General features: G+C 39.7%; 3 protein-coding genes across 11 annotated transcripts; all 3 read right to left on the bottom strand.

Annotated features, from left to right (window-relative positions):
• Positions 1 to 15812: 15812 nt before the first annotated feature.
• Positions 15813 to 43736, bottom strand: LOC122021878 (tubulin beta chain-like). 2 transcript variants are annotated; one of them, XR_006122681.1, is made up of 10 exons: positions 43664 to 43736; positions 43546 to 43590; positions 40908 to 41004; positions 37070 to 37166; positions 32060 to 32171; positions 30033 to 30108; positions 29915 to 29959; positions 18901 to 19012; positions 16446 to 18684; positions 15813 to 16385 (listed from the first exon to the last, which is right to left on the bottom strand). XR_006122681.1 is itself a non-coding variant. In XM_042580052.1 (7 exons), exons 3-6 carry the CDS (start codon positions 40982 to 40984, stop codon positions 30101 to 30103), a joined length of 294 nt encoding a protein of 97 aa, XP_042435986.1. In that variant the 5' UTR covers positions 40985 to 41004; positions 43546 to 43590; positions 43664 to 43736; the 3' UTR covers positions 29639 to 29959; positions 30033 to 30100. The 2 variants fall into 2 exon arrangements, 1 of the variants encoding a protein (XP_042435986.1); XM_042580052.1 differs by lacking the exons at positions 15813 to 16385; positions 16446 to 18684; positions 18901 to 19012 and having other exon boundaries at positions 29639 to 29959.
• A 1896-nt stretch (positions 43737 to 45632) lies between these two features.
• LOC121997116 (tubulin gamma-2 chain-like) lies at positions 45633 to 47869 on the bottom strand. The gene is made up of 4 exons (XM_042551374.1): positions 47741 to 47869; positions 46965 to 47165; positions 45744 to 45855; positions 45633 to 45661 (listed from the first exon to the last, which is right to left on the bottom strand). The coding sequence occupies exons 1-4, from the start codon at positions 47867 to 47869 to the stop codon at positions 45633 to 45635; spliced, it is 471 nt and encodes a 156-aa protein (XP_042407308.1).
• A 1064-nt stretch (positions 47870 to 48933) lies between these two features.
• LOC122021847 (translationally-controlled tumor protein homolog) lies at positions 48934 to 55768 on the bottom strand. 8 transcript variants are annotated; one of them, XM_042580023.1, is made up of 6 exons: positions 55667 to 55768; positions 55081 to 55154; positions 54669 to 54794; positions 54543 to 54569; positions 49570 to 49712; positions 48934 to 49310 (listed from the first exon to the last, which is right to left on the bottom strand). In XM_042580023.1, the coding sequence occupies exons 1-6, from the start codon at positions 55698 to 55700 to the stop codon at positions 49193 to 49195; spliced, it is 522 nt and encodes a 173-aa protein (XP_042435957.1). In that variant the 5' UTR covers positions 55701 to 55768; the 3' UTR covers positions 48934 to 49192. The 8 variants fall into 8 exon arrangements, 2 of the variants coding, with proteins under 2 accessions (XP_042435957.1, XP_042435951.1); XR_006122672.1 differs by lacking the exons at positions 54543 to 54569; positions 54669 to 54794; positions 55081 to 55154; positions 55667 to 55768 and adding exons at positions 53073 to 53414; positions 53508 to 54519 and having other exon boundaries at positions 49570 to 49831; XR_006122675.1 differs by lacking the exons at positions 54543 to 54569; positions 54669 to 54794; positions 55081 to 55154; positions 55667 to 55768 and adding exons at positions 49962 to 50030; positions 53508 to 54518 and having other exon boundaries at positions 49570 to 49831.
• Positions 55769 to 72089: the final 16321 nt, after the last annotated feature.

Here is a 72089-nt window from a genome sequence, read left to right as displayed (position 1 = left end):
AGGTTATAAAAAGGTACGTGTTATTGCCATGACCACTTCCAGACACTCAATTTTATAATGGATGAGAGGCTTAAATCAGTGGAGTCTATGTATCATGTACAACTGTCAACCTCTCCAAAGCTAGAGGCAGTGTTTGTCATGATCTGACTCTTGTTTGAAATTGATGCATCAATGCAAAACTCACAACTAAGCGTATGATTCCCAATGAATTAATTTTCAAATGTCTGCGAGGTCCTACTCAAAGATCTTTCAAGATCAATGAGAAATCACTCAGACCAAGTGCAGATTCCATCACAGAATTGATATATCACTGCATTTAAACCTCACAAGAAGTTCGCCCCATGTGAAGCTCTGAAACAGTGAATGTATGACACCCTAGTTCAGTCCCACATGAATTGTGAGCTACCAAAGAGTGTATAAGCTTATGTGCATGAGTTACTTCACTAAGGTGTAAGCATTTTGGAAAAAGGGTGTGATGGATGAGTCACCATTGGATCTCACAAGTCGTCGAATAGAGATCATTTTGGACTGTGTTTGTTTTTCAAACTAGACAGCACGTCAAGCCTTAAATGTGACGCCCTATTTTACAATAGTAGAAAAGGTTATAACATCCTAGTTTAGTCATCCATGGTGAATTGTGAATTAACAAAGGAAATTTATATGTTTAGACGTGTGAGCCATTAGAAACTTGTGCTCAAGCATTTTAAACCACTAGTAGCCTGAAAAATTAATAGGTTAATCCCTTTATCTATATGTCCTATGACAATTAGTATATAAAAAAAAAGATAGTCCGGTGCACGAAGCTCCCGCCATGCGGGATCCCGGGGAAGGATCCAATGTAAACGATCTTATCCTGCTTTTTACAAGAGGCAGTTTTCAAGATTCGAGTCCGTTACCTTTATGTCATAAATCAACAACTTTACCGTTGCGCCAAGACTCCCCTTTAAAAAATTCATATTTCAATTTAGTCAAAGTTTAGGATTTAGAGTTTAGGATAACAACTTTAAAAATGCTATGACAATTAGTATGTATCCAATAAAAGGAATGTAGAATAAAAAGGGAAAAAAAATCCTGCTACAAGAATGGATCTGAATATGCTGAACAAAGGAGCAACAATTCCATGGCCATTTTTATGGTTCATATGTCATAGATGATCCTGATTCTGTCCAAATCAATCGTCTTCCTCTCATGCATCGACATCATCCACTCCAATCCCCTCTCCGCAACCAAAGCCGTCGGGATCCGGAACCCTAGCACCGATTCCCATCCGTATATGAAGTCAAAAACAAACATGCGATAGAATAACTGTAGCCGCATATCAAAGAGCAACAACAAAGCCAAAGAAAGGAACAAGGAAGCAACGAAGATAGCGAGGAGGATAATCGCACCTGAGAAAAGCGGCGTCCTAAGAGGCCGACGAAGACCAATTTGCCCGCGTGGAAATGGAGAACGAACAAAACTTTATAGGAGCCTAAGATGTGTGCCCTACACCGTAAAACGACGGGCGGTTGGATCTAAGCAAAATTAATCTCACCCATTGACTATAATTAATCAACTAATTCAGTTGAAAAAAATGGCATTTGTTTTTAAAAAAAGTATCTTATTTATTTTGGGTAAAAATCAAGGCCCTTTGTTTTTGCCAAATCATGGGACATCTCAATTTTGATGGTTTATCATAAGAGTGTCATATCCCACTCTTGTATGTATCATTACACAATTATTCTTTAATACTATTTAATACTATTTTCTCATTTAATTTCTAAATTAATTAGATATGTTGTAGTAGTTACGGTTAGTAATAGCTATAGTTTTATGATAGGTGCTTTGACTTTTTAATTGTTTTTTTCTCTTTATCACTATACTTCACTATATATTTAATTCTATTCATTGTAGTTATTTTACTTTTATTTTTTTGAATTGGGTGATGAGGCACTTATTTGGATGCAAAATATATAGGAAAATTCCATTTTGATTTGCATAGTCAATCTTAATCGATAATATAAATTCAACTATGTTCACCTACCATTCATGTTGTAGTAGCAATGAAACTATAATTGCTACAACTATATAATACCTACAAAACCATAGTTATTGCATCTGTATGACAGCTACGAAACCATAGCAACTACAACACACCCCCAATTTCAAGATTTATACTAGAGATAATGATGGAAACAATGTAGTAGAAGACAGTTGTGTCATTTTATATGAGGTGGAATGTCCTTTTGATAAAAAAAAATCAACGTGAAGCGCTTCTTTGAATCATCAGGGGTGTCTCACTTTAATTTTTTTATCAAACAAGCACACCACCTCACTATTCTATCATGTACATTTACTCAAATGTCCTCTAATAGTGTTTTGTTCAGTGTTGTTATTTCCCGCCTGGTAGTTAAACCGATTGGGCCGTTATAGCTACTACAAATCGTAGTTGCTATACATGTTATAGCAACTATAATTTCGTGACTATTACAAAGCGTCAAACATACTTAACGTTCAAAAATATACACATTGTAGCAGCTATAGTTTCATAACTACAATAACACGATTCAACTTACTGTTATAATAACTATGAAACCGTAACTATCACAACTATTATAATTGTAACAGCTACGAAATCATTATGTCAGGATTTAATATGTCAAAAGTGAACAGTGTACTGAAAGGTATAATCAATTTATGGAGAGAGTTGGTAGAGTGGAATATTCTTTGATTAAAAAAAATAAAAATGAAACGCCTATATGATGATTTAGAAATAAAAGGACACCTTTTGATTTACACCCCTGATTTTTACCTTTTTTAAAAAAAAAATTATAGATATTTTATACTTTTTAATTATCTAAAGGATATGACATGTCTTTAAAAAATATGTTAAATATTTCTCTTAAATTTTCCCTCTTCTCTGAGTTTACTGATGTTATCAACTCACCTCGTATGAAACTTTTCTTGTTATTTCTCCTTTCCTTCTTCCACTTGGAAACTCTAAATTAAGATGTTGTCCAGTTATTCCCAAACTTTTGACTCAACCGCATGTGTTTCAACCCACCGCCAGATATTGCTGGTTCCTATCAACACGGTGGCAAAAGCCGAATACGCTCACCCCCAGTACCCCTGCCAACCAATTCCAGGACCAACAAGGAGGAGGTAAATCACAGACGGCTACTAGTCTTTGGAATAGTGACTAGCACATAGGGGAGACATTTACCTCGATTTTACCGAAATTCGAATCTCAAACCTCATGGTGGCAACACCTCATGTGCTAGCCATAAGACTATCCCGAGGAGACATGGTTCCTTCCAACACGGTGCGACACATGGTGAAGTTATGCCTGACAATTTTCTTACACTTTTATAATGATTCATTGATAATTTATTTTTTTTTAACTTACATTGTTGAAAAAGATTGGTATACAAGAGGAAGAATATAATATGAGTTAATACAAATTATTTATAAAAAAACAATATTAATTCTGAAATAGGTTTTTCCCTTCTTTGACGGAAGGCTTGCTGGCATAGTGGCATTAAAAAAATATCGGTCCAACGATTGATTTGAATTGGATTTATCTTAAATTGGAGTTAGGTCTAACAAGGAGAACAATTGAGATTGAGCAATTGTGACCCAGGCATTTGCTGAAAAGGTGTCGAATGCTAGTGTGGTTCGAAAGCATTAGACCACTTACCTGGATGTACGTGTAGAAAGTTAGGGAGCTCCTTCATAGAGTTAACTTGGCTTTTCATACATCATAGTAAAATATCATATCAATTGAATTTGCACATGTATTCATCTATATCATGACAATCATCGGTTTGTTATTTGGGTTGGACGGTAAGTACATTTCATGCAGTTTCTTCATATATCTTTGGAAATCCATTTCAGATCAAGAGATTTTGATTTCTGATCGGTGTTATAAGTTATCAATTTTGGAAAAAAGGCATTAACTTTCGAGAAATGCAATGCAGACCCTTGCTTAACTCATTTATCTACACACTATGTAACAATCAAGGAGTTGTACCCGTTGAGTAGTTTAGATGTATGGTGATTTTCTAGAAAATGCAACCTGCAAACAAACATAATGAAAGTCAGACCAAGATATATCAAAAGCCAACACAAATCAAAGTCATCTGCATGACCTGAATGCTAGCCTGGTCCCCACTCAATAAAATTAACAAGCTTTCTTTCACGTATTCTTTGCAAGCTTTCATGTACCTGGAGCGAAGGACAAAGTAATATAGATCACAGGAAAAAGCTAACCAAATGAGCAATTTCATGGACAGATTATCCAAGGCACATACTAATATAAAATCATGACTAATATCTGCTATTTAATGATCTCTAGAAATTCAATAATAAGATGATCCTAAAATCGTCTTTTGGTCCATGACCTGATCATACTACAAAACACAGTAAAATATCTGAAACATCCAAGGATGGGAACAAAACAATGCTTGCAGGCATGTCATAGTGCATCGTGATAGTTTACTACTACAACTACAAAAGTCATAACTATACTGACATGACGCGAACCATAAATCTACCTATGATAATAAGATATGTAGTATTCCTATTTCCTATCACACACATGTGGATATATGCAGTAGTTTTTTATAAGCAATGGTAACAACATGAATTCCAAGAGAAGAATAATTTGCTTCTATTTTAATTGGCATGGTAAAGGTAAGTAAAGAAGAGCAGTAAAGTCTTTCAAACAGGGGAAGCAGAATAACAAAACCTAATTATCTAACTATGCAATTGCAAGCAGGTAGCATGTTGCCAAATATCAAGAAAATTTAAGCAATGTCCTGAATATCAGAGAACTGTAGTATTGCTTGTTCAAGCTTACACTTAATAATAATAATAATAATAATAATATATATATATATATATACACATCTAGCCTGCGGTTCATTACATGCAGTTTGGTGCGGTGCATCCCTCATGGAAATGCCACATTTTTTTATAAAAAAAAAAGCTACTTCTTGTCTTCTTCTCCGACTTGCCGCGAGCTCCAAACCACTGACTGTCGCTAGCTCGCCGGCCTTCCGCTCGACGCCCACCCACCGCCGGCGGCCGCAAAACTACAACCTATGGGAAATCTGAACCCCAGGGGTTCCGGCACGATTCTGGCCGCAATCCAGTCGCGATCCAGCCGGAATCTAATCGCGACCGGATTCCGGCTAGATCGCGGCCAGAATCCGACCAGATCACGGCCAGAATCAGCAGCGCTGCGTCCACTAGCGTCGCGACCGATTCTAGCCACGAAACGGCCGGATTCCGACAGTGATCCGGGTGAAATCCAATCACGATCATATTCCGGCCGGATTGCGGCCATAATCGGCAGCGTTGCTTCCACTAGCGTCGCGACCGATTCTAGCCACAAAACGGGCGGCATCTGGCTGAAATCTAGCCGGGATCCCGCTGGAATCCGGTCGCATGCCGACCGGGGGTGATCCGCCGGCGTCCAGTGAAGATTAGCGACAACACAGGAGGTGCAAGAGAGAATAGCGACCGGTGTCTGCGGACCATTTTCTCTTTGACGTGGCATGCCCATGTCAGCCAAACCGCATCCAACCGCACTATTGATGTCGCGGGATAATATTTTCGTGTATATATATATATATATATAGTTTGTTTTCACAATGAAGAAAAAATCTAAGAAATATCTCTATACCTAACTGTCAACCTTCTCAGTTTTCATCACTCTTGAAATCATTTTCAAGTTGGAACAAATTATTGATGATCAAATTTGACATTATATTGCATTCTCATTCATTATGTTACAGTGTGTAAATGTTTAATTAACTGAAAAAAGTAGAGAAATGCAACAATGGCCTGCACATTTATGCAAGCTTTTCGGATCAATCTCATTGTAAACCAGGAAGAAGTAAAGCATTAAAACCATAACCTTGAGCTTTATTGTTCAAATAAAAACATCTTCAACTTTAATATACAGGACTTCCCGAATACATATACCAACATATTGACTAAAAATATGCTTAGTGATCCGGTGATAATCTAGGAGGACCCACCTCCAAGGAAGTTCAACGCTTAGGTGGTCGTCAAAGTCAAGAGGTGGTCAGCTAAGGGATTAGCCGAGCCGAAGTCCCTACAAGCCGGTCGGCCGGAAGAGTTCGGCGAAGGTGGGCCAAGCCTACAACCTGATCGGCCGAAAGAATTCAAGAAGGGTTGGTTGAGCCTACAACGCACTGAGACCAAAGGCACTCACGCCGCTCGGCTCAAATATACTCGTAGGAGGTTAGGGAATTGGCTGGCCAGGTCGATCAAGGGAAGTTCAATCAGACTAACGGCCGACAAATCAGACAGGGGATACGTGCCAACATCCTTTTGGGAGTCGATGTCGCTGGCTGACGGCGCTGATGGACAGAAAATCGTACGGGAGAAGATTCCACCGCCTTGACAGGGATGCGTTCGCCCCGTTATAGTAAGACGTCAGGGATCCTTTCTCGATGTTAGCTTTTGGGGAAAGTTTGGGAATGCGTGTCTACCCGGGAAGTGTGCAGTCAGCTCGCCGAAGCTCTATATAAGGAGGGAGGTGGCCATCCGCGGAGGTACGCGCATGCGTCTTTTGGCACCACCATTCACTTCTCTGCTTCCTCTATTTTCTCCTCCTGCTGTTGTGTGACTTGATCGTCGGAGGGCCGTCGCCGGGAACCCCTTCCCGGCTTGGCACTAACGACTTGTGATTGCAGGAGCGGAGTATCTTCACCGCAGACGAAGACCACATCAGCGTTATTTCTCGGTGGCCATCTACTCAGCTTTAGGGCAGGATCAAATTGGCGTCGTTTGTGGGAATTGTAACCTGAACCCAGAAGCAGGAGATGGAAGAAGCCAGAAGACCTACGCTCGTAACGCTGACGACAGAAGAATTGGAAAAGCTAATTCAAGCCGGAGTGGCAAGGGCGATGGAGCAACAACAATGAGTCTTGGCCGAACGCTCAGCGCAAGAGCCGGCCATCTCAGGATCTGGCCAACCCGGAGATCCGGCCGTGAAGCGGAGCCCGTGGCCGACCAAGAAATTCGCAAAAAGTCAGACACGTTCGGACCAGCGCCCAACGCGTCGATCCCCTTTCACCGAGCGTTGTTCCAAAAACCCTCGGAGGAAGGAGGCCGAGTCCGCCGGGACAGGGGCTCCTCGTCAGATGAGGCGCCCGAAAGGGATGCTAGGAAGGGAAAGGTGTCGCGGGAGGAGGATTCGCCTGAGAGGATCAACGATCAATTCTCAAGAGGAATCATGGAGGATCCCCTACTCCGACACTACACTCCGTTGGCAATCGGAGAATATAATGGGAGCACCGATCCAGATGATCACTTGGCCAAATTCGACAATGCGGCTACACTACACCAATACACCGATGGGGTTAAGTGTAGGGTCTTCTTGACAACCTTATCAGGACCGGCACAGCGAAGGTTCACCCGGATGCCGAGCGGGTCCATCCGTAGCTTCAAAGATTTCCGAGCGGCTTTCCTGCACCATTTTGCGAGCAGCCGCCGACACCAGAAAACAAGTGTCAACTTGTTCTCCCTGAAGCAAGGCTAGCGAGAAACGCTCAGGGTCTATATCCAGCGCTTCAACCAAGTTGCGATGGGCATACCCGCAGTCTCCTCGGACGTACTGGTGAATGCTTTCACCCAGGGACTGGTGGAAGGCGAGTTTTTTAGATCACTCATCCGCAGACCACCACGGGATTTCGCTCATCTGCAAAAAAAGGCCACGGAGTATATCAATGTGAAGGAAGCACAGGCGGCCCGCAGAAAAGAAGCACCTACCGAACCCCACGCGCCGTCCGAACGGAGAGTACCGAGCTGCCATCAGCCCCAAGAGGGCCCCGAGCCGCAGGGGCACCACAGTACCCCGAGCAAGGGACGAATGTGATGCGCTCGGAGATTAATCGACAGAAGAAGGGCAAAAAATGGACAGCAATGTTCTGCAAGTTCCACCAGTCGGGAACACAACACCTGGGAATGTCGTGGTGATCCCATGGTTCACCAGCCCAAGCCCAAGGAATATCGACATCAGTCCTACTCTGAATCGGCATCTCGAGCGCAAGACCGATCAGAGAGCCAGTGGTCAGAGGACGGGCGAACGGCAGGAGCATCATCCGCGAGACCGAAGCCCCGCTCGAGTTTCCGCCGAGCGGAACAGACATCCTACACGAGAAGAAGAAAACAGAAGAAACGCTTCCCGCGGAGAGATTGGAATGATCTCAGGCGGCCCAACTGGAGGGGACTCCAACCGAGCTAGAAAGAGTCATGCTCGGCAGTTATCCATTCACGCAGTGGGATGCAGCAAGGAGAAGGCAGAAGGGTCAGAGATCAGTTTCGGCCCAAAAGACTTGGAGGGAGTGGAGGTTCCTCGTGATGACGCGCTAATCATTAAGGCGGTGATCGCCAACTACACCGTTCGCCGGACTTTTGTTGACACGGGAAGCTCGGTAAATATCATTTTTAAACAAGCATTTGATTTATTACAAATTGATCGGGCCAAACTCCGACGCATGGCAACACCGCTATATGGCGTCACGGGCAATGAAGTCTTGCCGATCGGGCAGGCGAGGCTAGCCATCTCACTTGGAGAAGAGCCTTTGGTTAGGACGCGCACCACGAATTTCATCGTGGTTGATGCGCCCTCGGCATACAACGTAATATTGGGCCGGCCAGCCCTCAACGAATTCCGGGCGGTGGTATCCACCTATCACCAAAAGATCAAATTCCCTGTAGGGAACCTGGCGGGCGAGGTCCGAGGAGACCAAGGGGCGGCCCGACATTGTTACGTTGAAATGGTCAAGGCGGAAGCTAAAGTAGCCAAGAAATACCCCCGGTTGGAGGTAAATGTCATCCGAGAGAAGCCTCCCCCGTTGACGTACGACAACAAGGAGGAAGTGCAGATATACCCAAGCCAGCCGAAAGTCACTACTTCCATAGCATCCGACCTGCCGGACCAGCAGAAGGAGCTGGTCGCCTGCCTTCAAAGGAACCATAACGTATTCGCCTGGTCAACCCACGAGTTGCCTGGAGTCGACCCAAGCGTGGCGCAGCATGAATTGCATGTCCGGCCAGACGCTCGACCCGTCAAACAAAGGAAGCGCGACTTCAGCGCCGAGCAAGATCTGATCATCCAGGCCGAAGTTAACAAGCTGCTAGAGGGTGGACTCGATAGCCGGGTACGAGCTGATCTGCATGCTCGACGCCTATCAAGACTATCATCAGGTACCTCTCGCACGCGAGGATCAAGAAAAAGTTAGCTTCGTTACGGCCGACGGGACGTTCTACTATAGGGTCATACCGTTCGGATTAAAGAACGTCGACGCCACTTACCAGCGGATGATGAATAAAGTGTTCAGGAAGCAGATCGGGCGAAATCTTGAGGTATAAGTCAATGACATCCTCATTAAGTCCCTCCAATCTGTCGACCTATGTGCAGATGTAGAAGAAACTTGCCAGACTCTGAGACATTACGGGATCAAACTCAACCCGACCAAGTGTCTGTTCGGCGCTAAAGGCGGGCGTTTCTCACAAAGCGAGGGATCGAAGCGAACCCGGGCAAAGTAAAAGCACTCCAAGACATGCCCCCGCCTCGCAATTTAAAAGAGGTGCAGAGGTTGACCGGAAGGATCACAGCTTTGTCAAGATTTATCTCCAAATCATCCGATCGGAGCCTGCCGTTCTTCAAAATTCTGCGACGAGCAACTAAGTTCCAATGGGACGAAGGGTGTGACCGGGCTTTTGAAGAACTCAAGCAATATCTCAGTTCCTTGCCTATTTTAGCCAAGCCGATCGTAGGAGAGCCTCTCTGGATTTATTTATCATCCACCGAGTACGCGATTGGATCGGCATTAGTCAGGCAAGAGGAAGGAATACAGCAACCAATGTACTTTTTGAGCCACATATTAAAAGATAACGAGTTGCATTACACTAGTCTCAAAAAGCTCGCTTATGCATTAGTTCTGGCCGCCCGAAGATTCCGGCCTTATTTCCTAGCCCACTCCATAATCGTAATGACCAACAGCGCCTTGGGTCGAGTACTGCTTAACCCCGAGGCATCAGGTCGGCTAATCAAGTGGACTACTGAGCTCAATGAGTTTGATATCCAGTGCCAACCCCGGTCGGCCATAAAAGCACAAGCGTTAAACCCTTGAAGAGAGATTGAAGAAGGTAGAAGCTATAATTCAAAAGTCTGGAACACCCTCTTTACCAGAAACAGTTATTAACAATTTAACTAAAAAGATAAAAAGTCTCAAAATACAAGAGAAACCAAAAGAGCAGAGAGGACAACTCCGTATATTTGCAGATCCATTCACTCTGTTCAACGAAGCAAAATCCAAAGAAAGAAGTAATGGCTTCTAGAATAAGATCACAAGAACCTCCAGTAACAACTCTACCCAGAAATACAACGGAGGAGCAACCACCATTATTTGAGGATCAAGTCAGAGAATACAGACAAGGACAAAGGCGCAGATATAATGCCCAAAGGAGACTCCCGAGGATCACTAGAAGCATTACTGGCCAAACTAGCCAAGGATCTTTTAATAGAACATTAGAACAACAATTTGATCCACAGGTGCAATTGAGACTATCAATGCAAGAAAGAGCATCAATAGTACCAGCTGAAGTACTATATCACTCAAGGAGGGATGATGCTCATCACAGGGTCTATGTGCATCGTTCAGAGAAAGTTATCCTGGTCACCACAAACCAGGTTAATCGATCGTTAATCCAACCGGACAGCTTTATGCAACTCCAGAGGAGTGGAATGCACTTTATTCATATGGGAGTTATTCAAGTCAGAGTTCAAATACTCCACCGACAAGAGGAAGGTACACTTCTATTAATTATCTTCCGAGATAACAGGTGGCAAGGAGACTAAGCCATCTTCGCTACAATGGAAGTGGATCTCACCCAAGGAAGTCAGTTAGTATATGTTATACCTGACACTATGCTAACCATCTCAGATTTTTATAGAAACATACAGACTTCTATCTTAGCCAGAGGTTATGAAGGATGGCAGAACAGTAAAGCCAACATTTTAATCACCACAGGTATGGTCGGACGGCTATCCAACACCCCAAATGTTGGGTTCGCCTATGAAATTCAAAATGTGGTGGACTACCTTATTACCCATGGGGTTAGAGCACTGCCAGGAAGAAGATATAATACTAGAGAGCTACAAGGACAAAACTGGATTATTAATCAATCCAGCATCAACATTCCAATACAGCCAACAGAGGTGAGCACTAGAAATATGCTAGATGGACGTATATCTATACAGTTTGACAACTATCAAGCGGCAGTGACAGCAAGTCGACCGCATTATAACCAACGGGATGAAGAAATTCCTTCTTATGAAGAAGAGGTTCAACATCAAATTATTGCGGTTCTTCTTGAAAGCACGGAGATCTTAAAGGTTAAAAGAATCAGCAGTTCAGCAATACTCCCAAAAAGAAAGACAGAAGGATCTGCTGGCTATGACTTAGCCATTAATAGAGAACAATTTGTCCCCAAAAAGGACAAAAGTCTCTTGACTACTGGCATTTGCATTCAAATCCCAAAAGGGACTTATGCCAGAATAGCACCAAGGTCCAGTTCAGCCCTACGAGGACTTATTATTATGGGAGGAGTTGTTGATGAAGATTACCGAGGGGAGGTAAAAATTATTGCTTAGAACATTACTAATAAGCATGTATATCTTCAGAAACATGAATGTATTGCTCAGCTCATTCTGGAAAGAATAGCAACACCAGAGGTGATCGAAGTATCTTGCCTAGAAACTACAGCAAGAGGAGCGCAAGGTTTCGGGTCAAGCACAAATTTAGCCTATCCCTCCGAAGCTCCTCTTCCAAAGATATGCACGCAGGGACAAACTCATCCTGAATGTCCAGGATGTGCATATTGCCATGATGGTACTGAAACAGCAAAGCCATGTGAGTTCTATGTGGCCCCCACACCAGGCTATATTGATGATCGAGAGTATATTGAATATACACCTGCACCACAAAAGAAGAAGCAAACAATTGAAGAAATATTCGAAGAATATCAACAATTTCATCAGGAATATGAATGGTTGCAACGACGAGCTATGACATCAAAAGATGATCCTATGGAAATAACTATCTCAGAAACAAGGCGTATTCTTAGACGATCCCGGGATTATCGTAATGAGTTGCAACAGCAGCTTGATAATATTCCTTCATCCTCCTCATCTAACCATCTTTGCATGGCTATTACTAGTGATACTGATGATGATTATAGCGATTATCTGCAATACTTAGCTATGCAGGATGTTCCTATTGAAGAATTCACTAATCCTTTTGCGAAAGGTGGTGGGAAAACAGGAGAAGAAGAAAAAGAATGGATCAATGACTACCCAATGCATATTATTGCGGGAATAACAGAAGAAGCTGAAGATGAAGCATGGGTCAATGATTACCCACAGCTCAAAGCCTTGACTAAACAAATCTACTCAACTGAGGTTGTCTCACAATACCGGCCTCCGGTGGACACTACAATGAATCCAGTGGGATATCCCCCAACAAACAGGGCGAAATCAGAACCCGTTAGCATTGTTCCCCCAATTGAACCTGGAAGAGGAAAACACTTCAAAGGTCGGGATACATCTGAATGGTGGAATCTACCATCCGCACACCAGCAAGCTGGCGCCATCCTAACCTTACCAACACAACTCGGTAAAATAGAAGATGTGTTTCTAAGATGGAAAGGCATTACTAAAAATGTGGTTGCATTGCAGAATTTTACAGATAACCAAGATAAAGCTGAATTTATTGAAAATCTTTTGGGAGAAGCAGAAAGACTAACATGGATTCAATGGCGGATGGCTTACCCAGAAGAATATCAGGAATTGGTCAACTCAGCTGAAGGAAGAAATGGTACCCAAAATATCCTATGTCAAATACGAAGGGTATTTATCTTAGAGGACTCTTTTCAAGGTTCTACAAATATGCAAGATAATGCTTACAGAGATCTTGAAAGGATATCCTGCTCTAACATTAAAGACATTCTTCCATTTATGAATGATTATATGAATTTAGCTACAAAAACTGGGCGTTTATTCACAGGATCAGAGCTATCTGAAAAATTCTGGCTCAAATTACCAGGAGATCTTGGTAGAAGAATTAAAGCTGCATTTGAAGAAAAATACCAAGGAAATACGATAGGAGTTCACTCAAGGGTTCTCTTCGCATATAAATATCTGGAAGAAGAATGCAAGAAGGCAGCCTTCAACAGGTCATTAAAGGACCTATCATTCTGTGATCAGATATCCATACCAGGATACTATCAAAAGAAAGGAAAATTTGGTGCAAGAAGATCTACTACTTATAAAGGAAAGCCTCATAACTCTCATGCTAGAATTGAAAAGAAGAAACACCTTTTAAGGAACAAGAAATGTAAGTGCTTCTTATGCGGGGAGGAAGGACATTTTATATCAAACTTTGAATATAAAATGCTTATATTAATTTCTATGCACTTTTTGCGGATCTTAAGATCAACTAATCCTTATATCATCAGTATTATTGCCCCACTCTTAAGATACTGATCAGCAATAAAATCAGTATCAAAGCAATACTTAGCTTTTATATTATTGCAATAAAATGCTTTGATACTGATGATGATTATATCGATTATCTGCAATACTTAGCTATGCAGGATGTTCCTATTGAAGAATTCACTAATCCTTTTGCGGAAGGTGATGAGAAAGCAGGAGAAGAAGAAAAAGAATGGATCAATGACTACCCAATGCATATTATTGCGGGAATAACAGAAGAAGCTGAAGATGAAGCATGGGTCCATGATTACCCACAGCTCAAAGCCTTGACTGAACAAATCTACTCAACTGAGGCTGTCTCACAATACCGGCCTCCGGTGGACACTACAATGAATCCAGTGGGAAATCCCCCAACAAACAGGGCGAAATCAGAACCCGTTAGCATTGTTCCCCCAATTGAACCTGGAAGAGGAAAACACTTCAAAGATCGGGATACATCCGAATGGTGGAATCTACCATCCGCACACCAGCAAGCTGGCGCCATCCTAACCTTACCAACACAACTCGGTAAAATAGAAGATGTGTTTCTAAGATGGGAAGGCATTACTAAACATGTGGTTGCATTGCAGAATTTTACAGATAACCAAGATAAAGCTGAATTTATTGAAAATCTTTTGGGAGAAGCAGAAAGACTAACATGAATTCAATGGCGGATGGCTTAACCAGAAGAATATCAGGAATTGGTCAACTCAGCTGAAGGAAAAAATGGTACCCAAAATATCCTATCTCAAATACGAAGGGTATTTATCTTAGAGGACCCTTTTCAAGGTTCTACAGATATGCAAGATAATGCTTACAGAAATCTTGAAAGGATATCCTGCTCTAACATTAAAGACATTCTTCCATTTATGAATGATTATATGAATTTAGCAACAAAAACTGGGCGTTTATTCAGAGGATCAGAGCTATCTGAAAAATTCTGGCTCAAATTACTAGAAGATCTTGGTAGAAGAATTAAAGCTGCATTTGAAGAAAAATACCAAGGAAATACGATAGGAGTTCACCCAAGGGTTCTCTTCGCATATAAATATCTGGAAGAAGAATGCAAGAAGGCAGCCTTCAATAGGTCATTAAAGGACCTATCATTCTGTGATCAGATACCCATACCAGGATACTATCAAAAGAAAGGAAAATTTGGTGCAAGAAGATCTACTACTTATAAAGGAAAGCCCCATAACTCTCATGCTAGAATTGAAAAGAAAAAACACCTTTTGAGGAACAAGAAATGTAAGTGCTTCTTATGCGGGGAGGAAGGTCATTTTGCAAGAAACTGTCCTAAAGAATACAGAAACACAAAAAGGGTAGCTATGTTTGAAGGCTTGGAGCTTCCAGAAGATTATGAAATAATGTCTGTCCAGGAAGGAGATGAACCTTCTGATGCCATCTATAGTATATCCGAAGGAGAGGATCACCAGGTACTCATGAACCTTAATGAATCCTTATTTGTATTTCTAGAAGAGAAAAATTGTTATATGATTGGAAAGGAAAGTGGATGGCAACCTATGGTGCGAGTCACCAAAACTCAGCATGACTACATTCACATCTGGATGATCAATGACGAAATTCCATACCCTTATGAAAGATGCTACTACTGTAAAAGAATGACGATGCAAAAGCACAGGATGCATTATGCAACATGCAAGATAACGTCATGTGGTATGTGTTCAAAGAATTATTTTAATACTACAATTCCTATTCAGCAAAAAACACCTATTCCATACAACCCTAGTACTCTTGTTCAAGAACAACAGGCATATATTAATTGGGCTGAAGCAGAAATGGCAAGGCTCAAGCAGGAAGTCGAGGCTGTGAAAGTACTTTCCATTCTCTAGATGGAACAACTAAAAAAGGAATTCCAAAGTAAAGAAGAAGAACTGATAAGAAATGCTTCTGCAGACAAACTTGAAGCTGACACAGAAAATGAGGAGCTTCGTTTAAAGGTAAACCTCCTTGAATTAGAAAATTCTGACCTTAAGAAGCAAATATCTAAAATTCAGGATGAAAAAATTCAAGGAAACGAGGAAGCATATATGTTTATAACTGAAGGACGGGAAAAGGAGCTTTCTACTTCAGAAATAATTACCTCCAAGAGAAAGACAAATGGTCTCTTCAATCTAATTGTAGAATTAAGCATACCTGGAGTAAAAAAGCTTCAAAGTCAATGCAATACTAGATACTGGAGCGACCACATGTTGCATAGACCAAGCAGCTATACCACCTGAAGCTATAGAAGATAATACTTTTATTGTGAACTTTAGTGGTATCAATTCAAAAACAACTGCAAATAAGAAATTGAAGTATGGCAGTATGAAGATTGGGGAACATACATTTAGAATACCTTATACGTATGTTTTTCCCCTAACAATTGGAGGCAACATTATTATGATAATTGGATGCAATTTCATCCGATGTGTCCGGTCAAAAGAGATATTGGCGGCCTCCGACAATATCTGGCCGGAAGCGCCAGTCTGATCGACGACCCTCGCTACTGAAGACGCGGAGCGAGCAACTTTCTCTGCTCGACGCCTCTTGTGCGTATTCTCAAGTGGTGCTTCCGATTGCGAGCCCTCTTCTAGAGCTAGCTAATCCGCCGGAAGCTCTGCGATCGACGCTCCCGCCGCTGCTGCTCCAACCGGCATCAGGTTCGACTCCCCACCGGCTTCCTGAGTAGGCCCCTGTTCGGGCAGTATCAGTTCGGGGAGATCTTCCGGCTGAAACCCCCGTTCGACCAAGACTTCAACCACCACCTTGTCAACATCGGCAGTGGTAAGCTTTGATTACTCGAGCAAGCACGCTCGCATCATGATGTCGGCTACAAAATAAAGAAAGAAATCAGTTAGATAAAGAGAAAAGAGGTAAATTAATGGTGTACCTAGGTTGTTTGGCTCGTCTGGGCTGATCGGACTAAGGCCAAAAAGTGCCAAGACTCCTTCCTCCAGCAACTTGTGAATGTTGAACTTCTGGCCAGCTAGCATGGAGGCAGCAAATAAGTAGGCAGGAGTGTTCTTGTAGCGAGGCAGCGAAGGTTGAGGCCCCAGCAAAAGTTGCCAAGTGATTTGGAAGGAGGGCCGGTCGGGTAAGTGGACAAAAAAGAAGTATTCTCTCCAATGCTTATTGGAGGAAGGCATCCTGTCAAAAAAGACCAAGCCCGGTCGAGCTTGCAGAAGGAAGGTGCCTGGCTGATCGGATAGCTTGGGGTAATAAAAAAAGTGGAAAATCGAAGGGGTCAAGGGGATGCGATGTAAGCGGAATAAGATAATTACCCCGCACAAAAGGCGAAAGGAATTCGGGACTAGCTGAGAAAGGGATAGACCGAAGTATTTACAAACATCAAGGATGAAGGGATGAGGAAGCCACAGACCGGCAGTAAATTGATCGCGGAAGAAGCAGACATAGCCGGTCGGCGGAGCGGAAGGCCGATCGGTGGCTAGCGGGACATGGATCTCGTAGCCGGGAGGGAGTTCAAAGGTATTGGCTAGGGTTCTAGCATCATCCTCATCGAACTTGGACTCCATAGTATCGTACCAAGGGCCCGAGGCAGAAGACGAAGGCTGCGATGCACCGACCATGGCAGAAGGAAGGAAACAAGAGGAGTCGGGAAGAGGTGCAAAAAGAAAAGGGGGGCAGGGGCAAGAGAAGAGGCTCGCCGGAAAATCGAAGAAGATAGAGCAGAAAGGAGCTACAGAAGAAGGCAATAGACTCACCCGAGATGGGAACAGCAAGGGAAGTAGAGGGATTTGCTGGAGAACACGAAGGATGCGCCGGAGAGCACGAAGGATTCGCCGGAGAACACGGGGGAAATCGCTAAAGAACACGGATGAAGTCGCCGGAAACGAAAGCACAAAAGAAGGAAGGCGGCGGCGACGAGCTTATAAACATCAAGAGACCTCGCCTAGCCATCCGATCGACAGCGCGAACACCTAAAGGCAGATCTGGCCGTTAAAATTCAAATAACCCAAACGTCACATCCCAGCCTGTCACTTCAAACGTGCGCCGGCAGGTGGCGATGCGTGGCGTGCATCGATAAGGCGGTTGTCAGAGTAATTAAGGAAGCGTGATTCACATCAATGCCTCGGGTTGGTGCGGGTTCCAAGAGATTTTGCGAAGAGCGCCCTGGCAACGGCTCCAGGAGCCAACCGAGCAAGGATAGAAAGCTCGTGGTTAGACAATCCTGCATGCTGGCCAACCGGCTCGCCAGAAGCACCCCTTCGGAAAACAAAAAAAAAAAAAAAGGGAAAGAGTTCGGTGAAAGTGGGCCGACCGGCATAGTTGACCGAAACACCCGCAGGAAATCACATCTTCGCAACATTTTGTCCAGTCAGTTGGACTTACAATCTCCTTCGACTAGACTTAAAGAAGAGGCATGTGATCCGGTGATAATCCAGGAGGACCCACCTCCAAGAAAGTTCAACGCTTAAGTGGTCGTCAAAGTCAAGAGGTGGTCAGCTAAGGGACTAGCCGAGCCGAAGTCCCTACAAGTCGGTCGGCCGGAAGAGTTCGGTGATCGACCGGAAGAGTTCGGCGAAGGTGGGCCAAGCCTACAACCCGATCGGCCGGAAGAATTCAAGAAGGGTTGGTTGAGCCTACAACGCACTGAGACCAAAGGCACTCACGCCGCTCGGCTCAGATATACTCGTAGGAGGTTAGGGAATTGGCTGGCCAGGTCAATCAAGGAAAGTTCAATCAGACTAACGGTCGACAAATCATACAGGGGATACGTGCCAACATCCATTTGGGAGTCGATAGCGCTGCCTGATGGCGCTGATGGACAGAAAATCGTACGGGAGAAGATTCTGCCGCCTTGACAGGGATGTGCATCCCGTTATAGTAAGACGTCAGGGATCCTTTCTCGATGTTAGCTTTTGGGGAAAGTTTGGGAATGCGCGTCTGCCCGGGAAGTGTGCAGTCAGCCCGCCGAAGCTCTATATAAGGAAGGAGGTGGCCATCCGTGGCGGTACGCGCATACGTCTTTTGGCACCACCATTCACTTCTATGCTTCCTCTATTTTCTCCTCCTGCTGTTGTGTGACTTGACCGTCGGAGGGTCGTCGCCGGGAACCCCTTCCCGGCTTAGCACTAACGACTTGTGATTGCAGAAGCGGAGCACCTTCACTGCAGACGAAGACCCACATCAGCGTTATTTCCCGGTGGCCATCTACTCAGCTTCAAGCAGGATCACTTAGTATTATTGCTCATGTGCAAAATTAAAAAGACAATTCAGAATTCCAATTTGACAAGAAAAGGATCTGTTAAATAGCATCAGCAAGAAATATTAACATCATTCTATGTGATTAAAGACAGCGGGTTGAGGAAAGAGAAACCCAATACCTGAACCTGTTCCTCCAGAAATCAAGTGGCATAATACAAATCCTTCAAGACTATCACTTCCATCAGCTTCTCTGTCAACCATATCCATGATATCATCTACAACTTGTTCACCCTGGAAAGGCCAAGTTACAGAAAATCAAAGGCAGGTAATATTAACTATTACTATGAGCTTTAAAAACTAATGCGTATATAAAACTAAGAACCCAATATTATTATTATATTTTATATATTATATCAAAAATAATTTTTTTATAATGAAAAAAATATTAAATTAATAAAAAAAAGACAAAATTTATATAAATATACAAAAATATGTATAAAAAATTCTAGAAATACAAATTATATATTAAAATATAAAATATTATTTAAAAAATAAATATCGGAGAAACATAATAACAATTATGTAAAATGATAAATTTATTAAGGACATAACTATCAACTATTAATTTTAGACCATAAATAAAAAAGTAGAAGCAAGAAAAAGCATCAAATTCTTGCTTTCAACTTTTGAGTAAAAGTTACAAAAGTTGAAGCAGAAATTGACATTCACAAACACTCAAAAGTGCTTCCATATAGCTAGAATCTATGAAGCGCTTATTAAAAGTACTATCAAACACTCCTTAATCATCAAATAATTACTACTCATTTCTCGTTATTTTTTCTTTTTGTTTTAAAATAAGTTACCTTTTATAGATTATTCATCTTTTATATATATATATATATATATATATATAAAATTTTGTTTACCTGAACACCCGTTCAGTGCACATTCCTAAGCGACCCTCACATGTCCGGGCGCCCAGAGCCCCTCCCGGGAGACCTGATTCTCAAAAGTGAATCAGAACACCCGGACATGTGAAGGTCGCCCAGGAATATACACTGAACGAGTGTGCAAGCTAACAAACACTCTCTCTCTCTCTCTAGAGAGAGAGAGGGAGAGAAACAAGCACCCAACAGCCACCAAGTAAAATTCGCCAAAGCCTATATATCATGTGAGTTCAAGCCCTAAACTTAGTTGTGCAAGAGGACATTTATCTCAATATAGTAAAGGACCATAGCCTTGCATAACACGTTAATGGACCAAGGATCCTCCAAGAATGCACGGTCAAAGCTCAACGATATAAATATATTTTTGATTTTTGTTCCGGGATAAATAGTTACATATAACTTCATTTGAGTTCTCAGTTAAAGCAAGTGATCCAGACATCATTAGGTGTTACTTCATTAACCATCCTCTATAATGATTATGTACAAAAGTAACACTATCGGCCTAGGGATGAACAACTTTCTTTATCATAGATGGAATCAACCAACGACAAGAAAAAGGTTAAAGGGAAAGAAGATGGACGGGACTAATGTTTTTGGGCAGAATCACTAAGGGCACATACATAGATTGGGCTAGATGCTAATGTTGGAGTGTATACTGAAAGCCTAAGCTTTTGTAAACATTTATGTTAAATAAAGAATCACAATTGATCAATTTATCTACATTTGTTTGTAGTTGTTCAATTAATTTATATTGTAGATAACATAGTATGTGGTGTCACATATAGAAGATGATGTTATCAGTACCTTATAAATTATAAAAAGTAGCTCACGACCAAAATGGAAAGGAACAAACCATTGGGAGGTCGTAGTGTAATTAGGAATTAGTTTATCTTGACTATATAATTACACTAGTACACTTAGAGTGTATTGAGTAGGACCATTTGAGGTCGTTTCTTTTATACTGACTTTATAAAGAAACAAAGACCTCGGTTATTATGGAAGTGTGTGCTCTTAATCCTAATATAATAACAAGCACATATATTTGATATTTATTTCTTTAATTTATCAATGGGTGAGATTTAGTTCGATGAATCAATAAGCCTGATAAGTTGGGAAATAGTATCACTTATAGTGTGTGTTGTTGATTATAGAAGGAACGTGTCTAGAGATACTAGGTTGATAATGTCCTCAAGAGGAGCTCATAAGAATTGTCACGTTAAACCCTGCAGTGGACTTAGTCCGATACGACAATAAGGTCGAGTGGTACTACTTGGACTAAGATATTAATTAAATGAGTTGTCAAGAACTCACTTAATTAGTGGACATTGATATCTTAAACACGGAAGACTAACACACTCATAATAAGAAGGAGCCCAAAATGTAATTTGGGATGCGGTAGTTCAATAATAGTTCTCTAGTGGAATGAATTATTATCGATAAAAAGTTATGTGTTCAAGCGAACACGGGACGCTTAATTTTATCGGGAGACCAAAATCAATTCCTCCTCTCGGTCCCTATCGTAGCCTCTTATTTATAAGTACTATACTCACCTATACCCACCTTCTATACCCATCATAGGGGTCGGCCAAGCTAGCTGGGAACCAAGCTAGGGCCCAGTATAAGATTGGTGGCCCTAGCTCAACCCAAGCTAGTGGGGGAAAAAAAGAAATTTAATTTTAATTTTATTATGTGGAAGATATAATTTATTAAAGAGAATTAAAATTAAAATATCTCTCTTGAAAAGGATCTACAATAGATTAAAGAAAGAGATTAGATCTCTTCCTTATTTGTAAATCGTGAGATATTTTATTTTCTCTTTAAAAATTATTCACGTCAAAATTAAAATTATGGAAATTTCTTTTATCAACCATGAAGAGATTTTAAAAGAAATTTTAATTTTAAATTTCCGAAACAAATTAGGAAGTTTTAATTGTTGATCAAACTTGTCTAATTTTTTCCTTCGTTGATTTTAATTGAGGAAATTTTATTTTATTTTTCTCAATTAAATCATGTCAAGGAAATTAAGGAAATTTTATTGTAATTAAATTTCCTAATTTGCCTAGGCCAAGGAATATAAAAGAAGGGGTGAGGGTGCCTTCAAGAGACACGACCTCTATTATTTCTCTCCCTCTTTTGTTCCTTGGTGTGGTCGGCCATCCTTTCCCTCTCTTCCTCTTGTGGTGGCCGAACCCCTCTCTTTCCTTGGAGCTCTTGTGGTGGCCGGATACTACTTGGAGAAGAAGAAGAAGAAGGAGAGGAAGCGAGCATCTCTTGGAGCTTGGTTAGTGTTTTGATTTTCTTCCTTGGTGAAGCTTCTTTCTTTGTGGCCGAACCTAGCCAGGAGGAGAAGAAGGTGGTTGGTGGTTTCTCATCTCGGAAGATCGTTGCTCACACAACATCCGAGGTTAGAAGAGGAATATGATAGAAGATCAAGAGGTCTTTCTAGAAGGTATAACTAGTAGTTTTTCCTTTTCCGCATCATACTAGTTATTTATGGAAATAATACCAAATACAAGAGGCTAACGTTCTAGTATTTCGAATATGTTTTTCGATGTTGTGTTCTTTTGTTTTATTTATCCTTGTGATTTGATTGTTCTTTTCGGTTAACCTAAAGTTATTTTAGGAAATTAAATATTAGCTTTCTATAAAAGGTTTTGTCTAGTCGGTGGTGGTTGCTCCCATATCCAAGAAGGTCATGTGCCTCACCACGTCAGTACTGGGAACCAATTATGGAAATTAATATTTAATGGAATTAATAACTTAAGGTGATTTGGGTCGAACGTGTTAAGTTCCGCAGGAGACCCAAGTCAAAACCTAAAAGAACGAATAGATTAAGTTTTGGATCAAACGTGTTAAGTTCCGCAGGCGATCCAAAATTTAATTTAAAAGAACACATGGTAGCTAGGAAAAGGTTCAGACCTTTGTACAAAATTTTTGTACAGTGGAACCTCTAGGTTTTCCGAGTAGCAACCAATAGCTAACTAGATCATGGTTAAGATATCACATGGTTGAGTTGCACAAGAAGGCATAGGTAGATAGAAGGCCACCAATGTCTTGAAAACCAAACCAAAATCAACAGGAAAGGAAAAACTAGAAGATCATTAGTTCGACCAATCAAGCTGATTGGTTGAACTAGTTAACCAGAAAAGAATATCATAAAAATTTATAAAAGATAAATACAAATTTAATAATATACTAAATAACAATAATAAATAAACTAATAAAATTGTAAAGTTGAAAAATAGCATTACAAATAAAATTGAGAGGGCCACCAATGTTTTGTTGCTAAATAATTTCTACAATATCTTGCACAGGTTATGAAAATAAAGCCACAAACTAGCGACTACCATGGAGTTGTTTAAACAAATTACGCAACTTCCCAAGTCTTCTCATGATATAGAATTTCATTGGACAAGAATCAAAACCTTCTTCATCAGCACAGTGCCACAAAGGCGCCATCATAGACAAGCAACAATTTTTTTTTAATAGAAAGTTTTTACTTTATTTTTCAGTGCGAAGCTGATTTCAGTTACATTTTTAGGTGACAAATTCATTATAGACCATAATTAGATATATGTGAAGTGGCAGTTACCATTAGCAAAGGTTATAAAAAGGTAAGTGTTATTGCCATGACCACTTCCAGACACAATTTTATAATGGATGAGAGGCTTAAATCAGTGGAGTCTATGTATCATGTACAACTGTCAACCTCTCCAAAGCTAGAGGCAGTGTTTGTCATGATCTGACTCTTGTTTGAAATTGCTGCATCGATGCAAAACTCACAACTAAGTGTATGATTCCCAATGAATTAATTTTCAAATGTCTGCGAGGTCCTACTCAAAGATCTTTCAAGATCAATGAGAAATCACACAGACCAAGTGCAGATTCCATCACAGAATTGATATATCACTGCATTTAAACCTCACAAGAAGTTCGCCCCATGTGAAGCTCTGAAACAGTGAATGTATGACACCCTAGTTCAATCCCACATGAATTGTGAGCTACCAAAGAGTGTATAAGCTTATGTACATGAGTTCCTTCACTAAGGTGTAAGCATTTTGGAAAAAGGGTGTGATGGATGAGTCACCATTGGATCTCACAAGTCGTCGAATAGAGATCATTTTGAACTGTGTTTGTTTTTCAAACTAGACAACACATCAAGCCTTAAATGTGACGCTCTATTTGCCCTATTTTACCATAGTCGAAAAGGTTATAACATCCTAGTTTAGTCATACATGGTGAATTGTGAATTAACAAAGGAAATTTATATGTTTAGACGTGTGAGCCATTAGAAACTTGTGCTCAAGCGTTTTAAACCACTAGTAGCCTGATAAATTAATAGGTTAATCCCTTTATCTATGTGTGCTATGACAATTAGTATAAAAAAAAAAAATGGTCGCCCGGTGCGCGAAGCTCCCGCCATGCGGGATCCCGGGGAAGGATCCATTATACACAGTCTTATCCTGCTTTTTACAAGAGGCTATTTTCAGGATTCGAACCCGTGACCTTTAGGTCACTAAGCAACAACTTTACCTTGCGCCAAATCTCCCCTTCAAAAAATTCATATTTCAATTTAGTCAAAGTTTAAGGTTTAGAGTTTAGGATAACAACTCTAAAAATGCTATGACAATTAGTATGTATCCTATAAAAGGAATGTAGAATAAAAAGGGTAAAAATATCCTGCTACAAGAATGGATCTGAACATGCTGAACAAAGGAGCAACAATTCCCTGGCCATTTTTATGGTTCATATGTCATAGATGGTCCTGATTCTGTCCAAATCGATCGTCTTCCTCTCATGCATCGACATCCTCCACTCCAACCCCTCTCCGCAACCAAATCTGTCGGGAACCAGAAACCTAGCACCGATTCCCATCCGTATACGAAGTCAAAATCAAACATGCGATAGAATAACTGTAGCCGTGTATCAAAGAGCAACAACGAAACCAAAGAAAGGAACAAGGAAGCAACGAAGATAGCGAGGAGGATAATCGCACCTGAGAGGCCGACGATGACCAATTTGACCGCGTGGAAATGGAGAGCAAACGAAACTTCATAGGTGCCTAAGTTGTTTGCCCTACACCGTAAAACGGCGGGCACTTGGATCTAAGCAAAATTAATCTCACCCATTGACTAAAACTAATCAACTAATTCACTTGAAAAAAATGGCATTTTTTTAAAAAAAAAAATATCTTATTTATTTTGGGTAAAAATCAAGGCCTTTTGTTTTTGTCAAATCATGGGACATCTTAATTTTGATGGTTTATCATAAGAGCGTCATATCCCACTCTTGTATGTATCATTACACATAACAACAACAACAACTAAGTCTTTTCCCACTATATGGGGTCGGCTATATGAATCCTTTTACGTCATTGAGCTCTATCTCCTATTATATCATCATCTATACTTAAATAAATTTTATCTTGTTTTATTATTGTTAACCAAGTCTTTTTTGATCTTCCTCTTCCTTGTTTGATATGCATGTTTATCATAGTTTCACATCGCTTAACTGGAGCATTTATTGGTCATCTAAGTACATGTCTGTACCATCTTAAACATGTTTCTCGGAGTTTTTCCTCAATAGATGCAACTTCGACTTTCTCTCTAATACTCTCATTTCTTATTTTGTCCATCCTCGTATATCCACACATCCACCTTAATATCCTCATCTTTTCAACTCTTATCTTCTGCTCATGTGCTCGTAGGTCTAACTGCAGTTTTATAGAACTTACCTTTAAGTTTAAGAGGTACTTTACGGTCACATAAAACACACGGCGCTCCCCTCCATTTCACGCATCCTGTTTGTATTCTATGTAAGACATCTCTCTCAATCCCTCCATCGTTTTGCAAAAATGATATTAAATATTTAAATCTCTCGGTTTTGGGCAACTCGTACTTTCCTATCTTAATAATTATTTCATTACTCCTAATATTGCTAAACTTAAATTCCATATATTCTGTCTTTAATCTACTAAGCTTAAAACCTTTCCCTTCTAGTGTTTCCCTCCAAGATTCTAGTTTAGCATTTACTCCTTCACGTGTTTCATCTACCAAAATAATATCATCTGCAAACAACATACACCACAGTACTGTGTCTTGAATGTAGACAGTAAGTTCGTCCATAATTAGTGTAAAAAGATAGGGACTTAGAGCTGATCCTTAATATTGGGTAGTTAAGCTTTCTCCAGGGATGACTTTGCAATCTTTACAAATTTTTCTATCATTCTTCCTAACCATAAGAAAGTCAATTTGGGATTTATTATTCCCACTTTTGAATGTGACTAAGTGTTCTTCTCTTTTCATAAAAAACGTATTAGCTAATATAAGGTCATATGCTATCGTAAAATCTAATATACATTTTCCTTCCTCATTCCTCGTTCCAAACTCATAACTCCCATGCACTCTCTCATATTCCTCATTTTTCAATTCGACATGCCCATTTAAATCACCTCTTATTAAAATCATTTTATTTGGTGAATATTTTGTAATATTTCATCTAAGTCATCCCAAAACCTTGATTTGATAGTTTCATCTAATCCTACTTGTAGTGCATATACACTAATTATGTTCATAGTTTCTTTCGTCACTATTATCTTAAGGGCTATAATTCTATCCTCTTTTCTAACTACTCCTATAACTTCATCCTTTAACAAACTATCTATAATAATACCCACTCCATTTCTTACTTTACTCTTTCCAGTGTATCATAACTTAAAACCCGAGTTCTCTATCATCATTGCCTTCTCGACTGTCCATTTTGTCTCTTGTACACAAAATACTAATTCTTCTCCTAATCATCATATCTACTACCTCCATTGATTTACCATTAAGAATTCCTATGTTCTATGTTCCAAATCTTAAATTATTAGTTTTTCTATCATATTTGTTCTTATCCAACCTGATCCGGCGGTAAAAAGCCGGAACCCCACAAGGAGTCAACGCTGAGGGGAGGTCAAAGGGTCCAGTGGCTCACCCGAAAGGGGCGAGCCGACCGGACTCGGAAAAAAGGAAAATCTGATAGTAAAAAGACACCCTGGTAGGGACCAGGGTTCCGACGCTCAAATGAAGCAGTGCACAATGACCGAGCGGAAGGAAGCACCCCCCGGACGGCGCAAAGAATCAGGGCCGTCCGGACGACTTTCACCGCGTCCGGACTTTCACCGCCCGCCCGGTGGGCCGGGCTCCCCAGACAGGTGGTGGGTAAAAGATGGGAACATTTTCTGACAGCCGTCAAGTCGTATGGCTATGCCATACCTCTAGCCTGACAACGGGGGTCCTGCCGTCCCATCAAAGAACATTCTCTCACTGTAGCAGTATGGGATCAGGTAAGCTCTCTGACAAGTGCATACCGTGGTATGGGTTGCTGACACGTACGCATCTCGATGGGCGTGCATCAATTCTTTCTCCGTCCTATATAAAGAGGCTATTACTTCGCCAAAGGTACGCATGATACAGATTTGGCAGCCACTTTCTCCATAGCCTACCTGACTTGAGCGTCGGAGGACCGTCGCCGGGAACCTCTCCCGGCCCGGTTTGTTGCAGGTTCGCCGGAGCACTCGAAGATCCAGCAGAGAGCGCCACGTGCCCAGCGTCCGCTGACTCTTGGTTCGGACAGGATCACAACCTATGCTGTGAGAACTCTTGCCTATTTAACACTACACCCAAGTTCTCATGGAGATGTAGCGGTCCTTGATGAGACGTTACAGTTAGACTCTATAATGCGAACTCTTGCATATTTAGCACTACACCCGAGTTCTGGAGATATAGCGGTCCTTGCCGAGACGTTACAGTCGAGCGCTGCAACGTGTTCCTTACGGGGAACAACTTAGCATTAGCACAATAGTTTAATGGATTCATTCATTGAATATTTGTCATAATTTTGACGTTGGTTGCAACCTAACGCAACCCTCCTTTATCATTACACAATTATTCTTTAATACTATTTAATACTATTCTATCATTTAATTTCTAAATTAATTAGATATGTCGTAGTAGTTACGGTTAGTAATTGCTATAGTTTTATGATAGGTGCTTTCACTTTTTAATTGTTTTTTTTTCTCTTTATCATTATACTTCTCTATATATTTAATTCTCTTCATTGTAGTTATTTTACTTTTATTTTTTTGAATTTTGCTGATGAGGCACATATTGGGATGCAAAATATATAGGAAAATTTAATTTGGATTTGCATAGTCAATCTTAATTGATAATACAAATTCAACTATGTTCATCTATCATTCATGTTGTAGTAGCTATGAAACTATAATTGTTACAACTGTATAATACCTACAAAACCATAGCTATTACATCTGTATGGAAGCTACGAAACCATAGCGACCACAATACACCCCCAGTTTCAAGATTTATACTAGAGATAATAATGGAAACAATGTAGTAGAAGAAAGTTGTGTCATTTTACATGGAGTGAAATATCCTTTTGATAAAAAAAATCAACGTGAAGCGCTTCTTTGAATCAAGAAAGGGGTGTCTCACTTTAATTTTTTTATCAAACAAGCACACCACCTCACTATTCTATCATGTACATTTACTCAAATATCCTCTAATAGTGTTTTGTTCAGTATTGTTATTTCCCGCCTAGTTTTTAAACCGATTGGACGAGTTATGGCAGCTACAAAATCGTAGTTGCTATACATGTTATAGCAACTATAATTTCGTAACTACAACAATGTGTCTAACATACTTAACGTTCAAAAATATTCACATTATAGCAACTATAGTTTCATAGCTACTATAACACAATTCAACTCACTGTTATAATAACTATCAAACCGTAACTGTCACAACTATTATAATTGTAACAGCTACGAAATCATTATGTCAGGATTTAATATGTCAAAAGTGAACAGTGTACCGAAAGATATAATCAATTTATGGAGAGAGTTGGTGGAGTGGAATATCCTTTGATTAAAAAAATAAAAATGAAACGCCTCTTTGAAGATTTAGAAATAAAAGGACACCTTTTGATTAACACCCTTGATTTTTACCCTATTTTTTTAAAAAAAAATTATAGATATTTTATACTTTTTAATTATCTAAAGGATATGACATGTCTTCAAAAAAAAAAAAATATGTTAAATATTTCTCTTAAATCTTCCCTCTTCTCTGTCTGAGTTTACTGATGTTATCAGCTCACCCCCGTATGAAACTTTTCTTTTTATTTCTCCTTTCCCTCTTCCACTTGGAACCTCCGAATTAAGATGTTGTCTAGTTATTCCCAAACTTTTGACTCAACCGCATGTGTTTCAACTCACCGTCAGATATTGCTGGTTCCTTCCAACACGGTGACAAAAGCCGAATACGCTTGCACACAATACCCCCGCCAACCCGTCTGAGGGCCAACACGGAGGAGGTAAATCACGGACGGCTACTATCCTTTAGAATAATGACTAGCACATAAAGGAGGCATTTACCCCAGCTTTATCTCGATTCGAACTCCAGACCTCATGGTGACAACACATCATGTGCTAGCCACTAGATCGTCCCGAGAGGACATGGTTCCATCCAACACATTGTGACACATGATGAAGTTATGTCTGACGAATTTCTTACACTTTTCTGATGATTCATTGATAATTTATTTATTTTTATTTAACTTACATTGTTGAAAAAGATTGTTATACAAGAGTAAGAATACAATATGAGATAATACAAATTATTTATAAAAAACAATATTAATTCTGAAATTGGTTTTTCCTACTTTGAAGGAAGACTTGCTGGCATAGTGGCATTAAAAAATATCGTTCCAACAATTGATTTGAATTGGATTTATCTTAAATTGGAGTTAAGTGTAACATGGAGAACAATTGAGGTATGATTTGAGTAATTGTGACCCAGGCATTTGCTGAAAAGGTGTCGAATGCTAGTGTGGTTCGCAAGCATTAGACCACTTACCTGGATGAACGTGTAAAAAGTTAGGGAGCTCCTTCATAGAATTAACTTGGCTTTTCATACATCATAGTAAAATATCATATCAACTGAATTTGCACATGTATTCATCTATATCATGACAATCATCGGTTTGTTACTTGGGTTGGACAGTAAGTACATTTCATGCAGTTTCTTCATATATCTTTGGAAATCCTTTTCAGATCAAGAGATTTTGATTTCTGGTCGGTGTTAGAAGTTATCAATTTTAAACAAAAGGCATTAACTTTCGAGAAATGCAATGCAGACCCTGCTTAACTCATTTATCTACACACTATGTAACAAGCAAGTAGTTGTACCCGTTGAGTAGTTTAGATGTATGGTGATTTTCTAGAAAATGCAACCTGCAAACAAACATAATGAAAGTCAGACCAAGATGAATCAAAAGCCAACACAAATCAAAGTCATCTGCATGACCTGAATGCTAGCCTGGTCCCCACTCAATAAAATTAACAAGCTTTCTTTCACGTATTCTTTGCAAGCTTTCATGTACCTGGAGCGAAGGACAAAGTAATATAGATCACAGGAAAAAGCTAACAAAATGAGCAATTTCAAGGACATATTATCCAAGGCACATACTAATATAAAATCATGACTATATCTGCTATTTAATGATCTCTAGAAATACAATAATAAGATGATCCTAAAATCGTCTTTTGGTCCATGACCTGATCATACTACAAAACACAGTAAAATATCTGAAACATCCAAGGATGGGAACAAAACAATGCTTGCAGGCATGTCATAGTGCATCGTGATAGTTTACTACTACAACTACAAAAGTCATAAATATATTGACATGACACGAACCATAAACTACCTATGATAATAAGATATGTAGTATTCCTATCACACAAATGTGAAGGGATATATGCAGCAGTTTTTGACAAGCAATGGTAACAACATGAATTCCAACAGAAGAATAATTTGCTTCTATTTTAATTGGCATGGTAAAGGTAAGAAAAGAAGAGCAGTAAAGTCTTTCAAACAAGGGAAGCAGAATAACAAAACCTAATTATCTACCTATGCAATTGCAAGCAGGTAGCATGTTGCCAAATATCAAGAAAATTTGAACTGTAGTATTGCTTGTTCAAGCATACACCTAATAATATATATATATATATACACACACACACATTTAGTCTGGGGTTCATTACATGCAGTTAGGTGCGGAGCATCCCTCGTGGAAATGCAACATTTTTTTATAAAAAAAAGGATACTTATTGTCATCTTCGCCGACTCACCACAAGCTACAAAGCACCGACTGTCGCCTGCTCGACGGCCTTCCGCTGGACGCCCGGCCGCCGCCCACACACCACCGGCGGCCGCAAAACTACAACCTACAGGGAATCTGAACCCCAGGGGTTCCAGCGTAATTCTGGCCGCAATCCAGCCAGAATCTTTCGCAATCGGATTCCGGCCGGATCACAGCTGGATTCCGACTAGATCATCGCATCCAAAATCCGACCGGATCACGGCAAGAATCAGCAGCGCTGCCTCAACTAGCGTCGCAGCTGATTCTACCCACGAAACGGCCGGATTCCAGCCGTGATCCGGCCAGAATCCGGTCACGATCGGATTCCGGCAGGATTGCAGCCAGAATCAACAGTGTTGCTTCCGCTAGCGTCGCGGCCGATTCTGGCCAACAAACGGGCGGATTCTGGCCACCATCCGACTTAAATCTGGCCGCGATTTGGCCGGAATCCGGTCGCGATCCGGCCGGAATACGGTCGCGATCCGGCCGGGGGCGATCCGTCGGTGTCCAGTGAAGATTAGCGACAACACAGGAGGTGCGAGTGAGAATAGCGATCGGCGTCTGCGGACCGTTTTCTCTTTGACGTGGCATGTCCATGTCAGCCAAACCGCATGCAACCTCACTATTGATGCCACAGGATAATATTTTCATGTGTGTGTGTGTGTATATATATATATATAGTTTGTTTTCACAATGAGGAAAAAAACTAGGAAATATCTCTCTACCTAACTGTCAACCTTCTCAATTTTCATCACTCTTGAAATCATTTTCAAGTTGGAACAAATTATTGATGATCAAATTTGACATTATATTGCATTCTCATTCATTATGTTACAGTGTGTAATTGTTTAATTAACTGAAAAAGTAGAGAAATGCAACAATGGCATGCACATTTATGTAAGCTTTTTGGATCAATCTCATTGTAAACCAGGAAGAAGTAAAGCATTAAAAGCATAACCTTGAGCTTTATTGTTCAAATAAAAACATCTTGAACTTTAATATACAGGACTTCCCGAATACATATACCAAAATATTGACCAAAAATATGCTTAGTATTATCGCTCATGTGCAAAATTAAAAAGACAATTCAGAATTCCAATTGGAGAAGAAAAGGATCTGTTAAATAGCATCAGCAAGAAATATTCTATGTGATTAGAGACAGCAGGTTGAGGAAAGAGAAACCCAATACCTGAACCTGTTCCTCCAGAAATCGAGTGGCATAATACAAATCCTTCAAGACTATCACTTCCATCAGCTTCTCTGTCAACCATATCCATGATATCATCTACAACTTGTTCACCCTGGAAAGGCCAAGTTACAGAAAATCAAAGGCAGGTAATATTAACTATTACTATGAGCTTTAAAAACTAATGCGTATATAAAACTAAGAACACTTCTGCATGTGACAGATAAATTATGTTATATCTTATGCCAAGTATGTGTGGTTAAGGGTTTAGGGCCCAATGGCGTAAAAGGATCCATATAACCGACCCACCTAGTGGGCTAAGGCTTGGTTGTTGCTATTGTATGTTTGGTTCACAGGACATTACCCAATCAAGGAAAGATTAAGTAAATAAGCAACCCCCCTTAGTTGATATTAGTAATATTAGTATAAAAGAGAACGTGAAGATAATGCATGATAGTAGCACTTATTCTGAAAGCTCAATTGCGGGAAAAGTGACATTGTATACAATTATACTCTTAACACTCACTTTTCACTTATGAATAAGCAAATTAGATTCAATTAGATTTCAGAGGCACAACCTGAAAAGTGAATTGATGGAATAGAAATTACTGACACATTAACAATAAAATATATATATCTGTATACAAGACACAATCATAATTCCAAATGGCTAGATTATCATGGTGGAACTAAATTATTAACTCTGACAATCTTACAACAAAAATAGGAAGAGCTTAACAAAATGGTTTTGCTTTGACATCCAATGAACTACCAACTTTTTTATAAGCAAATCAATGTTTAGGGAGATAAATGCATGCCAACGTTTGTGACAATTAAATTGTTGTGATAAGAGCATATGTGTATATAGAATTCTTAAATTGAAATTTAATTTATAGATATTTTATACTTTTTAATTATCTAAAGGATATGACATGTCTTTAAAAAATATGTTAAATATTTCTCTTATATCTTCCCTCTTCTCTACCTGCGTTTACTGATGTTATCAGCTCACCCCCGTATGAAACTTTTCTTTTTATTTCTCCTTTCCCTCTTCCACTTGGAACCTCCGAATTAAGATGTTGTCTAGTTATTTCGAAACTTTTGACTCAACCGCATGTGTTTCGACCCACCCTCAAATATTGCTAGTTCCTTCCAACACGTTGCGACACATGGTGAAGTTATGCCTGACAATTTTCTTACACTTTTCTAATAATTGTTGAGTTTTATTAAATAATCTAAAATAAACCGCCAAGAACATCGGGACTCATGCTATTAAATAAAAAAATGTTAAAATGGAAAACTACATGCACTAGACGAAATAACAAAACCAACATGCAACCCTAAAAGGAAATAAATAAACAATAATAAAAAAATCCTCTAGAGCTGTCACTGATATATTTGAGCATGATAAGTAAAAGGAAAGTCCAAAATGATCAACTTAAGTCTGTGAGATCGAGGTCAACGGAAGTGGAACATAGAGTACACAAGCAAAAAAGTGGAGTAAGAAAAAGACATGGTATTATATATCATAATGGAAATGAAAGTATTCAGCTTGTTAAATAGCTTATCGAATAATTTTCAAATTTGCGGAGTGTTTGGAAGAACTTTTACTCATGGAAAAGTGATTCTTATAAAGATTATTTTAAAATTAGTGAGAAGCTAAAGTATGGAGTGTTTAGAAATAGAAATCAAAAGTTAATACAAAGTAAAGTTGAATTTTTAATTAAACAACAACAATATTCTTAAACTATATAAATTAATTTTTTTAATTATCTAAATATAACTTTAATATACTATTTGTTTATATAATTATTATTATATTTTAAATAATATATCAAAATTAATTTTTTTTATAATGAAAAATATTAAATTAATAAAAATGACAAAATTGATATAAATATGCAAAAATATGTATAAAAAATTCTAGAAATACAAATTATATATTAAAATATAAAATATTATTTAAAAAATAAATATCACAAAAGCATAAAGGCAATTATGTAAAATGATAAATTTATTAAGGACATAAATATCAACTTTTAAATTCAGACCATAAATAAAAAAGTAGAAGTAAGAAAAAGCATCAAATTCTTGCTTTCAACTTTTGAGTAAAAGTTACAAAAGTTGAAGCAGAAATTGACATTCACAAGCACTCAAAAGTGCTTCCATATAGCTAGAATCTATGAAGCATTTAGTAAAAGCTCTACAAAACACTCCTTAATCTTCAAATAATTACTACTCATTTCTCGTCATTTTTTCTTTTTGTTTTAAAATAAGTTACTTTTTATAGATTATTCATCTTTTATATATATATATAATTTTGTTAGCCTGAACACCCGTTCAGTGCACATTCCTAGGCGACCCTCATATGTCCGGGCGCACAGAGCCCCTCCCGGGAGACCTGATTCTCAAAAGTGAATCAGAACGCCCGGACATGTGAAGGTCGCCTAGAAATATACACCGAACGGGTGTGCAATCTAACAAACTCACTCTCTCTCTCTGTCTAGAGAGAGAGAAGCAAGCACCCAACAGCCACCAAGTAAAAATCGCCAAAGCCTACATATCATGTGAGTTCAAACCCTAAACTCAGTTGTGCAAGAGGACATTCATCTCAATATAGTAAAGGACCATAGCCCTGCATAACACGTTAATGGACCAAGGATCCTCCAAGAGTGCAAGGTCAAAGCTCAACGATATAAATATAATTTTAATTTTTGTTCTGGTATAAATAGTTACATACAACTTCATTTGATTTCTTAGTCAAAGCAAGTGATCCAGACATCATTAGGTGTTACTTCATTAACCATTCTCTATAATGATTTTCTATAAAAGCAACACTATCAGCCTAGGGATGAACAACTTTCTTTAACATAGATGGAATCAACCAACAACAAGAAAAAGGTCACAAGGGAAAGAAGATGGAAGGGACTAAGGTTTTTGGGCGGAAACACTAAGGGCACATGCATAGATTGGGCTAGATGCTAATTAGATCATTGTTAAGATATCACATGGTTGAGTTGCACAAGAAAGCATAGGTAGATAGAGGGCCACCAATGTCTTGAAAACCAAACCAAAATCAACAGGAAAGGAAAAACTAGAAGATCATTAGTTCGACCAATCAAGCTGATTAGTTGAACTAGTTAATCAGAAAATAATATCATAAAAATTTATAAAAGATATATACAAATTTAATAATATACTAAATAACAATAATAAATAAACTAATAAAATTGTAAAGTTGAAAAAAAAACATTACAAATAAAATTGGCAGGGCCACCAATGTTTTGTTGCTAAATAATTTCTACAATATCTTGCGCAGGATGTGAAAATAAAGCCAAAAACTAGCGGCTACCATGGAGTTGTTTAAACAAATTACACAACTTCCCAAGTCTTCTCATGACATAGAATTTCATTGGACAAGAATCAAAACCTTCTTCATCAGCACAGTGCCACAAAGGCCATCACAGACAAGCAACAATTTTTTTTTAACAGGAAAGTTTTTACTTTATTTTTCAGTGCGAAGATGATTTCAGTTACATTTTTAGGTGACAAATTCATTATAGACCATAATTAGATATATGTGAAGTGGCAGTTACCATTAGCAAAGGTTATAAAAAGGTACGTGTTATTGCCATGACCACTTCCAGACACTCAATTTTATAATGGATGAGAGGCTTAAATCAGTGGAGTCTATGTATCATGTACAACTGTCAACCTCTCCAAAGCTAGAGGCAGTGTTTGTCATGATCTGACTCTTGTTTGAAATCTCTGCATCAATGCAAAACTCACAACTAAGTGTATGATTCCCAATGAATTAATTTTCAAATGTCTGCGAGGTCCTACTCAAAGATCTTTCAAGATCAATGAGAAATCACACAGACCAAGTGCAGATTCCATCACAGAATTGATATATCACTGCATTTAAACCTCACAAGAAGTTCGCCCCATGTGAAGCTCTGAAACAGTGAATGTATGACACCCTAGTTCAGTCCCACAAGAATTGTGAGCTACCAAAGAGTGTATAAGCTTATGTGCATCAGTTACTTCACTAAGGTGTAAGCATTTTGGAAAAAGGGTGCGATGGATGAGTCACCACTGGATCTCACAAGTCGTCGAATAGAGATCATTTGGGACTGTGTGTTTGTTTTTCAAACTAGACAACACGTCAAGCCTTAAATGTGACGCCCTATTTTACCATAGTAGAAAAGGTTATAACATCCTAGTTTAGTCATACATGGTGAATTGTGAATTAACAAAGGAAATTTATATGTTTAGACGTGTGAGCCATTAGAAACTTGTGCTCAAGCATTTTAAACCACCAGTAGCCTGATAAATTAATAGGTTAATCCCTTTATCTATGTGTGTTATGACAATTAGTATATAAAAAAAATGGTAGCCTGGTGCGCGAAGCTCCCGCCATACGGGGTCCCGGGGAAGGATCATCCATTGTACACGGTCTTATCCTGCTTTTTGCAAGAGCTGTTTTCATAATTCGAACCCGTGACCTTTAGGTCACAAAGCAACAACTTTACCGTTGTGCAAAGGCTCCCCTTGAAAAAATTCATATTTCAATTTAGTCAAAGTTTAGGTTTTAGGGTTTAGGGTTTAGAATTTAGGATAATAACTCTAAAAATGTTATGACACAATTAGTATGTATCCTATAAAAGGAATGTAGAATAAAAAGGCAAAAAAAATCCTGCTACAAGAATGGATCTGAAAATGCTGAACAAAGGAGCAACAATTCCATGGCCATTTTTATGGTTCATATGTCATAGATGGTCCTGATTCTGTCCAAATCGATCGTCTTCCTCTCATGCATCGACATCCTCCACTACAATCCCCTCTCTGCAACCAAATCCGTCGGGGACCGGAACCCTAGCACTGATTCCCATCCGTATACGAAGTCAAAACCAAACATGCGATAGAATAACTGTAGCCGCGTATCATAGAGCAACAATGAAGCTAAAGAAAGGAACAAGGAAGCAACGAAGATAGAGAGGAGGATAATCGCACCTGAGAGAAGCGGCGTCCTGAGAGGCCAACGATGACCAATTTGACCGCGTGGTAATGGAGAGCGAACAAAACTTCATAGGAGCCTAAGCTGTTTGCCCTACATCGTAAAACGACGGGCGGTTGGATCTAAGCAAAATTAATCTCACTCAATGACTAAAACTAATCAACTAATTCAGTTGAAAAAATCTCACCCATTGACTAAAACTAATCAACTAATTCGGTTGAAAAAAATGGCATTTTTTTTAAAAAAAAAATATCTTATTTATTTTGGGCAAAAATCAAGGCCCTTTGTTTTTGCCAAATCATGGGACATCTCAATTTTGATGGTATATCAGGAGAGCGTCATGTCTCACTCTTCAATTGTATGTATCATTACACAATTATTCTTCAACTATTTAATACTATTCTCTCTTATTTAATTTCTAAATTAATTAGATATATAGTAGTAGTTACGGTTAGTAGTAGCTATAGTTTTACAGTTGCTACAACATGAATGATAGGTGCTTTGACTTTTTAATTTTTTTTCTCTTTATCATTATACTTCTCTATATATTTAATTCTATTCATTGTAGTTATTTTACTTTTATTTATTTGAATTTTGCTGATGAGGCACTTATTTGGATGCAAACTATATAGGAAAATTTCATTTTGATTTGCATAGTCAATCTTAATCGATAATACAGATTCAACTATGTTCACCTACCATTCATGTTGTAGTAGTTATGAAATTATAATTGCTACAACTGTATAATACCTACAAAACCAAAGCTATTACATCTGTATGGTAACTACGAAACCATAGCGACTACAATACACCCCCAGTTTCAAGATTTATACAAGAGATAATAATGGAAACAATGCAGTAGAAGACAGTTGTGTCATTTTACATGGGGTGGAATGTCTTTTGATAAAAAAATCAACGTGAAACACTTCTTTAATCATCAAAGGGGTGTCTCACTTTAATTTTTTTATCAAACAAGCACATCACGTCACTATTCTATCATGTACATTTACTCAAATGTCCTCTAATACTGTTCTGTTCAGTATTGTTATTTCCCGCCTAGTTTTTAAACCGATTGGACGCTTTATAGCAGTTACAAAATCGTAGTTGCTATACATGTTATAAAAACTATAATTTCGTAACTACTACAATGCATCTAACATACTTAACGTTCAAAAATATTCACATTGTAGCAACTATAGTTTCATAGCTACTTTAACACGATTCAACTCACTGTTATAATAATTATGAAATCGTAACTGTCACAACTATTATAATTGTAACAGCTACGAAATCATTATGTCGGGATTTAATATGTCAAAAGTCAACAGTGTACCGAAAGATATAATCAGTTTATGGAGAGAGTTCGACCAAAATCAACAGGAAAGGAAAAATTAGAAGATCATTAGTTCGACCAATCAAGCTGATTGGTTGAACTAGTTAACCAGAAAAGAATATCATAAAAATTTATAAAAGATATATACAAATTTAATAATATACTAAATAACAATAATAAATAAACTAATAAAATTGTAAAGTTGAAAAATAGCATTACAAATAAAATTGAGAGGGCCACCAATGTTTTGTTGCTAAATAATTTCTACAATATCTTGCGCAGGTTATGAAAATAAAGCCACAAACTAGCGGCTACCATGGAGTTGTTTAAACAAATTACGCAACTTCCCAAGTCTTCTCATGATATAGAATATCATTGGACAAGAATCAAAACCTTCTTCATCAGCACAGTGCCACAAAGGCCATCATAGACAAGCAACAATTTTTTTTTAACAGGAAAGTTTTTACTTTATTTTTCAGTGCGAAGATGATTTCAGTTACATTTTTAGGTGACAAATTCATTATAGACCATAATTAGATATATGTGAAGTGGCAGTTACCATTAGCAAAGGTTATAAAAAGGTACGTGTTATTGCCATGACCACTTCCAGACACTCAATTTGATAATGGATGAGAGGCTTAAATCAGTGGAGTCTATGTATCATGTACAACTGTCAACCTCTCCAAAGATAGAGGCAGTGTTTGTCATGATCTGACTCTTGTTTGAAATTTCTGCATCAATGCAAAACTCACAACTAAGTGTATGATTCCCAATGAATTAATTTTCAAATGTCTGCGAGGTCCTACTCAAAGATCTTTCAAGATCAATGAGAAATCACACAAACCAAGTGCAGATTCCATCGCAGAATTGATATATCACTGCATTTAAACCTCACAAGAAGTTCGCCCCATGTGAAGCTCTGAAACAGTGAATGTATGACACCCTAGTTCAGTCCTACATGAATTGTGAGCTACCAAAGAGTGTATAAGCTCATGTGCATCAGTTACTTCACTAAGGTGTAAGCATTTTGGAAAAAGGGTGCGATGGATGAGTCACCATTGGATCTCACAAGTCGTTGAATAGAGATCATTTGGGACTGTGTGTTTGTTTTTCAAACTAGACAACACGTCAAGCCTTAAATGTGACGCCCTATTTTACCATAGTAGAAAAGGTTATAACATCCTAGTTTAGTCATACATGGTGAATTGTGAATTAACAAAGGAAATTTATATGTTTAGACGTGTGAGCCATTAGAAACTTGTGCTCAAGCATTTTAAACCACTAGTAGCGATAAATTAATAGGTTAATCCCCTTATCTATGTGTGCTATGACAATTAGTATATAAAAAAAAATGGTAGCCTGGTGCGCGAAGCTCCCGTCATGCGGGGTCCCGGGGGGGAGGATCCATTGTACACGGTCTTATCCTGCTTTTTACAAAAGGCTGTTTTCAGGATTCGAACCTGTGACCTTTAGGTCACAAAGCAACAACTTTACCATTACACCAAGGCTCCCCTTCAAAAAATTCATATTTCAATTTAGTCAAAGTTTAGGGCTTAGAGTTTAGGATAACAACTCTAAAAATGTTATGACTAGGGATGTAAATGAACCAAACGGTTCGCGAGTAATTCGGAGCTCGGTTCGATAAAAAGCTCGTTCGAGTTCGTTCGTTTATCTTATCGAGCCGTGCTCGAGCTTGATTTCGAGCTCGACAGTTTTATCAAGCCGAGCTCGAGCTTAAGGATATTCGGCTCATGAGCTCGCGAACATGTTCGTTTCTAGGTTCACGAGCCAAAAAAACGAGCTCTAAAACGAGCCAAAAAAAACGAGCTCTAAAATGAACCTTAAAACGAGCTTTAAAACAAGCCAAAAAAATAAACTTTAAAATGAGCCCAAAAACGAGCACGAGCTCGCTTAACGAATTAGGTTCGTTAACTATGATAATCGAGCTAATAACTAGCCAAGCTCGACCTATTCGCGAGCTTGATAATTCCAAAACGAGCCGAGCTCGAGCCTTGTAATAAAAGTTCGATTCGAGCTCGAGCCTTGCTCGAGCCCGAATATAACTCAAACGAGCCGAGCTCAAGCCTAATAATGTTCGGTTCGGTTCGGCTCGTTTACATCCCTAGCTATGACAATTAGTATGTATCCTATAAAAGGAATGTAGAATAAAAAGGGAAAAAAAATCCTGCTACAAGAATGGATCTGAACATGCTGAACAAAGGAGAAACAACTCCATGGCCATTTTTATGGTTCATATGTCATAGATGGTCCTGATTCTGTCCAAATCGATCGTCTTCCTCTCATGCATCGACATCCCCCACTCCAACCCCTATCCGCAACCAAATCCGCTGGGAACCGGAACCCTAGCACCGATTCCCATCCATATACGAAGTCAAAACCAAACATGCGATAGAATAATTGTAGCCGCATATCAAAGAGCAACAACAAAGCCAAAGAAAGGAACAAGGAAGCAACGAAGATAGCGAGGAGGATAATCGCACCTGAGAGAAGCGACGTCCTGAGAGGCATACGATGACCAATTTGACCGCGTGGAAATGGAGAGCAAATGAAACTTCATAGGAGCCTAAGCAGTTTGCCCTACACCGTAAAACGACGGGCGGTTGAATCTAAGCAAAATTAATCTCACCCATTAACTAAAACTAATCAACTAATTCAGTTGAAAAAAATGGCATTTTTTAAAAAAAAAGTATCTTAATTATTTTGGGTAAAAATCAATGCCCTTTGTTTTTGCCAAATCATGGGACATCTCAATTTTGATGGTTTATCAGAAGAGTGTCATATCCCACTCTTGTATGTATCATTATACAATTATTCTTTAATACTATTTAATACAATTCTCTCATTTAATTTCTAAATTAATTAGATATGTTGTAGTAGTTACGGTTAGTAATTGCTATAGTTTTATGATAGGTGCTTTGACTTTTTAATTGTTTTTTTTCTCTTTATCATTATACTTCTCTATATATTTAATTCTATTCATTGTAGTTATTTTACTTTTATTTTTTTTTATTTTACTGATGAGGCACTTATTTGGATGCAAAATATATAGGAAAATTTTATTTTGATTTGCATAGTCAATCTTAATCGATAATACAAATTCAACTATGTTCACCTACCATTCATGTTGTAGTAGCTATGAAACTATAATTGCTACAACTGTATAATACCTACAAAACCATAGCTATTACATCTGTATGGCAGCTACAAAACCATAACGGCTACAACACACCCCCAATTTCAAGATTTATACTAGAGATAATAATGGAAACAATGTAGTAGAAGACAATTGTGTCATTTTACATGGGGTGGAATGTCCTCTTGATAAAAAAATCAATGTGAAGCGCTTCTTTGAATCATCAAAGGGGTGTCTCATTTTAATTTTTTTATCAAACAAGCACACCACCTCACTATTCTATCATGTACATTTACTCAAATGTCCTCTAATAGTGTTTTGTTCAGTATTGTTATTTCCCGCCTGATTTTTAAATCGATTGGACGCGTTATAGCAGCTACAAAATCGTAGTTGTTATACATGTTATAGCAACTATAATTTCGTAACTACTACAATGCGTCTAACATACTTAACGTTCAAAAATATTCACATTGTAGCAGCTATAGTTTCATAGCTACTATAACACGATTCAACTCGCTGTTATAATAACTATAAAACCGTAACTATCACAACTATTATAATTGTAACAGCTACGAAATCATTATGTCAGAATTTAATATGTCAAAAGTGAACAGTGTACCGAAAGGTATAATGAATTTATGGAGAGAGTTGGTGGAGTGGAATATCCTTTGATTAAAAAAAAATAAAAATAAAACGCCTCTGTGATGATTTAGAAATAAAAGGACACCTTTTGATTTACACCCTCCATTTTTACCCTGTTTTTTTTAAAAAAAAATAGATATTTTATACTTTTTAATTATCAAAAGATATGACATGTCTTTAAAAAATATGTTACATATTTCTATTAAATCTTCCCTCTTCTCTACTTGCGTTAACTGATGTTATCAACTCACCCCCTATGAAACTTTTCTTTTTATTTCTCCTTTCCCTCTTCCACTTGGAACCTCCAAATTAAGATGTTGTCCAGTTACTCCCAAACTTTTGACTCAACCGCATGTGTTTTGACCCACCGTCAGATATTGTTGGTTCCTTCCAACACGGTGACAAAAGCCGAATACGCTCGCCCCTAGCGCCCCCCGCCAACCCGTCCCAAGGCCAACACGGAGGAGGTAAATCACGGTCGGCTACTAGCCTTTGGAATAGTAACTAGCACATAAGGAAGGCATTTATCTCGGCTTTGCCGAGATTCAAACCCCAGACCTCATGGTGACAACACCTCATGTACTAGCCACTAGGCCGTCCCGAGAGGGCATGGTTCCTTCCAACAAGTTGCGACACATGGTGAAGTTATGCCCGACGATTTTCTTACACTTTTCTGATGATTCATTGATAATTTATTTATTTTTTTTTAACTTACATTGTTGAAAAAGATTGTTATACAAGAGGAAGAATACAATATGAGTTAATACAAATTATTTATAAAAAAACAATATTAATTCTGAAATAGGTTTTTCCTTTCTTTGACAGAAGGCTTGCTGGCATAGTGGCATTAAAAAAATATCGTTCCAACAATTGATTTGAATTGGATTTATCTTAAATTGGAGTTAAGTGTAACATGGAGAACAATTGAGGTGTGACTGAGTATTTGTGACACAGGCATTTGCGGAAAAGGTGTCGAATGCTAGTGTGGTTCGCAAGCATTAGACCACTTACCTGGATGAACGTGTAGAAAGTTAGGGAGCTCCTTCATAGAATTAACTTGACTTTTCATACATCATAGTAAAATATCATATCAACTGAATTTGCACATGTATTCATCTATATCATGACAATCATCGGTTTGTTACTTGGGTTGGACAGTAAGTACATTTCATGCAGTTTCTTCATATATCTTTGGAAATCCTTTTCAGATCAAGAGATTTTGATTTCTGGTCGGTGTTAGAAGTTATCAATTTTGAACAAAAGGCATTAACTTTCGAGAAATGCAATGCAAACCCTGCTTAACTCATTTATCTACACACTATGTAACAAGCAAGTAGTTGTACCCGATGAGTAGTTTAGATGTATGGTGATTTTCTAGAAAATGCAACCTGCAAACAAACATAATGAAAGTCAGACCAAGATATATCAAAAGCCAACACAAATCAAAGTCATCTGCATGACCTGAATGCTAGCCTGGTCCCCACTCAATAAAATTAACAAGCTTTCTTTCACGTATTCTTTGCAAGCTTTCATGTACCTGGAGCGAAGGACAAAGTAATATAGACCACAGGAAAAAGCTAACAAAATGAGCAATTTCATGGACAGATTATCCAAGGCACATACTAATATAAAATCATGACTAATATCTGCTATTTAATGATCTCTAGAAATACAATAATAAGATGATCCTAAAATCGTCTTTTGGTCCATGACCTGATCATACTACAAAACACAGTAAAATATCTGAAACATCCAAGGATGGGAACAAAACAATGCTTGCAGGCATGTCATAGTGCATCGTGATAGTTTACTACTACAACTACAAAAGTCATAAATATACTGACATGATGCGAACCATAAATCTACCTATGATAATAAGATATGTAGTATTCCTATCACACACATGTGAAGGGATATATGCAGCAGTTTTTGACAAGCAATGGTAACAACATGAATTCCAACAGAAGAATAATTTGCTTCTATTTTAATTGGCATGGTAAAGGTAAGTAAAGGAGAGCAGTAAAGTCTTTCAAACAAGGGAAGCAGAATAACAAAACCTAATTATCTAACTATGCAATTGCAAGCAGGTAGCATGTTGCCAGATATCAAGAAAATTTAAGCAATGTCCTGAATATCAGAGAACTGTAGTATTGTTTGTTCAAGCTTACACTTAATAATAATAATAATATATATATATATATATATATATATATATATATATACACACATTTAGCCTGCGGTTCATTACATGCAGTTTGGTGCGGTGCATCCCTCGTGGAAATGCCACGTTTTTTTATAAAAAAAAAAAACTACTTCTTGTCTTCTTCACCGACTCGCCGCAAGCTCCAAACCACCGACTGCCGCCTGCTCGCCGGCCTTCCGCTGGACACCCGGTCGCCGCCCACACACCGCCAGCGGCCGCAATACTACAACCTATGGGGGATCTGAACCCCAGAGGTTCCGACGCGATTTTGGCCGCAATCCAGTCGCGATCCAGCCGAAATCTGATCGCGGCCGGATTCCGACTAGATCGCGGCCAGAATCCGACCGGATCACGGCCAGAATCAGTAGCGCTGCGTCCACTAGCGTCGCGACCGATTCTAGCCACGAAACGGCCGAATTCCGACCGTGATCTGGCCGGAATCCGGTCACGATCGGATTCCTGCCGGATTGCGGCCAGAATCAACAGCGTTGCTTCCGCTAGTGTCGTGGCCGATTCTGGCCACGAAACAGGAGGATTCTGGCCACCATTCGGCTGAAATCTGGCTGCGATCCGGCCAAAATCCGATCATGATCCAGCGGGAATCCGATCGCGATCCGGCCGGAATCCGATCGCGATCCGACCGGGGGCGATCCGCCGGCGTCCAGTGAAGATTAGCAACAACACGGGAGGTGCGAGAGAGAATAGCGATCAGTGTCTGCGGACCGTTTTCTCTTTGATGTGGCATGTCCATGTCAGCCAAACCACATGCAACCGCACTATTGATGCCGTATATATATATATATATATATATATATATAGTTTGTTTTCACAATGAGGAAAAAAACTAGGAAATATCTCTCTACCTAACTGTCAACCTTCTCAGTTTTCATCACTCTTGAAATCATTTTCAAGTTGGAACAAATAATTGATGATCAAATTTGACATTATACTGCATTCTCATTCATTATGTTACAGTGTGTAATTGTTTAATTAACTGAAAAAGTAGAGAAATGCAACAATGGCATGCACATTTATGCAAGCTTTTTGGATCAATCTCATTGTAAACCAGGAAGAAGTAAAGCATTAAAAGCATAACCTTGAGCTTTATTGTTCAAATAAAAACATCTTGAACTTTAATATACAGGACTTCCCGAATACATATACCAAAATATTGACCAAAAATATGCTTAGTATTATTGCTCATGTGCAAAATTAAAAAGACACAATTCAGAATTCCAATTTGACAAGAAAAGGATCTGTTAAATAGCATCAGCAAGAAATATTAACATCATTCTATGTGATTAGAGACAGCGGGTTGAGGAAAGAGAAACCCAATACCTGACCCTGTTCCTCCAGAAATCGAGTGGCATAATACAAATCCTTCAAGACTATCACTTCCATCAGCTTCTCTGTCAACCATATCCATGATATCATCTACAACTTGTTCACCCTGGAAAGGCCAAGTTACAGAAAATCAAAGGCAGGTAATATTAACTATTACTATGAGCTTTAAAAACTAATGCGTATATAAAACTAAGAACACTTCTGCATGTGCAGATAAATTATGTTATATTTTATGCCAAGTATGTGTGGTTAAGGGTTTAGGGCCCAATGACGTAAAAGGATCCATATAACCGACCCACCTAGTGGGCTAAGGCTTGGTTGTTGTTGTTGTATGTTTGGTTCGCAGGACAATACCCAATCAAGGAAAGATTAAGTAAATAAGCAACCCCCCTTAGTTGCTATTAGTAATATTAGTATAAAAGAGAACGTGAAGATAATGCATGATAGTAGCACTTATTCTGAAAGCACAATTGCGGGAAAAGTGCATTGTATACAATTATACTCTTAACACTCACTTTTCACTTGTGAATAAGCAAATTAGATTCAATTAGATTTCAGAGGCACAACCTGAAATGTGAATTGATGGGATAGAAATTACTGACACATTAACAATAAAATATATATATCCGTATACAAGACACAAACATAATGCCAAATGGCTAGATTATCATGGTGGGACTAAATTATTAACTCTAACAATCTTACAACAAATATAGGAAGAGCTTAACAAAATGGTTTTGCTTTGACATCCAATGAACTACCAACAACTTTTTTATAAGCAAATCAATGTTTAGGGAGATAAATGCATGTCAACGTTTGTGACAATTTAATTGTTGTGATAAGAGCATATGCATATATAGAATTCTTAAATTGAATTTTCTAAATTAAAAGGTTATACTACCATATAAATATAGACATACAAGAAAGTAGGTGGTTACATAACTAAAGAGTCATTGAATCCAACTAACTTCTCACAAAAAATGAAACTATTTTTGCGTTAAAATCTTCAAAACACAAAAACTTCTTCTTTATGATACTCAAACTGTTAATTTCTCTATCAACACTAGAAGTAAACAAATAAACAAATAAGATGACAATGGTGGCCTTATATAAGTTGAACATTACAATTAAGTATCCAACTCCGTGATGTCTGATTTAATAAGAAGAAGAATGTGAATCATGAAAAATAAATAAATAAATAAAGTCATAACTTACTTGATGATAACCACTAGCCCAGTTGTTCCAAGCACCACCACCATGATCTGAGACAAAAACGTTTTCATGGTTGTAAAAGTTTCTGTATACACTGTTTTGGATACCATTGATTACCCTTGGTTCCAAGTCCATTAAAAGATCTCTCGGTATGTAGTGTTGATCATCAGCTTGATAGAAGAAAACATCCTCCTTGTCACCACCCTGCAACAAGTGATAGATTAGGCATTGTGCTCAATGAATATGCCTCGCAGTAAACAGCAGAAAGAACTTTTTGTACTCTGACAAGATTAGTGCAGGAGTAGGTAATGTTTGCACTTGAATTTCTAGTTTAAGTATTATTTTGAAATAAGCCATAGAAATGAGCTACTAATACAAACTAAATGATTGACCATACTGATATGCCTCGTATGCTTCTTTCCACAGCTAAAAAAATAATATACTAAACCCCAGATCCGGAACATGAGTAACTCAATAAATGAAAGGCAAGACAAACATATTGGCAAGTATGCGTCGTAACTTGTAAGTTCCTTTCCAGATAGCTACAAAACAATATATTCAACGAACCCTGGAACACGTGTAACTCAAGAAATAAAAGGCAAAACAAGCATATTGGCAAATCAACCAACTTCCAGAGGAATGCAACTTGTATGCACGAGATCGAAACAAATCTTTGGCGCAAAGGGATCTGTGAGTTCACACAGTGGCAGGGTCTTCGATATTCAACAGTAGGTAAAGCAAAGTCAAGGTGAAATATTTGAGGGAGATAGAGAACGAACCTGAGTGGCGAAATCTTCGAGGAGACCGTTCTTGCCGATACCGTGCACGAGGCAGAGCTGCTTCCGGAACTCCATGCCAATCTGGTTGCCATATTGCCCGACCTGGATAGTGATGATCTGGCGAGGCATCTCTGCAGATGAGAGTAAGAAGTTGGAAAAAGTGGGGTAGGGGTTAGGGTTATGCTCGGTCAGGCTTTTCGCCGGTGCCGGTACTCGGCCGTCTGCTTTTACAGAAATAGAAATTTCTTTTTTTTTTTTTTGCCCTTTTTTGGCCTTTTTTTTATAGTTTAGTATTTTAAAAAAAAAACAAAAATTCTGCTCTTTTCCTTCTTTTTGCAATAATTTTTGGAAAAGTTCGTGGATGACATTTTGAAAATTTGACTTATGTAAATAGACTTTTTAAATATAATTTAGTTATTATAATAATAAATATCTTAACAAAATGGCCAATATATATTCTAGCAATAAAAAAAATTAAGCATGAAAAAACAATAAGTTACAATATGACAATTACTTTGGAAATGATTATTGCATTATGATTTTCAATTAATATTCTTGTAGAGCTGTAAATATTAGTTTTTAATATAAAAGATATTTTACTGTATCCTAGTATTATCTATTTGCATTTCATATTTCCTTATTGTTTATCGTCTAAATAAATTCAAAACATATAAAAATGTGTTAAAATTTTCTATATGATTTTATTGCATTAATTATATCTACTAACTTTAACACTAAGTCATCTAATCTATGAAAAAGCTCATGTATTCACATAGATAACTAAGCGTTTATGAATAAATTTGATATTTAAATTTATAAAAGTTTATTTATATTCATTGAATATATATATAATTAATTAAATAAATAAGTTTGAATAATTTGTTAAACTAAACAAATAAACTTGAACATATATGTTCAGCTAGTTAACGTTTATGAACAATATTGACAAATCATATTTATTAATAATTTTTTTTTCAATATATTAAATAAATAATAAAATAAATAAATAAGTTTAAATTATCATGCTCAATAACTAATCAAATAACTAAAAATTTTAAACAATCAAACAAGCTTGAATTGAGAGTTCAATAACATCTAAATGAACCAAGCTCAAGTCCAGCTTCAAACAAGCTCAAGTTCATAAAAAAATAAATCAAATTAAGCTTAAACAATCATTTCAAAAACTTAATTCATTTTAAGTTCGGCTCGATTTGATTTGATTACCTTATCAAATAAATTTGAATATCCTAAAGTCCGGCTCAATTTGTTTACCACCTTAGCAGTAATCAAATTGAAAGATATGAATAAATTGAGGAGAACCTCTGCTCTAACCCCAATCATAAGTAAAAAAATGGTTTGAACCATTTCAAAACAATTTTTGAAACAGCAAAACGAAACAAAATCTATAAAATTATGTTTTCCTCAAAACATCTTTGGAACTTGAGACCGTCCCTAACACTTGATCTCCTTTAGTCCGTAGGCCAAATATAAAAATGTTGGATCAGTTGCAGCATCCTTGTAGCATGCAAAGACAAGACTTCCATCATCAAGCATGCTCTCACCCACAAAACTGGCAAAAGAGAACAAAAAAAAAAAAAAAAAAAAAAGATTAGGGTAGGCATATTTAATTTAAATTGTTGAGTAATTAGATGAAATTATTGCTATATAGTGGTTCAGTAAATGGCAGGAATTATTGTAAAAATGCAGCTATTTCCAGTGTTAATAGTAGGATTGTACTAAAAAATTGAGTAATGGAAACTTTTAAAGTTATCATTTCATTAACATTCTCAAATGAAGATAAATTTGGGAGAAACAAATTTGATGCTTACAATTGCAAGTCTTTGATTTTGGAGAGCAAGAACTTGGAAGTTGCTTCAATATGTTTCTTGAACAATTCTTGCTTTGCCTTGTCCAGCTTAGGTGTAAGTAACTTGATATAGCGCTTGATAAATGTCATTAATCTTGTCGGGAAGTTGAGAAGACAGATCTATCGGTCTGACATGTCTGGAAGGTTGATCACATCCCCCTGACCTGGTGGCGAGCTGTCCTCTACGTTGACCAAGTTATCCAAAGTCCTCTGGTCAACAATACCTGCAAGCAGCGACCGGATTACCCTGATCCCTGGTACCTCAATACTCGAGACGGGTCCCACGAATATATAAGTAGCTGAATAATAATAGCGGAACAATGAAATAAATATAAGATAGATACGGTGACATACCTTGGCCCCGAGGGGCGCTCTGGAATGGATGGGTGAGCTGATTATGATGTTAGTCGAGTCGTCGCGGCTCTGTCGAGTAGATGGATGTGAGTCAGCCGGAGAGTCGGATTTGAGGGCGACGACACGGAATCCGGTGCGGTATGAATACAAAAACCGACACGTAGGCCGCAATACCACAACGGCTCGCAGGCCGGAACATGGCACGTAGGCCGGATAATACCAATACCCCACAGACCTACTAATGGTGCAAATAGCGAAACAAGTCGGCTCGATGGCCGAAACTGCATCGGCTCGCAGGCCGAGCATCATCTCGACTCAAAGGTCGGAGTATACGAACCTGAGCACCCAAATGACGGCTGCCCGGAGGGTAACGGCGACCGCTAGAGGTGGCAACGGCTGTCGCTGGAGGCGACACCCACTGTAAGCGTTGGCGACAGCGGCGAGAAGCATCGGTGGCCGCTGATAGAAGTGTCGACGCCCGCTGGGGGCGTTGGCGGTGGCATCCGTAGCCGTCAGAGGTGATGTGAGGCAGCGGTGACGGCCGCCAGGGGCGGCAACGCCCGCCGGAGGCAGCGGCAGCGGCTGCGGAAGAAGGCGGCAGCGGCCCCGCCCGCTGGAGATGGCGGCTCCTCCATAGCATCAGCGTCGACGAGAGGTTAACATTGTCGGCGACGAAGGCGACACAAGTAGCATCCTCCTCTACTGGACATGCTCCTCTACTCGTCGTCGCTGCTGTGTGTCCAGAGAAGAAGGAAGAAGAGGGATGGCCAGAGGGGTCGGCCGACATCGGCGCTGGCTAGGAGGGAGGAGGAAAAGGCCCCTTGGCGGCGGCGTAAAAGCCACCCACGAAGCCCTCTCTGTGCGCGAGGCAGCGGAGAAGCTCAGAGAGAGGAAAAGGAGTGGCGATGACTCCCGTCGTGCCTCAGGTCATGGTCCGGCGAGGAAGGGAAAGGAGGAGCTTGTGAGGAGTCGACGGCGGAAAACCAAACACGAAGAGCCTCCCTCTCATGGTGAACAATGCCCACCTTTAAAGCCAAAACCTAATTAATGTCCAAAATGCCCTCCTCTCTTATATCTTAACCGCATCACAAGCCTTCCCTTCAAGTCTAGTCGAAGGAGTCGTGAGTCCGACTGACTAGACCAAGCCCAAAACAGAATCGCTATCGAACATGAAATCAGAATCACATAATCGCTACACGTCGACCGAGTAGCCATGGTGATACCGAGCAAGTAACTCAAGTAGTATCGGGCGAGCGATGAGTAATAGTGTGCTCCAGGCAACAAAGATAATGTTGATCAGGTAGAAAGACGGGTGATCGAGCCGGACGTGCGATCGAGAATATGCGGATCAGGCAATCGAAAAAATGTGAACCCGAGTAATCGAGAGAGTATCGCACGAGAGACGGTAGTGATGCCGAGCGAACTACGAGAAGTAGTACCACGTCAATAATCGAACAAATGCTGGGCGGGCGGCCAAACGACAAGTGAGCGACGAGTAGAATGATCGTAGCTCGAGCGACACGTGAGATGCTGAGTAGACCGAGCGGACGAGCGATGCCGAGCGTACGACCGCGAAGATGCTGGCCGGACGATCGAAATGTCGATCGGGTAGATAGGCGCCGAGCAAACGATGCCGAGCGCACGACCGTGAAGATGCCGACAAAGCACTCAGAAGAATGGAAATCGAGCCTCGCAAAATGTCGGTCGGATGACTATAAAATGTGATTGGGCGTCCTAAAGAGCGTCGATCGTGCGACCTAGTTCAAGCATGTGGCCGAACGGACGGTCGAGCAATACCAGTCAGACGGCTATGAGAGCGATGACCGAGCAATACCAATAATAGTCAACGGGCAATCGTAAAATGCTGGCCTGGCAATCGAGTAAAGCTAAGTGGTCGATGCCGAACGGGCACATCGCGCGTGAACTGCACTAAAGTGTAGCCCGTTAGTCGAAGCCGCATAGAAGCGAAAGTCGTGAGCCGAACGGGCGCGGAGCCTATGAGATATCCTGGTCCGCAACCAGTGGGAACTCTTGTTCGTGACCATCGGCGATAGTTCGACCCCGAGCAGGGGGAGATAAGATGCTCTGATATGCTCCGCGACCCGTGAATACTGCTTGACCCCGAACGGGGGAGATAAATACTTGTGAAGACTGCTCAACCCCGAACAGGGGAGATAGATGCTCGTGGAGGCTGCTCGACCCCGAACGGGGGAGATAGATGCTCTTGGAGGTTGCTCGACCCCGAACGGGGGAGATAGATGATATGCTATGCTGGTCCTCGACCAGTGAAGGCTGTTCGACTCCGAACGAGGGAGATGAGAAATAACTGAAGTAGGTCCGAGACCAGTAAAGACCACTCGACCTCGAACGGGGGAGATGAAATAACTGAAGCTGATCCGAGACTAATAATAATCGCTCAACCCCGAGCGGGGGAGATGAAATAACTGAAGATGATATGAGACTAATAATAATCGCTCAACCCCGAGTGGGGGAGATGAAATAACTGAAGCTGGTCTGAGACCAGTGAAGACCACTCGACCCCGAACGGGAGAGATAAAATATCTGATAAGCTCGACCCCGAACGGGGGGATAACGGCTCTAATAAGCTCGACCCCGAACGAGGGAGAAAGAATATCCGATGAGCTGGTCCGTGAAGACAGGGGTTTAACGTTGCCGCTCGACGGTCTTCAAGGCGGGTGTTTATAGTCGCTGGTTCAACTCTAGGGTTTAACGTCACCGCTCGACGGTCTTCAAGCGGGGATTTTTATAGTCGTCGGTTCGACTCTAGAGTTTAACGTCGCTGCTCGATGGTCTTCAAGCCGGGGGTTTTATAGTCGCCGGTTCGATTCTAGAGTTTAACGTCGCCACTCGACGATCTTCGACATCGAGCCGGTGGCTCGAATAATATACGTCCGACCGATCGGCACGAGGTATTCGACATCGAGCGGGTGGCTCAGATAATATATACGCCCGACCGATCGGCTCTGGGGCCTTTGGCATCGAGCCGGTGGCTCGGATATGATTGAAACCCGGCCGATCGGCACGGGAGTCCCCGCTCGAGAAACTATGATAAATTCTATGACCGAAAGAGACTATAGCTGAAAAACTAACCTGCCGACCAGCAGAGGATCTGACTCAATTTCTCGACTCCCGAATACCCGTGGAGTGAGGAGGATACGATATACTCGTCAAAACTCATCAAGGCCATGAGGATGGCGGAACTTTCCAGGTCGTCCGTCTTCACGTTCCTGACTAGGTGCGTTCCCACAGACGACGCCAATTTGATCCTATCGGGAAGCTGGGAAGACAGACCTGTCGGTGTGACATGTCTGGAAGGTTGACCGCATCCCCCTGACTTGGTGGCGAGCTGCCCTCTACGTTGACCAAGTCGTCCAAAGTCCTCTGGTCAACAATACCTGCAGCCAGCGACCGGGTTACCCCGATCCCTGGTACCTTGATGCTCGAGACAGGTCCCACGAATATATAAGCAGCTAAATAATAATAGCGAAACAATGAAATAAATATAAGATAGATACGGTGACATACCTTGGCCCCGGGGGGCGCCCTCGGATGGATGGGTGAGCTGATCGTGATGCTGGTCAAGTTGTCGCGGCTCTGTCGAGTAGATGGATGTGAGTCAGCCGGGAAGCCGGATCTGAGGGCGACGACACGGAATCCGGTGCGGTATGAATATAAAAAGGCGACATGTAGGCCACAATACCACAACACTCGCAGGCCGGAACACGCCACGCAGACCGGATAATACCAATACCACACAGGGCCTACTAATGGTGCAAATAGCGAAACACGTCGGAGTATACGAACCTAAGCACCCAAATGACGGCTGCTCGGAGGGTAATGGCGACCGCTAGAGGTGGCAACGACTGCCGCTGGAGGCGACACCCGCTGTAAGCGTTGGCGGCAGCGGCGAGAAGCCTCGGCGGCCGTTGATAGAAGTGTCGACGCCCGCTGGGGACGTTGGTGGTGGCATCCGTAGTCGTCGGATGCGGCGTGAGGCAACGGTGACGGCCGCCGGGGGCGGCAGCGCCCGCCGGAGGCAGCGGCTGCGGCGGCCCCGCCCACTGGAGATGACAACTCCTCCATGGCATCAACGTCAGCGAGAGGCTAACATGGTCGGCGACGAAGGTGGCACAAGTAGCGTCCTCCTCTACTGGACATGCTCCTCTACTCGTCGTCGCTGCTGTGTGTCCAGAGAAGAAGGAAGAAGAGGAATGGGCAGAGGGGCCGGCCGGCATCGACGGCGGCTAAGAGGGAGGAGGAAAAGGCCCCTTGGCGGCGGCAGAAAAACCACCCACGAAGCCCTCTTTGTGTGCGAGGCAACGGAGAAGCTCAGAGAGAGGAAAAGGAGCGACGATGACTCCCGTCGTGCCTCAAGTCATGGTCCCGCGAGGAAGGGAAAGGAGGAGCTTGCGAGGAGCCGACGGCGGAAAACCAAAACACGAAGAGCCTCCCTCTCATGGTGAACAATGCCCACCTTTAAAGTCAAAACCTAATTAATGTCCAATGTCCAATGTCCAAAATACCCTCCTCTCTTATATCTTAACCGCATCAGTGACAAATTGTTTTTTTATCAATAGAAGGTTGTTCCTGTTATTAATAATAGTAGTTTTAGTGCACATGTAAAAAAACTAAACAAATCTTTAAGATAAGAGAAAAAAAAGGAAACAGAGAAAATCAATCATTGACCTGAAGTCTAAACGTGTCCACTATGTCAACCACTCTAACATCGTTATCATCAACACCTTCATCTTCTCCCTGTTCTGCAGAAGGATTTGCACCAATATCTACATCAACAACTCCTTTGACTACCCACTGCAAAGGAAAGAGACCGGACTTATGAAGTATGCATATAACATATCAATACTTGTTGGATAAATAAGCAAGAGGCTTGAGATTGATATGCATAAACATGTAATCTAATTACAACATGTTCAAAATTAACATTTTATGAGAAAATTTGACCATAATGATGTTTAGCTGATTTTGGAATGACCCTAGACTTATTTGGATATTCTCTAAGAAGCAAAAGAGAGTTAAAAGAAAAGGTTAAAGAGGTTACTGAGAAACTGCAGCATAAAATACATATGGCATGCCCTACCTTCCCCTCAACCTCCCAGAGCATTCCATTTTGAATTTCCTTGTAAGGAAATGAGTCAGACAACAGTTCATCACCTAGAAGAAGATGATACACAATCAGATTTTGGCAAAAAAATAAAAATAAAAAAGATTGATCAACATGTGAGGAACATAGTATACATGAGACTTATTTGATTCTAACACAGAATTTGAATTTAAAAATACTATTAAGACAATGAAAAAGTGATAAACTAACCCTTCTAACGCATTAAGAAAATGATGTTTGAAGGGGCCAAAAGGACTGATTTGAAATTGGCAGTATTAGACAAATATATCAAAATTATTGTAGGTGAACACTGCTTCCTCTCATATCAAAAGTGACTACAATTACATGTTTCTTATGCTGACACCTACACTCCGACGCACAAACAGAAAGGAATTTTGATCTCAATAACAGTTTACGTGATCTATAGCCCAGTAAAAGAGAGGGGCAGAACGGCATAAAAAAGGGGAAACAGGAATATTTTCAGATACGCCACCAAAACCATAAAGAACAAGTTTTTCATGTCGGATCAATCAACAAGAAAAAACACATCGAATATGCATACCAGTGAGCAAATCCTGGTACAGGTACACCAACATGATGCCTGGTCGAAGTTGACGAAGACCTAACGCGACAGAGAGAGAGAGCAATAAAGATCGATACAACGAGCGATGAGCATCTGCTAACCTCCACTTAACTTTATAGAGTTCTGGGCGTACTCGGTAAAATTAATAATAAATTGCGAATTAGCTCTGTTTTTTTTTTTTTCTCTTTCCTTCCCTTTTTTTTAGGGATTATTGGTTTTTTGTTTAGTTTTTTTAACCGCGTGATGTTGAACGAGCGGCTGTGGCGATGCCTGACCGCCTCATAAATCTCAAACAGAACGGGAACGGATTTTGTACCGATTACTAGTAAATTTCTTAATTAATAATTGAAATAAGACATGAAATCAAAATTGCTGAATAATACAAGGTCTTAAATTTCGACCACCTTTATCTCTTAAATACTTTTAACCACTCTATTTTCTATAAAATAGCATTTTATCCCTTGTATTTTAAAAATAACATTTAACCCCTTTATCAAAGTTAAATATGAAAAAAAATTATAAGCTTTTTTATATTTTTTGATAATTTTTATAGGAAAGAATTATATTGAATTTATTGATAATTTAGGTTGATTTTTGTTTTCTTTATTGATATCTGAATTAATTCTAAATAATTTAAAATTATTTTTAACATGTGCATGGTTGATTTATTAATTAAAATAAATAAATTATATATAATCCTTAATCATATATAAATATTAATACATAATTATATGAATAAAATAAAATTAAGTAGTTTAAAATGTATATTTTCATCATCCCCGGCTGATCAACCTTCGAATATAATATATAATAATTTTTTCTTCACTTCTCCCAAAATTTAAAAATTTAGATCCGCTCCTGTCCACGATTACATAAGGTAGACCCAACCCCGGGCCGGGTCCGGCCCAGACCTAGCTTGTTGACCTAGTTTGCTAGGCTGAACCGGAACCTACCTAGCAAGAAAATTGGCATATCGTTGGTTAATTGCCGGCTCGGCCCGCCGGTTCACCCAAAAAAAAAATTTTTTTTTTTTTGCCCATTGGAACCATCGGTTCCTAGCCGTTGAGGGGGTGGGGGCTTTTTTGGGTATTTTTTTAACGGTTAAGATTATTTGACCTTTTTTTAATCAATGACTATGATTTAATATTCGTTATTATTCAAACTCTATAAATAGAGAGTTCATTTCATCAATTTCACACACATTTTCTTTACTTTTAATCTCAATTTCGTATTCTCTATACATTTTGGTCTCCATTTATACGCACTTTCGTTTTCAATTTTCAATTACAATAGAAGAAAGTCATGGAGGTACATCATCTTGAGCTTAGAAGGGAAAGGAGATAGTGAATCTGCACGAGGACCCTAACATTTAATCCACCGATGATGAAATCAAACACCTTTCGAATCCGACACCCGAAATACAAGGAAATATCAATGCAATTACTTCTAAGGTTCGAGAAATTTCTCCTCTAAAGTTTTCTATTTTCATAAACATTTGAGAATGACACTTTTCTATCGGGAGAATTACGTGCAAAATGTAAGTACTGCAATACTTTCTATAAATTCCAAGCCAGTAGTGGTTATGTGTCGTTGAAACGACATGTAGAAATGAAGCACCCGACGGAGTATGTGTAGGACCGTTAGATTCGATAGAGGGGGGGTGAATATCGATTCGAAAAACAAGAGTATAGGCGCAGCGGAAAAGTAAAATAGACACAGTTGTTTTACTTCGTTCGGAGCCTGTGACGACTCCTACTCGAAGGCCCGTGGTCCTTGACCACTTTCGTTGGGCAATCACTAGCAATTCGAAATAATGATTACAAAAGAACCATACAGTGAATGCTAATGAAAACTAAAAACACAATACCGACAAGAAGGGAAAAGAGTGGAGCGTAGTGTCGGAGCTTTGTTGGCGTTGCACTGAACGTTGAGCAGCAAGACCAGCAACAGAAGAATTCTCAGCTTGATTGATTTTGAAGCTCCTGCCTGGGGCTTCTTTTATATGCTGTTTCGGGCGCCTGGATTCCTTCCGAGCGCCTGGAATGTGACGTAGCTGCACAAACCGTGATGCTCCACGTGGCGACGACTCGGCTGGATATAATTTGCATTCCGGGCGCCCGGACCACCTTGTTCCAGAAATCTCCTTTTTCCTGCAAAACAAAGTTAGTCCGAGGCAATATATATCCTGCAAAACAGATTATTAGCACATTTGTAATAGTATGAATTAGCATAAGTTAGTATGACTTAGATTCCGTCTTTCCGAGACCGGAATCTAGTCACGATCTCGACTTAGACATCCGAAATGGATCTAAGCCGGATCGACGCCTAATGTCCCCTTCCCGGGAACGCGTCCTCACAGTCACTCCCCTCCAGTGACTTACCTCACTTACCTGCCAGACGTCCGGTCAGCCCGTCGACCCGTCTGGACTTCTCGCCAAGCGTCCGGTCAGCCCGTCGACCCGCTTGGACTTCTTGCCAGCTATTCGGTCAGCCCGTCGACCTAGCTGGACTTCTTGCCAAGCGTCCGGTCAGCCCGTCGACCCGCTTGGACTTCTTGCCAGCTATCCGGTCAGCCCGTCGACCTAGCTGGACTTCTCCTGCACACTCGATCAAAGTGTCAGACAACAACAAGACTAACTTAACCTATTTGTCATTCATCAAAACCTGGGTTAGACCGTTAGTGCTACCCGCACCAACAATCTCCCCCTTTTTGATGGAATGACAACCTGGTTAAGTTAGTGAAAACATATGCAAGAACCAACATGCATTTATGTGGTTTTAAAGTTTGTTAGTTTGTATTTTCAAATTGGTTTAGCTAACTTAACCACCTAACCGTCCTCCCCCTTTGGCATTCATCAAAAAAAATGAACAAAGGTAAACAATCATAGTGAAGAGTTACTATAACAGGTAATCAAATTTGTGAAAGATATCTAGGTTTGGTTCAAAATTTGAAAAAGTGCAATTTTTGACACCAAGTTAAAAAAATAGTCAAGTTGACTTGGGGGAGACAAGTAGTTTTGAAAAGTATAAATTTAAAGTTAATCAAGTTTAACTCTCAAGCGTGTGGAAATTTTCAAAATAGGTTTTTCAAATTTTTATCTACTTTTCAAAAAGGTAAGTTTTTCAACTTTGATTTTTCAAACCAAAAAAAAATTAAGTAATTTTTCAAGAAAAATTTTTGTCAAAAATTAATTTTTAAGGCTAATTTGATAAGAACTAAATTTTGAAATAGTTAACTTTTCAAATCAGGTTTGAAAATCAGGTGGGATTAAACTTTCACATTTTTCAAATTTTTAGTTAAATTTAACTTTTTGTAAATCAATGTTCAAACATATGTTAGGTTTTAAAAAATATTTTTCAAACACACAAAATTTGAGTTAATTCTCCCCCTGAACTTGATACTTAACTTTAACCAGCTGTCTAACCAATTATGTACTAACTAACTATCAGAAGATAGTAACTTTCACTTGGTTAGTCAGATTAAGTTAATTACAACCAGTCAGTGTTTGACTTGACTGATGAACTTTAATCTGATTAATATCTGAATTGTATTTAACGTCCAGACTTATGCTGATGCACTGGAATAAGCATCTTAAGTCTAGACAGTTGGCCTATGCATCTCACCCCTTTCTATGTTTATCAAACACAAGCAAGGTAAACCTAAGGTGTTGGTGAGATGCTCAAAAACTAGTCCTATGGGTACATGCTTTCTAAGGATTCAAAAACTAGTCTACGGCCAAAACTGTTTTTGAAAATCTAAAAATGGTAAGTTTTTGAAAACAAATAAATTTGACTTATAATTTGGTAAAATCATTTTTGAAAGTATCTTTGAAAGATCCTAGTCTATTAAGCGCATCCCTAATTTTCGTCGTAAGTTACTAAATTCACTTTCAGGGAGAGGTTTTGTAAAAATGTCAGCTAAATTTGATTTGGACTCAATGTACTTGAGTTCAATATCGCCTTTAGTAACATGATCCCTGATGAAGTGGTGTCTAATTTCAATATGTTTGGTTCTTGAATGATGCACAGGATTCTTGGTTAAGTTAATTGAACTTATATTGTCAATTAATACTTTTACATTAGTGATATTTAGGTTGAAATCTTTTAGAGTATGCATCATCCATAATATTTGTGCAACACATTCGCCTATAGCTATGTATTCTGACTCAGTTGTAGACAGAGCAACACAATGTTGCTTTCTACTAAACCAGCTAACAAGTGATGCACCTAATAATTGGCATCCACCACTTGTGCTTTTGCGGTCTAATTTGCATCCAGCATAATCTGAGTCAGAATACCCTATTAGTTCAAAATTATTTATCCTAAGATACCAGATTCCTACATTTGTTATTCCTTTAAGATATCTAAAAATTCTTTTAACCTGTGTCAAATGGGATTTCTTAGCACAAGTTTGGTATCTAGCACACATACTAACTGCAAATAAAATATCAGGTCGGCTTACAGTTAAGTACAGTAGGCTACCTATTGCACTTCTATAATACTTTAAATCAATTGGTTTTCCATTTAGGTCACTATCTAAGATTGTGTTTACAACCATCGGTGTTTTTGTTTCTTTTGTATTTTCCATTCCGAATTTTTTAAGTAATTCTTTGGTGTATTTATGTTGAGAAATATAGTTTCCTTCATTTGTCTGTTTGATTTGTAATCCTAAGAAATAGGTTAGTTTTCCCACTAAGCTCATTTCAAATTCTTTTTCCATTAGATTAATAAATTCTTCTAAAAATTCTGAATTTGTTGAGCCAAATATTATGTCATCCACGTATATTTGTGCAATAAATATGTTTGTATTTAATGATTTAACAAACAAGGTTGAGTCAATTTGACCTTGTTTGAATCCTTTAGATGTTAGATAAGATGTTAGCCTCTCATACCACGCCCTGGGTGCTTGTTTAAGTCCATATAGGGCTTTCTTTAATTTAAAAACATAATCAGGGTGTTCTAAGCTTTCAAACCCAGGAGGCTGACCTACATAAACTTCTTCTTTGATTAGTCCATTAAGAAAGGCAGACTTAACATCCATTTGGTATAGTTTAAATCCCTTATGGGCTGCATAACTTAGTAACATTCTAATGGATTCTAATCTGGCTACTGGGGCATATGTTTCATTATAGTCAAGTCCTTCAACTTGACTAAATCCTTTGGCAACCAGTCTAGCCTTATTTCTAGTAATTTCCCCAGTTTCACTTAGTTTGTTTCTGAATACCCATTTTGTTTCTATTATTTTCTTATTCTTAGGTGGTGGGACTAGGTCCCAGACCTCATTACGCTCAAATTGGACTAGTTCTTCTTGCATAGCTATAATCCAATCTGGGTCTAGTAAGGATTCATCCACAGTTTTAGGTTCAATTTTTGAAATTAATGAAATTTGACTTAGGTTTCTAAAGGATGATCTGGTTTGAACTCTTAAGTCTGGGTCACCAATTATTTGATCAGTTGGATGATTTGGGTTTACCCTTATTGTTTTAGGAGGTTGATTCTCTTGATGTTGTTCCTCTTCTTCATGACTTAGTGTTTGGTTGATTTCTGGAACAAACTCTGGTGGTTGTGTAGGTTCTATGTCTTGTTTAGTTTCTTTAAATTTTACATTAGTAGTTTTTTCAATTTTTAAGGTAACCTTATTATAAATTCTGTAGCCTCTACTATTTAGGGAGTATCCTACAAAAATTCCATTTTCAGTTTTAGAGGTGAATTTTCCTAAGTGTTCTCTTGTATTTAAGATAAAAACTGGGCACCCAAATACCTTAAAATATTTTATATTTGGTTGTTTATTATAAAACATTTCGAAGAACGTTTTGTTATGAGTTTTATTTATTGTTGTTCTGTTCTGTACATAGCAGGCTGTACTAACGGCTTCTGCCCAAAAGTATTTAGGTAGGTTATACTCATTTAACATTGTTCTAGAAGCTTCAAGTAAGGTTCTATTTTTTCTTTCTACAATTCCATTTTGTTGGGGGGTTTTAGGGCATGAGAACTCATGATGGTAACCATTTTCTAGACAAAAACTGTTAAAGTTGTGATTTTTAAATTCTCCCCCATTGTCACTCCTAATTCTTTTAATTTTAATATCTTTTTCATTTTCAATCTGTTTGCAAAAATTTGTAAGAATTTCAAAAGTTTCATCTTTATGTTTTAAGAATTTTACCCAAGTAAACCTAGAGTAATCGTCTATAATTACTAAACAATATAAGTTTCCATTAATGGATTTGACTCCATGGGAGTCAAAAAGATCTAAATGTAGAAGTTCTAAGATTGAGTTAGTTTGTGGTTGATTTGTTTGTTTGTGGGTTGATTTAGTTTGTTTTCCTTGTTGACAAGCATTACATATAGTTGAATCTAAGTTAGGTAACTTCGGTAAGCCTTTTACAAGTCCATTTAGTTTACTTATATTTCTAAAGTTGGTGTGAGACATTCTCCTATGCCATAACCAAGTTTCTTCTTTTTGTGTTAAATAGCACTTAATGGAAGAAATGGTTAAGTTGATGACATAGATGTTGTCTTTTCTAAAACCTTTTAGACTTATGGTAGGATTATCTAGATGTTTGATTGAGCATTCTGTAGATAGAAACTTGACCTTATACCTAGCATCACACAATTGACTTATACTTAGAAGATTATATTTAAAGTTTTCAACAAGTAAGACATTTGTAATTATAAAGTCTAATTCTAATTCAATATTACCTATACCAATTATCTTGAGTTTGCCGTTGTTTCCAAAGGCAACTGTTCCTAGACTTTTGTAAGTGAGTTGAGTGAACTTGGTGTGATCTCCAGTCATATGTTTGGAGCAACCACTGTCCAAAATCCACTTGGTTTACTACAGTAAGTAGGATCTAAAGTTAGTCTTTTGAGCATGCATTAATTTGAGTTTAAAATTAAAATTTTGAAAATAATTTTTAAGTTTAAAATTAATTTAAATTTTGAGATTAATTTTTAAATTAAAACTAAAATTTTGAAAATAATTTTTAAGTTTAAAATTAAAATTTTGAAATTAATTTTTAAGTTTAAAATTAAAATTTTGAAAATAATTTTTAAGTTTAAAATTAAAATTTTGAAAATAATTTTTAAGTTTAAAATTAAAATTTTGAAAATAATTTTTAAGTTTAAAATTAAAATTTTGAAATTAATTTTTAAGTTTAAAATTAAAATTTTGAGAATAATTTTTAAGTTTAAAATTAAAATTTTGAAATTAATTTTTAAGTTTAAAATTAAAATTTTGAAATTAATTTTTAAGTTTAGAATTAGGATTTTGAAAATAATTTTTAAGTTTAAAATTAAAATTTTGAAAATAATTTTTAAGTTTAAAATTAAAATTTTGAAAATAATTTTTAAGTTTAAAATTAAGATTTTGAAAATAATTTTTAAGTTTAAAATTAAGATTTTGAAATTAATTTTTAAGTTTAAAATTAAAATTTTGAAAATAATTTTTAAGTTTAAAATTAAAATTTTGAAAATAATTTTTAAGTTTAAAATTAAAATTTTGAAAATAATTTTTAAGTTTAGAATTAAAATTTTGAAAATAATTTTTAAGTTTAAAATTAAAATTTTGAGAATAATTTTTAAGTTTAAAATTAAAATTTTGAAATTAAAATTTTGAAATTAATTTTTAAGTTTAAAATTAAGATTTTGAAAATAATTTTTAAGTTTAAAATTAAAATTTTGAAAATAATTTTTAAGTTTAAAATTAAAATTTTGAAAATAATTTTTAAGTTTAAAATTAAAATTTTGAAATTAATTTTTAAAGCCTTATTCATCTCACCCGATCTATATTATCAATCAGGAAATCCTATGATTTTGTGAGATGAAATTGGTTTGATTACAGAGTTTTGGTTTAACTTGTGTTAGATTCAGACTTAGCTTTGGTTTCCACAAATAGGCATTCTTCGGATAAACTTCTAAGCTTGGTGAGTCACAAGGACATCATTAGAAATAACCAACCTTTCGAGGTTTTCCGAATAGTCCTATCCACGGAACTTAGTACTAAATCTTGGTCTAACTGGTTAGGATTCGTTTAAGGGTAGCTTCGGTCAGTTCCACTTGGCCAAATGCACCAGATCGAAACCATATCTTTCTAGACATGCGATGCCCAAGTTTCCCTAACGTACTATCATCCAAAAATTTCACCAATACCATGATTCAAGTTAAACTTGGTCTCTAATTCTAATTGCCCTGCCGGGTTTGTTAGTTTTGGGTTACCCTGTCGGGTAAGTTAGTTTTGGAGGTGCCAGCTATTCTGGAGCCTCCCCCTGAATTATTGGCCATTAATTTAAGTTTTGATTTTAGGCTTGTGTCGATTCTTTTTATAGTTATAGTTAACTTGGTGATAATTTTGTTATTTTTTTTTAAACTGTTTAGATTTTGAATTTGATTTAGGTTTGTATTTTGGATTTTGGTTTGGTTTATTTATATAATGTATTTTTTCTTTAGGTATATAATATTGATTAAGTCCTACTTGCGTGGTTAGACACGCTTTCGGAACCCAAGCTAGATTGGTTGACTTGTATTGGGTTATTAATGATTTGAAGGTTTTATTTGAATTCGACTTATATCCTAGTCCGGTTTTATTATAACATGCTTTTTGATTATTTAGGATTAAGTCTAAATTTTTTGATCTTGTTGTGAATTTTTCTAACATCTCCTTTAAATTGTTTATTTCATTTTTTAATGATAAATTCTCCTCCTCAAGTGTTAGATCTTGAGTTGGATTTGAATTTTTTAATTGTTCCTTGAGGTTTTGATTTTCCTCAAGAAGTAATTTGTTTTCATTTTCTACTTTGGTTAATTTACTATTTAAACAAGAAATGATTCTAAAGAACTTTTTGTTTAAATTAAGATATACCTCATTCGAGCCTTCGGAAACGAGTACGGACTCGTGGCTTGCTTTTCTTGGAGGAACCTGCAAATAAGGCTACACCTTTCTCGGCTCCAACATTAGTTTGTTCGTGCAATTCTAATTCACAGAAAAACTCATCCAATTTTAATTTAGAAAGATTCTTAGAAATTTTGTAGGCATCCACTATTGATGCCCACAAACTATTACGTGGAAAGGCGTTTAATGCGTACCTTATCAAGTCTCTGTTCTCCATCTGGTGGCCTATCGCATGGAGCCCGTTGAGGATGTCCTTGATCCTCGCGTGGAGTTGATTCGCTGTTTCTCCTTCCTGCATTTTTATATTAAAAATTTTATTTAAAAGTAGGTCTCATTTTGTTACCTTAGCGTCGCTTGTTCCTTCGTGCAGCTCGATCAGTTTGTCCCACAATTCTTTAGCGTTTTTGTGTGGACCGACTCTGTTTAGCTCTTCTCTTGTTAGTCCGCACTGTAGAGTGTTGATCGCTTTGTTTTCTGTTGACGCTTTTTTCTTGAGATCTGCTGTCCAGTCTTCAGGATCCACTAGGTTCCCGGCGTTGTCCACTGGAATTTTGTAAGGTCTTGTAATGCTCATCCACTGGTCAAAGTCAGTTTTGAGGTAGACCTCCATGCGCTTCTTCCAGTAAGGGAAGTCGTCCCCGTTGAAGAGTGGAGGTCGCACTGTGCTGAATCATTCTTGTTGGGACATTCTGTGCACAGGTAAATAACCAAAAAATATCCCAAGACTTGGTCTTGGATTAGTAGTGCGGGAAGAAAAAAACTAGATTCGTGTTGCACTATTTTAAATTGATTAGAGAAATATTAAGTTAACGAAACACTAGTTTTTTAAAATTAAAAAAAACAAAAGAAAATTCACCCCCTGTCTGATTGGTGGTTGCACCAAATCAGAGCGGAACTTGGCTCTGATACCACTTGTAGGACCGTTAGATTAGATAGAGGGGGGGGGTGAATATCGATTCGAAAAATAAGAGTATAGGCGCAGCGGAAAAGTAAAATAGACACAGTTGTTTTACTTCGTTCGGAGCCTGTGACGACTCCTACTCGAAGGCCCGTGGTCCTTGACCACTTTCGTTGGGCAATCACTAGCAATTCGAAATAATGATTACAAAAGAACCGTACAGTGAATGCTAATGAAAACTAAAAACACAATACCGACAAGAAGGGAAAAGAGTGGAGCGTAGTGTCGGAGCTTTGTTGGCGTTGCACTGAACGTTGAGCAGCAAGACCAGCAGCAGAAGAATTCTCAGCTTGATTAATTTTGAAGCTCCTGCCTGGGGCTTCTTTTATATGTTGTTCCGGGCGCCTGGAATGTGACGTAGCTGCACAAACCGTGATGCTCCACGTGGCGACGACTCGGCTGGATATAATTTGCATTCCGGGCGCCCGGACCACCTTGTTCCAGAAATCTCCTTTTTCCTGCAAAACAAAGTTAGTCCGAGGCAATATATATCCTGCAAAACAGATTATTAGCACATTTGTAATAGTATGAATTAGCATAAGTTAGTATGACTTAGATTCCGTCTTTCCGAGACCGGAATCTAGTCACGATCTCGACTTAGACATCCGAAATGGATCTAAGCCGGATCGACGCCTAATGTCCCCTTCCCGGGAACGCGTCCTCACAGTCACTCCCCTCCAGTGACTTACCTCACTTACCTGCCAGACGTCCGGTCAGCCCGTCGACCCGTCTGGACTTCTCGCCAAGCGTCCGGTCAGCCCGTCGACCCGCTTGGACTTCTTGCCAGCTATCCGGTCAGCCCGTCGACCTAGTTGGACTTCTTGCCAAGCGTCCGGTCAGCCCGTCGACCCGCTTGGATTTCTTGCCAGCTATCCGGTCAGCCCGTCGACCTAGCTGGACTTCTCCTGCACACTCGATCAAAGTGTCAGACAACAACAAGACTAACTTAACCTATTTGTCATTCATTAAAACCTGGGTTAGACTGTTAGTGTTACCCGCACCAACAGTATGGACTTGACCATTCTCAAACACAATTACCTAGTGATCTGGTGGTAAGGACGGGGGACCCTCGTTGGCGGAAGGTCAACGGTACGTGGAAGTCAAAGGTCAAGAGATTCATGTTAGAATATATACTATTAGCTTAGCTTTTGGTATAAAACATTTATCTAGAAATAAGAATCACATTGGTCAAATGTCTACATTTGTGATAAATGTAGTTGTTCAATTAATTTATATTGTAGATAACATGGTGTGTGGTGTCACACACAGAAGATCATGTTATCAGTACCTTATAAATTATAAATAGTAGCTCACGACCATGATGGAAAGGAACAAACCATTGGGAGGTCGTAGTGTAATTAGGTGTTAGTTTATCTTAACTATATAATTACACTAGTACACTAAAAGTGTATTGAGTAGGACCATTAGAGGTCATTTCTTTTATACTGACTTTATAAAGGAACAAAGACCTCAGTTATTCTGGAAGTGTGTGCTCTTAATCCTAATATAATAACAAGCACATATATTTGATATTTATTTCTTTAATTTATCAATGGGTGAGATTTAGTTCGATGAATCAATAAGCCCGATAAGTTGGGAAATGATATCACTTATAGTGCGTGTTGTTGATTATAGAAGGAAACTGTGTCCTAGTAATCTAGGTTGAGAATGTCCCCAAGAGGAGCTCATAAGGATTGTCATGTTAAACCCTGCAGGTGGACTTAGTCCGACATGACGATGAAGTTGAGTAGTACTACTCTTGGAGCTAGATATTAATTAAGTGAGTTGTCAGTAATTTACTTAATTAGTGGACATTTGTTATCTTAAACACAGGGAGACTAACACACTCATGATAAGAAGGAGCCCAAAATGTAATTTGGGATTGGTGCGGTAATTTAATAATAGTTCTCTAGTGGAATGAATTATTATTGATAAACTTAGGTTGTGTGTTCGGGGCGAGCACGAGATGCTTAATTTTATCGGGAGACCAAAACCAATTCCTCCTCTCGGTCCCTATCGTAGCCTCTAATATATAGAGATTTATACCCACCGCATACCCACCTTCTTACCCATCCAATGGGGCCGGCCAAGCTAGCTTGGAACCCAAGCTAGGGCCGGCCAAGACCAAGTGGATGAGCCATGTAGGTGGCCGGCCAAAGCTTGGGTCCCAAGCTTAGGTGGCCGACCACTAGAATATTAAAAAGGATTTTTATTAAAATTATTTCTTATGTGGATGATCCTGTCCAAATGCCGAATCAACGGACGCTGGGCACGTGGCGCTCCCCGGCTGTTGACGTGGATCTTCGAATGGTTGCACGAACCTCCGGCGAAACTGCACAGAAGTCGGGCCGGGAAGGGGTTCCCGGCGGTGACCCTCCGACGCTCAACTCAGGCAAGCAAGTAGTGAAAAAAGTGGCTCCAAAGATGTCTCACGCGTACCTCCGGCGAAGTATGAGACTCTTTACATAGAGCGGTGAAAGAGCTCCTACACGTCCACCGAGGCGCATACGTGTCCGCAGCCCATACCTCGGTATGTGTCTGTCAGAAAGCTTACCTGACGCCATACTACTACAGTCCAAGCACGTCTTCGATGGGACAACAGAACACCTCGTTGTCAGACTTGGAGCATGGCCTAGCCATAGGACTTGACAGCTGTCATAAGATGTCCTTGTCCCTCTCTACCGATCACAGGCCAGGGCGTCCGGCAAGCCGGCTGGACGGGGAGTCCATCCGGCCAGCCCTCATCTTAAGCGCTGGCCGGACGGCACTCACATCCCGTCCGGCCTGCCGTTGGCATCGATATGCAGGGGATATTTTCGGTAGGGTGCCATGTATGGACTGTTTAGCAGTCACCTTCTCTTAAGCCTTCCGCTCGGCTCTTTGCTACTGTTCAATTGAGCGTCGGAACCCCGACTTCTGTCGGGGCGACTTTTGCCATCGGCTATTCACCGGTCGGCCGGCCGGGAGGTCGACCCCTCCTTCTCCGATCGGCCACCTGGCCTTTTGACTCCCGCGTGGCATTGACCCCTCAGAATGGGGGTCCCCTGTTCTAACCGTCGGATCACTTGTCTCCCCCTCAAGTCTAGTCGAGGGAGGCGAAGTCCGACTGACTGGACTGCCGATCTGACTGGATAACAGCCGATATACTAGTCCGCTCGGCTAGGCATAGAGATGCACATCCGATCGGCGGTGTCTCACTCGTGCCTTGTATTCCCTTGAAATTCCTATCAAATCCTTTCCCTTACTGCCAATCACGTGCGCCGCGCACGGTAAGGTGTGTTCATTAAATGTGACCTGTGTCCTGATGACACATGGTGACCCTGCTCTTGTCAGCGTATGGCGGTGGCGTTACCTCCGATGGGACAGCAGCCGTTTGAAATGAATGACTTGATGATGACCTCGTTCTTCGTGACCTGAATCGGACGACCACGGCCGTTCGACGCTAACGTTATAAATCTCGCGGCCAATTCTCTCCGCCGCCTTCTTGTTTCATCGACTTCGCCCTCACGCTGCTTTCTCTGCTCCGGCGATCCTCATTCCCTGCCTTTTTGGTGCGCTCGCCATCTTCTTCCTTTCCTCGATCTTTCTAGCACCCGTAAGCCCTCCTTTTCAGGTCCCCACCTCCTGTATTGCTTGCTTTTTCATTCTGTTGGCATTTTCCTTTAGTTTTTCTGTTAATATCTCTTCTGTTTCGACCATGGCGAGTACTTCTACGCCTACAGTCGGCGCTCCTGGTCTCTGGTATACGACTATGGAGAGCCGATTCGATGAAGAAGACGCATTGCGTTTTATTCGGACGTATGAAATTCCGGCCGACCACGAAATAGTTATAGCCACTCCTTCCGATCGGCCTAATGATCCGCCGCTCGGCACCATTTGCTTCTTCCGTGATCAATTTTTAGCCGGGCTGCACTTTCCTCCACATCCGTTCATCATCCAAATATGCAACCACTTTCGCCTCCCGCTCGGCCAATTAGTCCCGAACTCGATTAGGTTGCTGAGCGGGGTGATAGTCCTTTTCAAGTTGAACGATATCCCCTTGGACCCCCAAATCTTCCACTATTTCTTCTACCCAAAACAATCCGAGTGGGGGACCTTCATATTTCAATCTAGGTCGGGTTTCGTCCTATTTACCAACATGCCGAGCTCCAATAAGCATTGGAAGGAGCATTTCTTTTTTATGCATCTTCCCGAACGGCCGACCTTCTGAACGAAGTGGCAGACGACGGTGCCGAACCAACCGGGTCTTGGCAAATTCAAGAGCCATCCGGCGTATCTTCATGCGGCCAACCAGCTGGTCGGCCAACGTTACGATATCGACAAGTTGCTCCTTCCTAGAGTGATGTATATATTCGGCTTGTCCCCCATCCAAGCCGATCTGCCTTGTAGCATGAGTAAGCGATTCTTATCTCCCTTTTTTCTCAAGCTGAAAGCCGCCAATATTGAGGCGGTGAAGGACAAAGAGGCAGCCGAACGGGGTTTGGTTCTGGCCGGCTCAACAACTGAAGGGAGCGAGGGAACTCAAGTTGCTCCCGAGGCTTCGGCCGCCCGCGTCTCTACTGACGAGGCCCCGGCCCATATCACATCTGTCCAGGCCGAGGAGGAGGGCCGATCGGCTGACGAGGCGCCTTTGGTGACTCGTAAACGCCGTCGGCTAGAGCAAGCCGATCAACACCCTCCACCACGGGAGCAGCTTTCCGAGCGGAGTGATGATGCTCATGTGGTTTTTGAGGCGGTCTCCTCGGAGCACACTCCGACTCAGCTTGACTTGCCGCCGACCATCGCTGAGGCTCAACCTTCCACCACTCAGACTCTATGTCGCCTTAGGCGACTGGGCGACCGTCCGGTCCTGATCGGCGAGTCCTCTGGCCATGCTGCTGCGTCTCAAGATGACTCGAGCGGCCCGAGGATGATTAAAACTGTCCTCAGATTTCCCTCGGAGGAATACTTACTGGCCGCCGATTGGCCATCGGTTCCCGAACAGCAGATCACCCTCACCGGTCCGCTCGTCAAAGTTTGGGAGGACACGCGCGTACGCGTCGCGCTTATGTCCCCCAGTCAGCTAGGGGACAGTAACCTGCAGCAGGCGACCTGGGTATGCCTTTCTGCTTTACTGATATTTTTTATTTGAGTTTTTAACTTAACTGCCTTCATTCGCAGAGTTGGGTAAAGCAGATCGCAGTCAGCAATCGACTGGCTGAGCTGGAGGAAGAAATGAAAAAACTTAAACTTTCGGAGGCAAACCAAGGGCAATCCACGGCTGCTTTGGAGAAGAGCAAAAAGCTTTTGGAAGCCGAACGGAGACGTGCTTCCGATCTGGCGAGCGAGGTCGCTCGGCTTGAAGCTGTGGTCAAACAACGGGATAAAGAAATCAAGACGGCGACCACTCGGAAGCGCAAGGCCATCGACGACATGGACCTAATGAAGGTGGAGATCAGAGGGCTAGAGCAACGCGTCAAGGATCTGGATGCCCTTCTGGCCACCGAGAAGGAGAGCCGTTCGGCCGATCGGCTTAAATTTGAAGGGGATTTAAAGGATCTCCAGACTGCCCACGATGCTTCCTGAGTCGCGCTCAAAGAGTATCAGGATGGGGAGTCGGCTCGCTCAGACGAAGTGAGGAGGGCATTTGTCCACTCGGACGACTTCGGAAAGAAATTCACCGACAAGATTTCCCTCACTTTCGAAGAGGCGATTAAGGCGGCGGTGGATTACTTGAAGACTAAAGGCCACCTTCCCGCCGAGCTAACCATCCCCCCAGAGGATCTGGCTACCGTGATGGGCGCCATTCCAGATGCTCTTTTTGATTTTGACGCGTGAGGCGTGTTTTTTATCAACCTTTTTGTATCGCCGTTCGGCAAAACTTATTTTTGTTGTAATTCCTTTTGTTTGCCCAGCGTTTGACGTAAATAGATCATCTTTCCGTTCCTGCAACTTTTGTTTTGGCAAGAAATTTTTCTTTCGTCATGTTTAAAGTGTTCTTTAAAACTCCTCCGCTCGGCTTCATATTCTAACACGGACTCAAGCCGATTGTCTTCAAAAAAACGTCTTTCTCCATGCGACTGTGTAGCCGCTCGGCGCGCGAACGTCACTCGTTCACATGCTCACCTCTTTACTTCCTATTAACCATCTTTTGCTTTGCACCTTACCTCAAAGGGGTTTTCCATTTATTTTTGCTAAGCGAGCCGCTCGGCCGTATGTTGGCCTTAAAGAACAGGCTCTGTCGTCGGTCGGCTCTTACCGCCGAAATGTATCACAGGGATGCTATCCGCTCGGACGTTTATAGACGCCGACTCGTCTCACTATATTTAACATCGGAGCTCGACGGTCTTCCGCTCGGACGTTTATAGACGCCGGCTCATCTCTCGATATTTAACTTCGGAGCTCGACGGTCTTCCGCTCGGACGTTTATAGACGCCGGCTCGTCTCTCGATATTTAACGTCGGAGCTCGACGGTCTTCCGCTCGGACGTTTATAGACGTCGACTCGTCTCTCGATATTTAATGTCGGAGCTCGACGGTCTTCCGCTCGGACGTTTATAGACGCCGGCTCGTCTCTCG

The sequence above is a fragment of the Zingiber officinale genome, chromosome 1A (assembly GCF_018446385.1).
Source record: "Zingiber officinale cultivar Zhangliang chromosome 1A, Zo_v1.1, whole genome shotgun sequence".
NCBI classification, from domain to species: domain Eukaryota; kingdom Viridiplantae; phylum Streptophyta; class Magnoliopsida; order Zingiberales; family Zingiberaceae; genus Zingiber; species Zingiber officinale.
This window is presented reverse-complemented; position numbering and strand designations above follow the sequence as displayed.

Coding starts and splice junctions, on each gene's coding strand:
- LOC122021878 (XM_042580052.1), bottom strand. CDS start 40,984: ATGAAGTTTCATTTGCTCTCCATTTCCACGCGGTCAAATTGGTCATCG. Junction 37,167..40,907: donor CAGGACGTCGCTTCTCTCAG/GTGCGATTATCC, acceptor TTTACGATGTAG/GGCAAACAGCTTAGGCTCCT. Junction 32,172..37,069: donor CAGGACGCCGCTTCTCTCAG/GTGCGATTATCC, acceptor TGGCCTTTCCAG/GGTGAACAAGTTGTAGATGA.
- LOC121997116 (XM_042551374.1), bottom strand. CDS start 47,869: ATGCCTCGCCAGATCATCACTATCCAGGTCGGGCAATATGGCAACCAG. Junction 47,166..47,740: donor TCGAAGATTTCGCCACTCAG/GTTCGTTCTCTA, acceptor CACTTGTTGCAG/GGTGGTGACAAGGAGGATGT. Junction 45,856..46,964: donor GGGCTAGTGGTTATCATCAA/GTAAGTTATGAC, acceptor TGGCCTTTCCAG/GGTGAACAAGTTGTAGATGA.
- LOC122021847 (XM_042580017.1), bottom strand. CDS start 54,217: ATGCCGGCCGGCCCCTCTGCCCATTCCTCTTCTTCCTTCTTCTCTGGA. Junction 49,311..53,786: donor GCCGTCATTTGGGTGCTTAG/GTTCGTATACTC, acceptor CTCTTTTGCCAG/TTTTGTGGGTGAGAGCATGC.